The sequence below is a fragment of the Eurosta solidaginis genome, chromosome 1 (genome assembly GCF_040869045.1).
Source record: "Eurosta solidaginis isolate ZX-2024a chromosome 1, ASM4086904v1, whole genome shotgun sequence".
Taxonomy (NCBI): domain Eukaryota; kingdom Metazoa; phylum Arthropoda; class Insecta; order Diptera; family Tephritidae; genus Eurosta; species Eurosta solidaginis.
In genome coordinates this window covers 149,221,152-149,293,240 of record NC_090319.1, presented here as the reverse complement: position 1 = coordinate 149,293,240, position 72,089 = coordinate 149,221,152, and positions in this window count along the sequence as shown.

The window sequence follows — 72,089 nt, the reverse complement described above, 5'->3', positions numbered from 1 at the left end:
ATTGTTATTATTATTATTATAGTATAGATAGATGAAGATAGATTTACTTCGTTTTTCAAAAAAAAATCCTTAAAAGTAGCTTAATTATAGCTTAAACTAATATATATTTTTTGTTTCTCACGCGATTTTAATGAAATAAGTTCTAGATTCCCTTCTGGATTACAGGCTATCCATCTGTGAAAGTCTCATAAAAATCCATTCGTTAGTTTCCGGGATTATCGATATCATACAGACAAACAGAGATTTATTATAGTATAGATATATAGATAGATAGAAGATAGATAGATTGTAGGTAAATTTATAGATTTTGGAGCAAATACATTTTAACCGATAACTCAGTTATCGATTAATTTATCGAAATATCACATAATTCAAATGAAACCTGTGATCTTCCTCTATTGTTTGATGGCCATATTGTACACATATTTAGAGGTTTTAGGTAACCTCATCTTAACCGATTATCGTAATATCCCAAATATGGGAGCGTAAAATAACTTTTTTTGGTACGCTACTGTATTTATTCATGAATTTGATTTTTAATTTATATAAAATTGAAAAAAAAACTTTGTAAAGGCTTCTTTGATATTTGTTTGGAAACTAAGTGCATTTTCCTTCGTTTTTCAAAAAGAAAATCCTTAAAATTAGCTTAATTATAGCTTAAACAACTATATCTTTTTTGTTTCTCACGCGATTTTAATGAAATAAGTTCTAGATTCCCTTCTGGATTACAGGCTATCCATCTGTGAAAGTCTCATAAAAATCCATTCGTTAGTTTCCGGGAGTATCGATATCATACAGGCAAACAGAGATTTCTTATAGTATAGATATATAGATAGATAAAAGATAGATAGATAGATAAAAGATAGATAGATAGATAGATAGATTGTAGGTAAATTTATAGATTTTGGAGCAAATCCATTTTGACCGATAACTCAGTTATCGATTAATTTATCGAAATATCACAAAATTCAAATGAAACCTGTGATCTTCCTCTATTGTTTGATGCCTATATTGTACACATATTTAGAGGTTTTAGGTAACCTCATTTTAACCGATTATCGTAATATGGGAGCGTAAAATAATTTTTTTTGGTACGCCACTGTATTTATTCATGAATTTGATTTTTAATTTATATGAAATTGAAAAAAAAACTTTGCAAAGGCATTCTTTGATATTTGTTTGGAAACTAAGTGCATTTTCCTTCGTTTTTCAAAAAGAAAATCCTTAAAATTAGTTTAATTATAGCTTAAAAAACTATATCTTTTTTGTTTTTCACGCGATTTTAATGAAATAAGTTCTAGATTCCCTTCTGCATTACAGGCTATCCATCTGTGAAAGTCTGATAAAAATCCATTTGTTAGTTTCCGAGATTATCGATATCATACAGACAAACAGACAAACAGACAAACCGACAAACAGACAAACAGAAAAAAGTGGTGCCGATGGATTCTACGACATTCCAAACGTAAAGTACACTCATTTTTTTTAGAAATCTTGGATGTACAGACACGATTTTCTAGAGATTTATTATAGTATAGATTATTATTATTATTATTATTATTATAGTATAGATAGAAGAAGATAGATTTCCATCGTTTTTCAAAAAAAAAAAATCCTTAAAAGTAGCTTAATTATAGCTTAAACAACTATATTTTTTTGTTTCTCACGCGATTTTAATGAAATAAGTTCTAGATTCCCTTCTGGATTACAGGCTATCCATCTGTGGAAGTCTCATAAAAATCCATTCGTTATCTTTTCTGTTTCTCACGCGATTTTAATGAAATAAGTTCTAGATTCCCTTCTGGATTACAGGCTATCCATCTGTGAAATTCTCATAAAAATCCATTCGTTAGTTTCCGAGATTATCGATATCATACAGACAAACAGACAAGCAGAAAAACGTGGTGCCGATGGATTCTACGACATTCCAAACGTCAAGTACACTCATTCTTTTTTAGAAATCTTGGATGTACAGACACGATTTTCTAGAGATTTATTATAGTATAGATAGATAGATAGAAGATAGATAAATAGGTAGATATATTGTAGGTAAATTTATAGATTTTGGAGCAAATACATTTTGACCAATAACTCAGTTATCGATTAATTTATCTAAATATCACAAAATTCAAATGAAACCTGTGATCTTCCTCTATTGTTTGATGCCCATATTGTACGCATATTTAGAGGTTTTAGGTAACCTCATTTTAACCGATTATCGTAATATGGCAGCGTGAAATAATTTTTTTTTGGTACGCCACTGTATCTATTCATGAATTTGATTTTTAATTTATATGAAATTGAAAAAAAAATTGCAAAGGCATTCTTCGATATTTATTTGGAAACTAAGTGCATTTTCCTTCGTTTTTCAAAAAAAAAAAATCCTTAAAAGTAGCTTAATTATAGCTTAAACAACTATATCTTTTTTGTTTCTCACGAGATTTTAATGAAATAAGTTCTAGATTCCCTTCTGGATTACAGGCTATCCATCTGTTAAAGTCTCATAAAAATCCATTCTTTAGTTTCCGAGATTATCGATATCATACAGACAAACAGACAAACCGACAAAACAGAAAAACAGACAAACAGAAAAAAGTGGTGCCGATGGATTCTACGACATTCCAAACGTCAAGTACACTCATTTTTTTTAGAAATCTTGGATGTACAGACACGATTTTCTAGAGATTTATTATAGTATTATTGTTATTATTATTGTTATTATTATTATTATAGTATAGATAGAAGAAGATAGATTTACTTCGTTTTTCAAAAAAAAAAATCCTTAAAAGTAGCTTAATTATAGCTTAAACAAATATATATTTTTTGTTTCTCACGCGATTTTAATGAAATAAGTTCTAGATTCCCTTCTGGATTACAGGCTATCCATCTGTGGAAGTCTCATAAAAATCCATTCGTTATCTTTTTTGTTTCTCACGCGATTTTAATGAAATAAGTTCTAGATTCCCTTCTCGATTACAGGCTATCCATCTGTGGAATTCTCATAAAAATCCATTCGTTATCTTTTTTGTTTCTCACGCGATTTTAATGAAATAAGTTCTAGATTCCCTTCTGGATTACAGGCTATCCATCTGTGAAAGTCTCATAAAAATCCATTCGTTAGTTTCCGGGATTATCGATATCATACAGACAAACAGAGATTTCTTATAGTATAGATATATAGATAGATAGAAGATAGATAGATTGTATGTAAATTTATAGATTTTGGAGCAAATACATTGTGACCGATAACTCAGTTATCGATTAATTTATCGAAATATCATAAAATTCAAATGAAACCTGTGATCTTCCTCTATTGGTTGATGCCCATATTGTACACATATTTAGAGGTTTTAGGTAACCTCATTTTAACCGATTATCGTAATATGGGAGCGTAAAATAATTTTTTTTGGTACCCCACTGTATTTATTCATGAATTTGATTTTTAATTTATATAAAATTGAAAAAAAACTTTGCAAAGGCATTCTTTGATATTTGTTTGGAAACTAAGTGCATTTTCCTTCGTTTTTCAAAAAGAAAATCCTTAAAATTAGCTTAATTATAGCTTAAACAACTATATCTCTTTTGTTTCTCACGCAATTTTAATGAAATAAGTTCTAGATTCCCTTCTGGATTACAGGATATCCATCTGTGAAAGTCTCATAAAAATCCATTCGTTAGTTTCCGAGATTATCGATATCATACAGACAAACAGACAAACAGACAAACAGAAAAAAATGGTGCCGATGGATTCTACGACATTTCAAACGTAAAGTACACTCATTTTTTTTTAGAAATCTTGGATGTACAGACACGATTTTCTAGAGATTTATTATAGTATAGATTATTATTATTATTATTATTATTATATAATAGATAGAAGAAGATAGAGAAGGCCTCATAAAAATCCATTCGTTAGTTCCCGAGATTATCGATATCATACAGACAAACAGACAAGCAGAAAAACGTGGTGCCGATGGATTCTACGACATTCCAAACGTCAAGTAAACTCATTTTTTTTAGAAATCTTGGCTGTACAGACACGATTTTCTAGAGATTTATTATAGTATAGATAGATAGATAGAAGATAGATAGATATGTAGATATATTGTAGGTAAATTTATAGATTTTGGAGCAAATACATTTTGACCAATAACTCAGTTATCGATTAATTTATCTAAATATCACAAAATTCAAATGAAACCTGTGATCTTCCTCTATTGTTTGATGCCCATATTGTACACATATTTAGAGGTTTTAGGTAACCTCATTTTAACCGATTATCGTAATATGGCAGCGTGAAATAATTTTTTTTTGGTACGCCACTGTATCTATTCATGAATTTGATTTTTAATTTATATGAAATTGAAAAAAAAATTTGCAAAGGCATTCTTTGATATTTATTTGGAAACTAAGTGCATTTTCCTTCGTTTTTCAAAAAAAAAAATCCTTAAAAGTAGCTTAATATATCTTAATATCTTTTTATTTTCTCACGCGATTTTATTGAAATAAGTTCTAGATTCCCTTCTGGATTACAGGCTATGCATATGTGGAAGTCTCATATAAATCCATTTGTTAGTTTCCGAGATTATCGATATCATACAGACAAACAGACAAACAGAAAAAAGTGGTGCCGATGGATTCTACGACATTCCAAACGTCAAGTACACTCATGTTTTTTTTAGAAATCTTGGATGTACAGACACGATTTTCTAGAGATTTATTATAGTATAGATAGATAGATAGATAGATTGTAGGTAAATTTATAGATTTTGGAGCAAATACATTTTGACCGATAACTCAGTTATCGATTAATTTATCTAAATATCACAACATTCAAATGAAACCTGTGATCCTCCTCGATTGTTTGATGCCCATATTGTACGCATATTTAGAGGTTTTAGGTAACCTCATTTTAACCGATTATCGTAATATGGCAGCGTGAAATATTTTTTTTTGGTACGCCACTGTATCTATTTATGAATTTAATTTTTAATTTATATGAAATTGAAAAAAAACTTTGCAAAGGCATTCTTTGATATTTGTTTGGAAACTAAGTGCATTTTCCTTCGTTTTTCAAAAAAAAAACATCCTTAAAAGTAGCTTAACTATAGCTTAAACAACTATACCTTTTTTGTTTCTCACGCGATTTTAATGAAATAAGTTCTAGATTCCCTTCTGGATTACGGGCTATCCATCTGTGAAAGTCTCATAAAAACCATTCGTTAGTTTCCGAGATTATCGATATCATACAGACAAACAGGCAAACAGAAAAACTGGTGCCGAAGGATTCTACGACATTCCAAACGTCAAGTACACTAATTTTTTTTAGAAATCTTGGATGTACAGACACGATTTTCTAGAGATTTATTATAGTATAGATAGATAGATAGATAGACAGATAGAAGATAGATAGATAGATAGAAGATAGATAGATATGTAGATTGTAGGTAAATTTATAGATTTTGGAGCAAATACATTTTGAACGATAACTCAGATAAATTTATCGAAATATCACAAAATTCAAACGAAACCTGTGATCTTCCTCTATTGTTTGATGCCCTTATTGTACGCATATTTAGAGGTTTTAGGCAACCTCATTTTAACCGATTATCGTAATATGGGAGCGTAAAATAATTTTTTTTTTGGTACGCCACTGTATCTATTAATGAATTTGATTTTTAATTTATATGAAATTGAAAAAAAAACTTTGCAAAGACATTCTTTGATATTTGTTTGGAAACTAAGTACATTTTCCTTCGTTTTTCAAAAAAAAAAATCCTTAAAAGTAGCTTAATTATAACTTAAGCAACTATATCTTTTTTGTTTCAAACGCGATTTTAATGAAATAAGTTCTAGATTCCTTTCTGGATTACAGCTATCCATCTGTGAAAGTCTCATAAAAATCCATTCGTTAGTTTCCGAGATTATCGATATCATACAGACAAACAGACAAACTGACAAACAGACAAACAGAAAAAAGTGGTGCCGATGGATTCTACGTCATTCCAAACGTCAAGTACACTCATTTTTTTTTTAGAAATCTTGGATGTACAGACACGATTTTCTAGAGATTTATTATAGTGTAGATAGAAGATAGATTTACTTCGTTTTTCAAAAAAAAATCCTTAAAAGTAGCTTAATTATAGCTTAAACAATCATATCTTTTTTGTTTCTCACGCGATTTTAATGAAATAAGTTCTAGATTCCCTTCGTTAGTTTCCGAGATTTTCGATATCATACAGACAAACAGACAAACAGACAAACCGACAAACAGACAAACAGAAAAAGGTGGTGCCGATGGATTCTGCGACATTCGAAGATAGATTTACTTCGTTTTTCAAAAAAAAATCCTTAAAAGTAGCTTAATTATAGCTTAAACAATCATATCTTTTTTGTTTCTCACGCGATTTTAATGAAATAAGTTCTAGATTCCATTCGTTAGTTTCCGAGATTTTCGATATCATACAGACAAACAGACAAACAGACAAACAGACAAACCGACAAACAGACAAACAGAAAAAGGTGGTGCCGATGGATTCTACGACATTCGAAACGTCAAGTACACTCATTTTTTGTTTTTTAGAAATCATGGATGTAAAGACACGACTTTCTGGAGATTTGTTATAGTACAGATAGATAGATAGATAGAAAGTAGATAGATAGATAGAAAATAGATAGATAGATAGATAGATTGTAGGTAAATTTATAGATTTTGGAGCAAATAAATTTTGACCGATAACTCAGTTATCGATTAATTTATCGAAATATCACAAAATTCAAATGAAACCTGTGATCTCCCTCTATTGTTTGATGGCCATATTGTACGCATATTTAGAGGTTTTAGGTAACCTCATGTTAACCGATTATCGTAATATGGGAGCGTAAAATAATTTTTTTTTGGTACGCCACTGTATCTATTAATGAATTTGATTTTTAATTTATATGAAATTGAAAAAAAACTTTGCAAAGACATTTTTTAATATTTTTTTTGGAAACTAAGTGCATTTTCCTTGGTTTTTCAAAAAAAAAAATCCTTAAAAGTAGCTTAATTATAGCTTAAACAACTATATCTTTTTTGTTTCTCACGCGATTTTAACGCGATAGTTTACGAGATTATCGATATCATACAGACAAACAGACATACAGACAAACCGACAAACAGAAAAAAGTGGTGCCGATGGATTCTACGACATTCCAAACGTCAAGTACACTCATTTTTTTTTAGAAATCTTGGATGTACAGACACGATTTTCTGGAGATTTGTTATAGTATAGATAGATAGATAGATAGATAGAAGATAGATAGATAGATAGAAAATAGATAGATAGATAGATTGTAGGTAAATTTATAGATTTTGGAGCAAATACATTTTGACCGATAACTGAGTTATCGATTAATTTATCGAAATATCACAAAGTTCAAATGAAACCTGTGATCTTCCTCTATTGTTTGATGCCCATATTGTACGCATATTTAGAGTTTTAGGTAACCTCATTTTAACCGATTATCGTAATATGGGAGCGTAAAATAATTTTTTTTGGTCGCCACTGTATCTATTCATGAATTTGATTTTTAATTTATATGAAATTGAAAAAAAAATTTTCAAAGGCATTATTTGATATTTGTTTGGAAACTAAGTGCATTTTCCTTCGTTTTTCAAAAAAAAAAATCTTTAAAGTAGCTTAATTATGGCTTAAACAACTATATCTTTTTTGTTTCTCACGCGATTTTAATGAGATAAGTTCTAGATTCGCTTCTGGATTACAGGCTATCCACCTGTGAGTCTCATAAAAATCCATTCGTTAGTTTCCGAGATTATCGATATCATACAGACAAACAGACAAACAGAAAAAAGTGGTGCCGATGGATTCTACGACATTCCAAACGTCAAGTACACTCATTTTTTTTTTTAGAAATCTTGGATGTACAGACACGATTTTCTAGAGATTTATTATAGTATAGATAGATAGATAGATAGATAGAAGATAGATAGAAAGATAGATAGATTGTAGGTAAATTTATAGATTTTGAAGCAAATACATTTTGACCGATAACTCAGTTATCGATTAATTTATCTAAATATCACAACATTCAAGTGAAACCTGTGATCCTCCTCTATTGTCTGATGCCCATATTGTACGCATATTTAGAGGTTTTAGATAACCTCATTTTAACCGATTATCGTAATATGGCAGCGTAAAATATTTTTTTTTGGTACGCCACTGTATCTATTCATGAATTTGATTTTTAATTTATATGAAATTGAAAAAAAACTTTGCAAAGGCATTCTTTGATATTTGTTTGGAAACTAAGTGCATTTCCTTCGTTTTTCAAAAAAAAACATCCTTAAAAGTAGCTTAATTATAGCTTAAACAACTATACCTTTTTTGTTTCTCACGCGATTTTAATGAAATAAGTTCTAGATTCCCTTCTGGATTACAGGCTATCCATCTGTGAAAGTCTCATAAAAATCCATTCGTTAGTTTCCGAGATTATCGATATCATACAGACAAACAGACAAACTGACAAACAGACAAAGCGACAAACAGACAAACAGAAAAATGTGGTGCCGATGGATTCTACGACATTCCAAACGTCAAGTACACTCATTTTTTTTTTAGAAATCTTGGATGTACAGACACGATTTTCTAGAGATTTATTATAGTGTAGATAGAAGATAGATTTCCTTCGTTTTTCAAAAAAAAAAATCCTTAAAAATAGCTTAATTATAGCTTAAACAATTATATCTTTTTTTTTCTCACGCGATTTTAATGAAATAAGTTCTAGATTCCCTTCTGGATTACGGGCTATCCATCTGTGAAAGTCTCATAAAAACCATTCGTTAGTTTCCGAGATTATCGATATCATACAGACAAACAGACAAACAGAAAAATTGATGCCGAAGGATTCTACGACATTCCAAACGTCAAGTACACTAATTTTTTTTAGAAATCTTGGATGTACAGACACGATTTTCTAGAGATTTATTATAGTATAGATAGATAGATAGATAGACAGATAGAAGATAGATAGATAGATAGAAGATAGATAGATATGTAGATTGTAGGTAAATTTATAGATTTTGGAGCAAATACATTTTGAACGATAACTCAGTTATCGATAAATTTATCGAAATATCACAAAATTCAAATGAAACCTGTGAGCTTCCTCTATTGTTTGATGCCCTTATTGTACGCATATTTAGAGGTTTTAGGCAACCTCATTTTAACCGATTATCGTAATATGGGAGCGTAAAATAATTTTTTTTTTGGTACGCCACTGTATCTATTAATGAATTTGATTTTTAATTTATATGAAATTGGAAAAAAAACTTTGCAAAGACATTCTTTGATATTTGTTTGGAAACTAAGTACATTTTCCTTCGTTTTTCAAAAAAAAAAATCCTTAAAAGTAGCTTAATTATAACTTAAACAACTATATCTTTTTTGTTTCAAACGCGATTTTAATGAAATAAGTTCTAGATTCCTTTCTGGATTACAGCTATCCATCTGTGAAAGTCTCATAAAAATCCATTCGTTAGTTTCCGAGATTATCGATATCATACAGACAAACAGACAAACTGACAAACAGACAAACAGAAAAAAGTGGTGCCGATGGATTCTACGTCATTCCAAACGTCAAGTACACTCATTTTTCTTTTAGAAATCTTGGATGTACAGACACGATTTTCTAGAGATTTATTATAGTGTAGATAGAAGATAGATTTACTTCGTTTTTCAAAAAAAAATCCTTAAAAGTAGCTTAATTATAGCTTAAACAATCATATCTTTTTTGTTTCTCACGCGATTTTAATGAAATAAGTTCTAGATTCCCTTCTGGATTACAGGCTATACATCTGTGAAAGTCTCATAAAAATCCATTCGTTAGTTTCCGAGATTTTCGATATCATACAGACAAACAGACAAACAGACAAACCGACAAACAGACAAACAGAAAAAGGTGGTGCCGATGGATTCTACGACATTCGAAACGTCAAGTACACACATTTTTTGTTTTTTAGAAATCATGGATGTAAAGACACGACTTTCTGGAGATTTGTTATAGTACAGATAGATAGATAGATAGATAGAAAGTAGATAGATAGATAGAAAATAGATAGATAGATAGATAGATTGTAGGTAAATTTATAGATTTTGGAGCAAATAAATTTTGACCGATAACTCAGTTATCGATTAATTTATCGAAATATCACAAAATTCAAATGAAACCTGTGATCTTCCTCTATTGTTTGATGGCCATATTGTACGCATATTTAGAGGTTTTAGGTAACCTCATGTTAACCGATTATCGTAATATGGGAGCGTAAAATAATTTTTTTTTGGTACGCCACTGTATCTATTAATGAATTTGATTTTTAATTTATATGAAATTGAAAAAAAACTTTGCAAAGACATTCTTTGATATTTTTTTTGGAAACTAAGTGCATTTTCCTTGGTTTTTCAAAAAAAAAAATCCTTAAAAGTAGCTTAATTATAGCTTAAACAACTATATCTTTTTTGTTTCTCACGCGATTTTAACGCGATAGTTTACGAAATTATCGATATCATACAGACAAACAGACATACAGACAAACCGACAAACAGAAAAAAGTGGTGCCGATGGATTCTACGACATTCCAAACGTCAAGTACACTCATTTTTTTTTAGAAATCTTGGATGTACAGACACGATTTTCTGGAGATTTGTTATAGTATAGATAGATAGATAGATAGATAGAAGATAGATAGATAGATAGAAAATAGATAGATAGATAGATTGTAGGTAAATTTATAGATTTTGGAGCAAATACATTTTGACCGATAACTGAGTTATCGATTAATATATCGAAATATCACAAAGTTCAAATGAAACCTGTGATCTTCCTCTATTGTTTGATGCCCATATTGTACGCATATTTAAAGTTTTAGGTAAGCTCATTTTAACCGATTATCGTAATATGGGACGTAAAATAATTTTTTTTGGTCGCCACTGTATCTATTCATGAATTTGATTTTTAATTTATATGAAATTGAAAAAAAAATTTTCAAAGGCATTATTTGATATTTGTTTGGAAACTAAGTGCATTTTCCTTCGTTTTTCAAAAAAAAAAAATCCTTAAAGTAGCTTAATTATGGCTTAAACAACTATATCTTTTTTGTTTCTCACGCGATTTTAATGAGATAAGTTCTAGATTCGCTTCTGGATTACAGGCTATCCACCTGTGAGTCTCATAAAAATCCATTCGTTAGTTTCCGAGATTATCGATATCATACAGACAAACAGACAAACAGAAAAAAGTGGTGCCGATGGATTCTACGACATTCCAAACGTCAAGTACACTCATTTTTTTTTTTAGAAATCTTGGATGTACAGACACGATTTTCTAGAGATTTATTATAGTATAGATAGATAGATAGATAGATAGAAGATAGATAGAAAGATAGATAGATTGTAGGTAAATTTATAGATTTTGAAGCAAATACATTTTGACCGATAACTCAGTTATCGATTAATTTATCTAAATATCACAACATTCAAATGAAACCTGTGATCCTCCTCTATTGTCTGATGCCCATATTGTACGCATATTTAGAGGTTTTAGATAGCCTCATTTTAACCGATTATCGTAATATGGCAGCGTAAAATATTTTTTTTTGGTACGCCACTGTATCTATTCATGAATTTGATTTTTAATTTATATGAAATTGAAAAAAAACTTTGCAAAGGCATTATTTGATATTTGTTTGGAAACTAAGTGCATTTCCTCCGTTTTTCAAAAAAAAAACATCCTTAAAAGTAGCTTAATTATAGCTTAAACAACTATACCTTTTTTGTTTCTCACGCGATTTTAATGAAATAAGTTCTAGATTCCCTTCTGGATTACAGGCTATCCATCTGTGAAAGTCTCATAAAAATCCATTCGTCAGTTTCCGAGATTATCGATATCATACAGACAAACAGACAAACTGACAAACAGACAAAGCGACAAACAGACAAACAGAAAAATGTGGTGCCGATGGATTCTACGACATTCCAAACGTCAAGTACACTCATTTTTTTTTTAGAAATCTTGGATGTACAGACACGATTTTCTAGAGATTTATTATAGTGTAGATAGAAGATAGATTTCCTTCGTTTTTCAAAAAAAAAAAATCCTTAAAAATAGCTTAATTATAGCTTAAACAATTATATCTTTTTTTTTCTCACGCGATTTTAATGAAATATGTTCTAGATTCCCTTCTGGATTACGGGCTATCCATCTGTGAAAGTCTCATAAAAACCATTCGTTAGTTTCCGAGATTATCGATATCATACAGACAAACAGACAAACAGAAAAATTGGTGCCGAAGGATTCTACGACATTCCAAACGTCAAGTACACTAATTTTTTTTAGAAATCTTGGATGTACAGACACGATTTTCTAGAGATTTATTATAGTATAGATAGATAGATAGATAGACAGATAGAAGATAGATAGATAGATAGAAGATAGATAGATATGTAGATTGTAGGTAAATTTATAGATTTTGGAGCAAATACATTTTGAACGATAACTCAGTTATCGATAAATTTATCGAAATATCACAAAATCCAAATGAAACCTGTGAGCTTCCTCTATTGTTTGATGCCCTTATTGTACGCATATTTAGAGGTTTTAGGCAACCTCATTTTAACCGATTATCGTAATATGGGAGCGTAAAATAATTTTTTTTTTGGTACGCCACTGTATCTATTAATGAATTTGATTTTTAATTTATATGAAATTGAAAAAAAAACTTTGCAAAGACATTCTTTGATATTTGTTTGGAAACTAAGTACATTTTCCTTCGTTTTTCAAAAAAAAAAAATCCTTAAAAGTAGCTTAATTATAACTTAAACAACTATATCTTTTTTGTTTCAAACGCGATTTTAATGAAATAAGTTCTAGATTCCTTTCTGGATTACAGCTATCCATCTGTGAAAGTCTCATAAAAATCCATTCGTTAGTTTCCGAGATTATCGATATCATACAGACAAACAGACAAACTGACAAACAGACAAACAGAAAAAAGTGGTGCCGATGGATTCTACGTCATTCCAAACGTCAAGTACACTCATTTTTTTTTTAGAAATCTTGGATGTACAGACACGATTTTCTAGAGATTTATTATAGTGTAGATAGAAGATAGATTTAATTCGTTTTTCAAAAAAAAATCCTTAAAAGTAGCTTAATTATAGCTTAAACAATCATATCTTTTTTGTTTCTCACGCGATTTTAATGAAATAAGTTCTAGATTCCCTTCTGGATTACAGGCTATACATCTGTGAAAGTCTCATAAAAATCCATTCGTTAGTTTCCGAGATTTTCGATATCATACAGACAAACAGACAAACAGACAAACAGACAAACCGACAAACAGACAAACAGAAAAAGGTGGTGCCGATGGATTCTACGACATTCGAAACGTCAAGTACACTCATTTTTTGTTTTTTAGAAATCATGGATGTAAAGACACGACTTTCTGGAGATTTGTTATAGTACAGATAGATAGATAGATAGATAGAAAGTAGATAGATAGATAGAAAATAGATAGATAGATTGTAGGTAAATTTATAGATTTTGGAGCAAATAAATTTTGACCGATAACTCAGTTATCGATTAATTTATCGAAATATCACAAAATTCAAATGAAACCTGTGATCTTCCTCTATTGTTTGATGGCCATATTGTACGCATATTTAGAGGTTTTAGGTAACCTCATGTTAACCGATTATCGTAATATGGGAGCGTAAAATAATTTTTTTTTGGTACGCCACTGTATCTATTAATGAATTTGATTTTTAATTTATATGAAATTGAAAAAAAACTTTGCAAAGACATTCTTTGATATTTTTTTTGGAAACTAAGTGCATTTTCCTTGGTTTTTCAAAAAAAAAATCCTTAAAAGTAGCTTAATTATAGCTTAAACAACTATATCTTTTTTGTTTCTCACGCGATTTTAACGCGATAGTTTACGAGATTATCGATATCATACAGACAAACAGACATACAGACAAACCGACAAACAGAAAAAAGTGGTGCCGATGGATTCTACGACATTCCAAACGTCAAGTACACTCATTTTTTTTTAGAAATCTTGGATGTACAGACACGATTTTCTGGAGATTTGTTATAGTATAGATAGATAGATAGATAGATAGAAGATAGATAGATAGATAGAAAATAGATAGATAGATAGATTGTAGGTAAATTTATAGATTTTGGAGCAAATACATTTTGACCGATAACTGAGTTATCGATTAATATATCGAAATATCACAAAGTTCAAATGAAACCTGTGATCTTCCTCTATTGTTTGATGCCCATATTGTACGCATATTTAGAGTTTTAGGTAACCTCATTTTAACCGATTATGCATTTTCCTTCGTTTTTCAAAAAAAAAAATCCTTAAAGTAGCTTAATTATGGCTTAAACAACTATATCTTTTTTGTTTCTCACGCGATTTTAATGAGATAAGTTCTAGATTCGCTTCTGGATTACAGGCTATCCACCTGTGAGTCTCATAAAAATCCATTCGTTAGTTTCCGAGATTATCGATATCATACAGACAAACAGACAAACAGAAAAAAGTGGTGCCGATGGATTCTACGACATTCCAAACGTCAAGTACACTCATTTTTTTTTTTAGAAATCTTGGATGTACAGACACGATTTTCTAGAGATTTATTATAGTATAGATAGATAGATAGATAGATAGAAGATAGATAGAAAGATAGATAGATTGTAGGTAAATTTATAGATTTTGAGGCAAATACATTTTGACCGATAACTCAGTTATCGATTAATTTATCTAAATATCACAACATTCAAATGAAACCTGTGATCCTCCTCTATTGTCTGATGCCCATATTGTACGCATATTTAGAGGTTTTAGATAACCTCATTTTAACCGATTATCGTAATATGGCAGCGTAAAATATTTTTTTTTTGTACGCCACTGTATCTATTCATGAATTTGATTTTTAATTTATATGAAATTGAAAAAAAACTTTGCAAAGGCATTCTTTGATATTTGTTTGGAAACTAAGTGCATTTCCTTCGTTTTTCAAAAAAAAACATCCTTAAAAGTAGCTTAATTATAGCTTAAACAACTATACCTTTTTTGTTTCTCACGCGATTTTAATGAAATAAGTTCTAGATTCCCTTCTGGATTACAGGCTATCCATCTGTGAAAGTCTCATAAAAATCCATTCGTTAGTTTCCGAGATTATCGATATCATACAGACAAACAGACAAACTGACAAACAGACAAAGCGACAAACAGACAAACAGAAAAATGTGGTGCCGATGGATTCTACGACATTCCAAACGTCAAGTACACTCATTTTTTTTTTTAGAAATCTTGGATGTACAGACACGATTTTCTAGAGATTTATTATAGTGTAGATAGAAGATAGATTTCCTTCGTTTTTCAAAAAAAAAATCCTTAAAAGTAGCTTAATTATAGCTTAAACAATTATATCTTTTTTTTTCTCACGCGATTTTAATGAAATAAGTTCTAGATTCCCTTCTGGATTACAGGCTATCCATCTGTGAAAGTCTCATAAAAATCCATTTGTTAGTTTCCGAGTTTATCGATATCATACAGACAAATAGACAAACAGAAAAAAGTGGTGCCGATGTATTCTACGACATTCCAAACGACAAGTATACTCAGTTTTTTTTTAGAAATCATGGATGTACAGACACTATTTTCTCGAGATTTGTTATAGTATAGATAGATAGATAGATAGAAGATAGTAGATAGCTCAGGCCAAGGGGGTCACTGCTGGCGGACAGTGAACGGCCTATTAATTAGGTTAGCTGCGAATATCAAATAAGCAGCCCTCGACCAAGAGCGGCTGGTGAGGAGGGTTTGGCTTAAAAGGCCTAAAGCACCCTGAGAACCTCCAGTGGCAGGGCGAGTAGATGCCGCCCTGAATTAAGCATCCACAGCCTAGTACGTGGTTGCTTCGAGGGAATACCTACCCAAGATAGGGAGGCAACTATACGACGTGGGATACACACTCAGGAAGGTAAAGAGGTAAATTATTTGTAAATTTAAGGTGATTGTCACATTAAGACTGAGCCCAGTAAGGTCTTAATTAAGGTATACTGGAATCAACGACTCGGATATGTTTGTTAAGGGCTGGCGAATGTGGCATTCGGAAATCTCAGTACACGGCTTGACACACCGTCGAAATGACTTTCCGGTTAATGTCCCATTCGTTTCCGTCCCGTTAAAACCTTGGCAGGCCTTGGGGTACGTTCAAAGTCCGTCATCATTAAGTTGGTGGTGCAGGTTCGGTTGAGATCCTCCCGATTAATACTGATCTACGACATTCCAAACGTAAAGTACACTCATTTTTTTTAGAAATCTTGGATGTACAGACACGATTTTCTAGAGATTTATTATAGTATAGATTATTATTATTATTATTATTATAGTATAGATAGAAGAAGATAGATTTCCATCGTTTTTCAAAAAAAAAAAAATCCTTAAAAGTAGCTTAATTATAGCTACAACTATATCTTTTTTGTTTCTCACGCGATTTTAATGAAATAAGTTCTAGATTCCCTTCTGAATTACAGGCTATCCATCTGTGGAAGTCTCATAAAAATCCATTCGTTATCTTTTTTGTTTCTCACGCGATTTTAATGAAATAAGTTCTAGATTCCCTTCTGGATTACAGGCTATCCATCTGTGGAATTCTCATAAAATTCCATTCGTTATCTTTTTTGTTTCTCACGCGATTTTAATGAAATAAGTTCTAGATTCCCTTCTGGATTACAGGATATCCATCTGTGAAAGCCTCATAAAAATCCATTCGTTAGTTCCCGAGATTATCGATATCATACAGACAAACAGACAAGCAGAAAAACGTGGTGCCGATGGATTCTACGACATTCCAAACGTCAAGTAAACTCATTTTTTTTTAGAAATCTTGGCTGTACAGACACGATTTTCTAGAGATTTATTATAGTATAGATAGATAGATAGAAGATAGATAGATAGGTAGATATATTGTAGGTAAATTTATAGATTTTGGAGCAAATACATTTTGACCAATAACTCAGTTATCGATTAATTTATCTAAATATCACAAAATTCAAATGAAACCTGTGATCTTCCTCTATTGTTTGATGCCCATATTGTACGCATATTTAGAGGTTTTAGGTAACCTCATTTTAACCGATTATCGTAATATGGCAGCGTGAAATAATTTTTTTTTGGTACGCCACTGTATCTATTCATGAATTTGATTTTTAATTTATATGAAATTGAAAAAAAAATTTGCAAAGGCATTCTTTGATATTTATTTGGAAACTAAGTGCATTTTCCTTCATTTTTCAAAAAAAAAAATCCTTAAAAGTAGCTTAATATATCTTAATATCTTTTTATTTTCTCACGCGATTTTATTGAAATAAGTTCTAGATTCCCTTCTGGATTACAGGCTATGCATATGTGAAAGTCTCATATAAATCCATTTGTTAGTTTCCGAGATTATCGATATCATACAGACAAACAGACAAACAGAAAAAAGTGGTACCGATGGATTCTACGACATTCCAAACGTCAAGTACACTCATTTTTTTTTTAGAAATCTTGGATGTACAGACACGATTTCTAGAGATTTATTATAGTATAGATAGATAGATAGATAGATTGTAGGTAAATTTATAGATTTTGGAGCAAATACATTTTGACCGATAACTCAGTTATCGATTAATTTATCTAAATATCACAACATTCAAATGAAACCTGTGATCCTCCTCTATTGTTTGATGCCCATATTGTACGCATATTTAGAGGTTTTAGGTAACCTCATTTTAACCCGATTATCGTAATATGGCAGCGTGAAATATTTTTTTTTGGTACGCCACTGTATCTATTCATGAATTTAATTTTTAATTTATATGAAATTGAAAAAAAACTTTGCAAAGGCATTCTTTGATATTTGTTTGGAAACAAGTGCATTTTCCTTCGTTTTTCAAAAAAAAACATCCTTAAAAGTAGCTTAACTATAGCTTGAACAACTATATCTTTTTTGTTTCTCACGCGATTTTAATGAAATAAGTTCTAGATTCCCTTCTGGATTACAGGCTATCCATCTGTGGAATTCTCATAAAATTCCATTCGTTATCTTTTTTGTTTCTCACGCGATTTTAATGAAATAAGTTCTAGATTCCCTTCTGGATTACGGGCTATCCATCTGTGAAAGTCTCATAAAAAACATTGGTTAGTTTCCGAGATTATCGATATCATACAGACAAACAGAAAAAAGTGGTGCCGAAGGATTCTACGACATTCCAAACGTCAAGTACACTAATTTTTTTTAGAAATCTTGGATGTACAGACACGATTTTCTAGAGATTATTATAGTATGATAGATAGATAGATAGGCAGATAGAAGATAGATAGATAGATAGAAGATAGATAGATATGTAGATTGTAGGTAAATTTATAGATTTTGGAGCAAATACATTTTGAACGATAACTCAGTTATCGATAAATTTATCGAAATATCACAAAATTCAAATGAAACCTGTGATCTTCCTCTATTGTTTGATGCCCTTATTGTACGCATATTTAGAGGTTTTAGGCAACCTCATTTTAACCGATTATCGTAATATGGAGCGTAAAATAATTTTTTTTTTGGTACGCCACTGTATCTATTAATGAATTTGATTTTTAGTTTATATGAAATTGAAAAAAGAACTTTGCAAAGACATTCTTTGATATTTGTTTGGAAACTAAGTACATTTTCCTTCGTTTTTCAAAAAAAAAATCCTTAAAAGTAGCTTAATTATAACTTAAACAACTATATCTTTTTTGTTTCAAACGCGATGTTAATGAAATAAGTTCTAGATTCCTTTCTGGATTACAGCTATCCATCTGTGAAAGTCTCTTAAAAATCCATTCGTTAGTTTCCGAGATTATCGATATCATACAGACAAACAGACAAACTGACAAACAGACAAACAGAAAAAAGTGGTGCCGATGGATTCTACGTCATTCAAACGTCAAGTACACTCATTTTTTTTTTAGAAATCTTGGATGTACAGACCACGATTTTCTAGAGATTTATTATAGTGTAGATAGAAGATAGATTTACTTCGTTTTTCAAAAAAAAAATCCTTAAAAGTAGCTTAATTATTGCTTAAACAATCATATCTTTTTTGTTTCTCACGCGATTTTAATGAAATAAGTTCTAGATTCCCTTCTGGATTACAGGCTATCCATCTGTGAAAGTCTCATAAAAATCCATTCGTTAGTTTCCGAGATTTTCGATATCATACAGACAAACAGACAAACAGACAAACCGACAAACAGACAAACAGGAAAAGGTGGTGCCGATGGATTCTACGACATTCGAAACGTCAAGTACACTCATTTTTTTTTTTTAGAAATCATGGATGTAAGGACACGATTTTCTGGAGATTTGTTATAGTATAGATAGATAGATAGATAGATAGAAAGTAGATAGATAGATAGAAAATAGATAGATAGATAGATTGTAGGTAAATTTATAGATTTTGGAGCAAATACATTTTGACCGATAACTGAGTTATCGATTAATTTATCGAAATATCACAAAATTCAAATGAAACCTGTGATCTTCCTCTATTGTTTGATGCCCATATTGTACGCATATTTAGAGTTTTAGGTAACCTCATTTTAACCGATTATCGTAATATGGGAGCGTAAAATAATTTTTTTTGGTCGCCACTGTATCTATTCATGAATTTGATTTTTAATTTATATGAAATTGAAAAAAACTTTGCAAATGCATTCTTTGATATTTGTTTGGAAACTAAGTGCATTTTCCTTCGTTTTTCAAAAAAAAAAAAATCCTTAAAATTAGCTTAATTATAGCTTAAACAACTATATCTTTTTTGTTTCTCACGCGATTTTAATGAAGTAAGTTATAGATTCCCTTATGGATTACAGGCTATCCATCTGTGAAAGTCTCATAAAAATCCATTCGTTAGTTTCGAGATTATCGATATCATACAGACAAACAGAAAAAAGTGGTGCCGATGGATTCTACGACATTCCAAACGTCAAGAGATTTATTATAGTATAGATAGATAGATAGATAGATAGATAGATTGTAGGTAAATTTATAGATTTTGGAGGAAATACATTTTGACCGATAACTCAGTTATCGATTAATTTATCTAAATATCACAAAATTCAAATGAAACCTGTGGTCTTCCTCTATTTTTTGATGCCCATATTGTACGCATATTTAGAGGTTTCGGGTAACCTCATTTTAACCGATTATCGTAATATGGCAGCGTGAAAAAATTTTTTTTTTTTTGGTACGCCACTGTATCTATTCATGAATTTGATTTTTAATTTATATGAAATTGAAAAAAACTTTGTAAATGCATTCTTTGATATTTGTTTGGAAACTAAGTGCATTTTCCTTCGTTTTTCAAAAAAAAAAAAATCCTTAAAATTAGCTTAATTATAGCTTAAACAACTATATCTTTTTTGTTTCTCACGCGATTTTAATGAAATAAGTTCTAGATTCCCTTCTGGATTACAGGCTATCCATCTGTCGAAGTCTCATAAAAATCCATTCGTTAGTTTCCGAGATTATCGATATCATACAGACAAACAGAAAAAAGTGGTGCCGATGGATTCTACGACATTCCAAACGTCAAGTACACTAATTTTTTTTAGAAATCTTGGAAGTACAGACACGATTTTCTGGAGATTTATTATAGTACTAGCAGGTTACCCGACGTAGTTCGGGATGCGTATTTATATTAAAGTGGCCCTTACTTTTTTTTTAATTTTATTTAGTGTATGTGTACGACAACCAATCGCACAACTACCAAAGCATTGCAGTACACACGAAAACTTTGTGCCACCTGTCAGCGAATAGATAAACCGAATTGCACCAAAAGGTGTGAGTCCCTGATTAACGCGTGTAAAAGGTTTAAAATCTTAGCTAAAAGTATTTCATATTGTAGTTAAATTTAAAGATTTTGGAGCAAATACATTTTGACCGATAACTCAGTTATCGATTAATTTATCGAAATATCACAAAATTCAAATGAAACCTGTGACCTTTCTCTATTGTTTGATGCCCATACTGTACGCATATTTAGAAGTTTTAGGTAACCTAATTTTAACCGATTATCGTAATATTTCAGCGTGAAATAATTTTTTTTGGTACGCCACTGTATTTATTCATGAATTTGAATTTTAATTTATATGAAGCTGAAAAAAACTTTGCAAAGGCATTCTTTGATATTTGTTTGGAAACTAAGTGTATTTTCCTTCGTTTTTGAAAAAAAAAATCCTTAAAAGTAGCTTAATTATAGCTTAAACAACTATATCTTTTTTGTTTCTCACGCGATTTTAAAGAAATAAGTTATAGATTCCCTTCTGGATTACAGGCTACCCATCTGTGAAAGTCTCATAAAAATCCATTCGTTAGTTTCCGGGATTATCGATATCAAACAGACAAACAGACAAACCAACAAACAGACAAACAGAAAAAAGTGGTGCCGATAGATTCTACGACATTCCAAACGTCAAGTACACTCATTTTTTTTTAGAAATATTGGATGTACAGACACGATTTTCTAGAGATTTATTATAGTACTATAATTATTATTATTATTGTTATTATTATTATTATGGTATAGATAGAAGAAGATAGATTTACTTCGTTTTTCAAAAAAAATCCTTAAAAGTAGCTTAATTATAGCTTAAACAAATATATATTTTTTGTTTCTGACGCGATTTTAATGAAATAAGTTCTAGATTCCCTTCTGGATTACAGGCTATCCTTCTGTGAAAGTCTCATAAAAATCCATTCGTTAGTTTCCGGGATTATCGATATCATACAGACAAACAGACAAACCGACAAACAGACAAACAGAAAAAAATGGTGCCGATGGATTCTACGATATTCCAAACGTCAAGTACACTCATTTTTTTAGAAATCTTGGATGTACAGACACGATTTTCTAGAGATTTATTATAGTGTAGATAGAAGATAGATTTTCTTCGTTTTTCAAAAAAAATCCTTAAAATAGCTTAACTATAGCTTAAACAACTATATCTTTTTTGTTTCTCACGCGATTTTAATGAAATAAATTCTAGATTCCCTTCTGGATTACAGGCTATCCATTTGTGAAAGTCTCGTAAAAATCCATTAGTTAGTTTCCGAGATTATCGATATCATACAGACAAACAGACAAACCGACAAACAGACAAACAGAAAAAAGTGGTGCCGATGGATTCTACGACATTCCAAGCGTCAAGTACACATATTTTTTTTTTAGAAATCTTGGATGTACAGACGCGATTTTCTAGAGATTTATTATAGTATAGATAGATAGATGGATAGAAGATAGATAGATAGAAGATAGATATATAGATAGATAGATTGTAGGTAAATTTATAGATTTTGGAGCAAATACATTTTGACCGATAACTCAGTTATCGATAAATTTATCGAAATATCACAGAATTCAAATGAAACCTGTGACCTTCCTCTATTGTTTGATGCCAATATTGTAAGCATATTTAGAGGTTTTAGGTAACCTCATTTTAACCGATTATCGTAATATTTCAGCGTGAAATAATTTTTTTTGGTACGCCACTGTATCTATTCATGAATTTGAATTTTAATTTATTTGAAGCTGAAAAAAACTTTGCAAAAGCATTCTTTGATATTTTTTTGGAAACTAAGTGTATTTTCCTTCGTTTTTCAAAAAAAAAAAATCCTTAAAAGTAGCTTAATTATAGCTTAAACAACTATATCTTTTTTCTTTCTCACGCGATTTTAATGAAATAAGTTCTAGATTCCCTTCTGGATTACGTGCTATCCACCTGTGAAAGTCTCATAAAAATCCATTCGTTAGTTTCCGAGATTATCGATATCATACAGTCAAACAGACAAACCGAGAAACAGACAAACAGAAAAAAGTGGTGCCGATGGATTCTACGACATTCCAAACGTCAACTACGCTCATTTTTTTTTAGAAATCTTGGATGTACAGACACGATTTTCAAAAGATTTATTATAGTATAGATAGATAGAAGATATATAGATAGATTGTAGGTAAATTTATAGATTTTGGAGCAAATACATTTTGACCGATAACTCAGTTATCGATTAATTTATCTAAATATCACAAAATCCAAATGAACCCTATGATCTTCCTCTATTGTTTGATGCCCATATTGTACGCAAATTTAGAGGTTTTAGGTAACCTCATTTTAACCGATTATCGTAATATGGGAGCGTGAAATAATTTTTTTTTTGGTACGCCACTGTATCTATTCATGAATTTGATTTTTAATTTATATGAAATTGAAAAAAAACTTTGCAAAGGCATTCTTTGATATTTGTTTGCAAAGTAAGTGCATTTTCTTTCGTTTTTCAAAAAAAACAAATCCTTAAAATTAGCTTAATTATAGCTTAAACAACTATATCTTTTTTGTTTCTCACGCGATTTTAATGAAATAAGTTCTGGATTCCCTTCTGGATTACAGGCTATCCATCTGTGAAAGTCTCATAAAAATTCAGTAGTTAGTTTCCGAGATTATCGATATCATACAGAAAAACAGAAAGAAGTGGTGCCGATGGATTCTACCACATTCCAAACGTCAAGTACACTCATTTTTTTTTAGAAATCTTGGATGTACAGACACGATTTTCTAGAGATTTATTATAGTATAGATTATTATTATTATTATTATTATTATTATTATTATAGTATAGATAGAAGAAGATAAATTTCCTTCGTTTTTCAAAAAAAAAAATCCTTAAAAGTAGCTTAATTATAGCTTAAACAACTATATCTTTTTTGTTTCTCACGCGATTTTAATGAAATAAGTTCTAGATTCCCTTCTGGATTCCAGGCTATCCATCTGTGAAAGTCCCATAAAAATCCATTCTTCAGTTTCCGGGATTATCGATATCATACAAACAAACACTCATTTTTTTTTTTAGATATTTTGGATGTAAACACGATTTTCTAGAGATTTATTATAGAACTAGCAGGGTACCCGACGTTGTTCGGGATGCGTATTTATATTAAAGTGGCCCTTATTTTTTTTTTTTTAATTTTATTTAGTGTATGTGTACGACAACCAATCGCACACCTACCAAAGCATCGCAGTACACACGAAACCTTTGCGCCACCTGTCAGCGAATAAATAAACCGCATTGCACCAAAAGGTTTGACTCCCTGATTAACGCGTGTAAAAGGTTTAAAACCTTAGCTAAAAGTATTTCATATTGTAGGTAAATTTAAAGATTTTGGAGCAAATACATTTTGACCGATAACTCAGTTATCGATAAATTTATCGAAATATCACAAAATTCAAATGAAACCTGTGATCTTCCTCTATTGTTTGATGATCATAATGTACGCATATTTAGAGGTTTTAGGTAACCTCATTTTAACCGATTATCGTAATATGGGAACGTAAAATAATTTTTTTTTGGTACGCCACTGTGTCTATTCATGAATTTGATTTTTAATTTATATGAAATTGAAAAAAAACTTTGCAAAGGCATTCTTTGATATTTGTTTGGAAGCTAAGTGCATTTTCCTTCGTTTTTCAAAAAAAAAAATCCTTAAATTAGCTTAATTATAGCTTAAACAACTATATCTTTTTTGTTTCTCACGCAATATTAATGAAATAAGTTCTAGATTCCCTTCTGGATTACAGGCTATCCATCTGTGAAAGTCTCATAAAAATCCATTCGTTAGTTTCCGAGATTATCGATATCATACAGACAAACAGACAAACAGAAAAAACTGGTGCGGATGGATTCTACGACATTCCAAACGTCAAGTACACTCATTTTTTTATTAGAAACCTTGGATGTACAGACACAATTTTCTAGAGATTAATTATAGTATAGATATATAGATAGATAGAAGATAGATATATAGATAGAAGATAGATAAATAGATAGACAGATTGTAGGTAAATTTATAGATTTTGGAGCAAATTCATTTTGACCGATAACTTAGTTATCGATTAATTTATCTAAATATCACAAAATTCAAATGAAACCTGTGATCTTCCTCTATTGTTTGAAGTCCATATAGTACGCATATTTAGAGATTTTAGGTAACCTCATTTTAACCGATTATCGTAATATGGGAGCGTAAAATAATTTTTTTTTTTGGTACGCCACTGTATCTATTCATGAATTTGATTTTTAATTTATATGAAATTGAAAAAAAACTTTGCAAAGGCATTCTTTGATATTTGTTTGGAAACTAAGTGCATTTTTCTTCGTTTTTCAAAAAAAAATCCTTAAAAGTAGCTTAATTACAGCTTAAACAACTATATCTTTTTTGTTTCTCACGCGATTTTAATGAAATAAGTTCTAGATTCCCTTCTGGATTACAGGCTATCCATCTGTGGAAGTCTCATAAAAATCCATTCGTTATCTTTTTTGTTTCTCAAGCGATTTTAATGAAATAAGTTCTAGATTCCCTTCTGGATTACAGGCTATCCATCTGTGGAAGTCTCATAAAAATCCATTCGTTATCTTTTTTGTTTCTCACGCGATTTTAATGAAATAAATTCTAGATTCCCTTCTGGATTACAGGCTATCCATCTGTGAAAGCCTCATAAAAATCCATTCGTTAGTTTCCGAGATTATCGATATCATACAGACAAACAGAAAAATGTGGTGCCGATGGATTCTACGACATTCCAAACTTCAAGTACACTCATTTTTTTTTAGAAATCTTGGATGTACAGACACGATTTTCTAGAGATTTATTATAGTATAGATAGATAGATAGAAGATAGATAGATAGATAGATGGATAGATTGTAGGTAAAGTTATAGATTTTGGAGCAATCACATTTTGACCAATAGCTCAGTTATCGATTAATTTATCTAAATATCACAAAATTCAAATGAAACCTGTGATCTTCCTCCATTGTTTGATGCCCATATTGTACGCATATTTAGAGGTTTTAGGTAACCTCATTTTAACCGATTATCGTAATATGGCAGCGTGAAATAATTTTTTTTTGGTACGCTACTGTATCTATTCATGAATTTGATTTTTAATTTATATGAAATTTAAAAAAAAATTTGCAAAGGCAATCTTTGATATTTGTTTGGAAACTAAGTGCATTTTCCTTCGTTTTTCAAAAAAAAAATCCTTAGAAGTAGCTTAATTATAGCTTAAACAACTATATCTTTTTTGTTTCTCACGAGATTTTAATGAAATAAGTTCTAGATTCCCTTCTGGATTACAAGCTATCCACCTGTGAAAGTCTCATAAAAATCCATTCGTTAGTTTCCGAGATTATCGATATCATACAGACAAACAGACAAACAGAAAAAAGTGGTGCCGATGGATTCTCATTTTTTTTTTAGAAATCTTGGATGTACAGACACGATTTTCTAGAGATTTATTATAGTATAGATAGATAGATTGTAGGTAAATTTATAGATTTTGGAGTAAATACATTTTGACCGATAACTCAGTTATCGATTAATTTATCGAAATATCACAAAATTCAAATGAAACCTGTGATTTGCCTCTATTGTTTGATGCCCATATTGTACGCATATTTAGAGGTTTTATGTAACCTCATTTTAACCGATTATCGTAATATGGGAGCGTAAAATAATTTTTTTTGGTACTCCACTGTATCTATTCATGAATTTGATTTTTAATTTATATGAAATTGAAAAAAAAAATTTGCAAAGGCATTCTTTGATATTTCTTTGGAAACTAAGTGCATTTTCCTTCGTTTTTCAAAAAAAAAATCCTTAGAAGTAGCTTAATTATAGCTTAAACAACTATATCTTTTTTGTTTCTCACGCGATTTTAATGAAATAAGTTCTAGATTCCCTTCTGGATACAGGCTATCCACCTGTGAAAGTCTGATAAAAATCCATTCGTTAGTTTCCGAGATTATCGATATCATACAGACAAACAGACAAACAGAAAAAAGTGGTGCCGATGGATTCTACGACATTCCAAACTTCAAGTACACTCATTTTTTTTTAGAAATCTTGGATGTACAGACACGATTTTCTAGAGATTTATTATAGTATAGATAGATAGATAGAAGATAGATAGATAGATAGATAGACTGTAGGTAAATTTATAGATTTTGGAGCAAATACATTTTGACCGATAACTCAGTTATCGATTAATTTATCTAAATATCACAAAATTCAAATGAAACCTGTGATCTTCCTCTATTATTTGATGTCCATATTGTACGCATATTTAGAGGTTTTAGGTAACCTCATTTTAACCGATTATCGTAATATGGCAGCGTGAAATAATTTTTTTTTGGTACGCCACTGTATCTATTTATGAATTTGATTTTTAATTTATATGAAATTGAAAAAAAACTTTGCAAAGGCATTCTTTGATATTTTTTGGAAACTAAGTGCATTTTCCTTCGTTTTTCAAAAAAAAATCCTTAAAAGTAGCTTAATTATAGCTTAAACAACTATATCTTTTTTGTTTCTCACGCGATTTTAATGAAGTAAGCTCTAAATTCCCTTATGGATTACATGCTATCCATCTGTAAAAGTCTCATAAGAATCTATTCGTTAGTTTCCGAGATTATCGATATCATACAGACAAACCGACAAACAGAAAAAAGTGGTGCCGAGGGATTCTACGACATTCTAAACGTCAAGTACACTCATTTTTTTTTTTTAGAAATCTTGGATATACAGACACGATTTTCTAGAGATTTATTATAGTATAGATAGATAGATAGATAGAAGATAGATAGATAGATAGATTGTAGGTAAATTTATAGATTTTGGAGCAAATACATTTTGACCGATAACTCAGTTATCGATTAATTTATCGAAATATCACAAAATTCAAATGAAACCTGTGATCTTCCTCTATTGTTTGATGCCCATATTGTACGCATATTTTTAGGTAACCCCATTTTAATCGATTATCGTAATATGGGAGCGTAAAATAATTTTTTTTTGGTACGCCACTGTATCTATTCATGAATTTGATTTTTAGTTTATAAGAAATTGAAAAAAACTTTGCAAAGGCATTCTTTGATATTTGTTTGGAAACTAAGTACATTTTCCTTCGTTTTTCAAAAAAAAATCCTTAAAAGTAGCTTAATTATAGCTTAAACAACTATATCTTTTTTGTTTCTCACGCGATTTTAACGAAATAAGTTCTAGATTCCTTTCTGGATTACAGGCTATTCATCCGTGAAAGTCATATAAAAATCCATTTCTTAGTTTCCGAGATTATCGATATCATACAGACAAACAGACAAAAAAAAAAAAGTGGTGCCGATGGATTCTACGACATTCCAAAGGTCAAGTACACTCATTTTTTTTTTTAGAAATCTTGGAAGTACAGACTCGATTTTCTAGAGATTTATTATAGTACTAGCAGGGTACCCGACGTTGTTCGGGATGCGTATTTAAATTAAAGTGGCCCTTATTTTTTTTTTAAATTTTATTTAGTGTATGTGTACGACAACCAATCGCACAACTACCAAAGCATCGCAGTACACACGAAAACTTTGCGCCACCTGTCAGCGAATAGATAAACCGAATTGCACCAAAAGGTTTCAGTCCCTGATTAACGCGTGTAAAATGTTTAAAATCTTAGCTAAAAGTATTTCATATTGTAGGTAAATTTAAAGATTTTGGAGCAAATACATTTTCAGCGATAACTTAGTTATCGATTAATTTATCGAAATATGAAAAAATTCATATGAAACATGTGACCTTCCTCTATTGTTTGATGGCCATATTGTATGCATATTTAGAGGTTTTAGGTAACCTCATTTTAACCGAATATCGTAATATGGCAGCGCGAAATAATTTTTTTTGGTACGCCACTGTATCTATTCATGAATTTGAATTTTAATTTATATGAAGCTGAAAAAAACTTTGCAAAGTCATTCTTTGATATTTGTTTGGAAACTAAGTGTATTTTCCTTCGTTTTTCAAAAAAAAAAAAATTCTTAAAAGTAGCTTAATTATAGCTTAAACACCTATATCTTTTTTGTTTCTCACGCGATTTTAATGAAATAAGTTCTAGATTCCCTTCTAGATTACAGGCTATCCATCTGTGAAAGTCTCATAAAAATCCATTTGTTAGTTTCCGAGATTATCGATATCATACAGACAAACAGAAAAAAGTGGTGCCGATGGAGTCAACGACATTCCAAACGTCAAGTACACTCATTTTTTTTTTAGAAATCTTGGATGTACAGACACGATTTTCTAAAGATTTATTATAGTATAGATAGATAGATAGATTGTAGGAAAATTTATAAATTTTGGAGCAAACACATTTTGACCGATAACTCAGTTATCGATTAATTTATCGAAATATCACAAAATTCAAATGAAACCTGTGATCTTCCTCTATTGTTTGATGCCCATATTGTACACATATTTAGAAGTTTTAGGTTACCTAATTTTAACCGATTATCGTAATATGGGAGCGTAAAATAATTTTTTTTGGTACGCCACTGTATTTATTCATGAATTTAATTTTTAATTTATATGAAAATGAAAAAAAAATTTGCAAAGGCATTCTTTGATATTTGTTTGGAAACTAAGTGCATTTTCCTTCGTTTTTAAAAAAAAAAAATCCTTAAAAGTAGCTTAATTATAGCTTAAACAACTATATCTTTTTTGTTTCTCACGGGATTTTCAGGAAATAAGTTCTAGATTCCCTTCTGGATTACAGGCTATCCATTTGTGAAAGTCTCATAAAAATCCATTCGCTAGTTTCCGAGATTATCGATATCATACAGACAAACAGACAAACCGACAAACAGACAAACAGAAAAAAATGGTGCCGATGGATTCTACGACATTCCAAGCGTCAAGTACACTCATTCTTTTTTTAGAATTCTTGGATGTACAGACACGATTTTCTAGAGATTTATTATAGTATAGATAGATAGATAGATAGAAGATAGATAGATAGATAGAAGATAGATATATAGATAGATAGATTGTAGGTAAATTTATAGATTTTGGATCAAATACATTTTGACCGATAACTCAGTTACCTATTAATTTATCGAAATATCACAGAATTCAAATGAAACCTGTGATCTTCCTCTATTGTTTGATGCCCATATTGTAGGCATATTTAGAGGTTTTAGGTAACCTCATTTTAACCGATTATCGTAATATGGGAGCGTAAAATAATTTTTTTTTTTGGTACGCCACTGTATTTATTCATGAATTTAATTTTTAATTTATATGAAAATGAAAAAAAAATTTGCAAAGGCATTCTTTGATATTTGTTTGGAAACTAAGTGCATTTTCCTTCGTATTTTCAAAAAAAAAAATCCTTAAAAGTAGCTTAATTATAGCTAAAACAACTATATCATTTTTGTTTCTCACGCGATTTTAATGAAATAAGTTCTAGATTCCCTTCTGGATTACAAGGTATCCATCTCTGAAAGTCTCATAAAAATCCATTCGTTAGTTTTCGATATTATCGGTATCATACAGACAAACCGACAAACAGAAAAAAGTGGTGCCGAGGGATTCTACGACATTCCAAACGTCAAGTATACTCATTTTTTTTTTTAAGAAATCTTGGATGTACAGACACGATTTTCTAGAGATTTATTATAGTATAGATAGATAGATAAATAGAAGATAGATAGATAGATAGATTGTAGGTAAATTTATAGATTTCGGAGCAAATACATTTGGACCGATAACTCAGTTATCGATTAATTTATCGAAATATCAGAAAATTCAAATGAAACCTGTGATCTTCCTCTATTGTTTGATGCCCATATTGTACGCATATTTAGAGGTTTTACGTAACCCCATTTTAACCGATTATCGTAATATGGGAGCGTAAAATAATTTTTTTTTGATACGCCACTGTATCTATTCATGAATTTGATTTTTAATTTATATGAATTGAAAAAAAACTTTGCAAAGGCATCCTTTGATATTTGTTTGGAAACTAAGTGTATTTTCCTTCGTTTTTCAAAAAAAAAAATCCTTAAAAGTAGCTTAATTATAGCTTAAACAACTATATCTTTTTTGTTTCTCACGCGATTTTAATGAAATAAGTTCTAGATTCCCTTCTGGATTACAGGCTATCCATCTGTCGAAGTCTCATAAAAATCCATCCGTTAGTTTCCGAGATTATAGATATCATACAGACAAACAGAAAAAAGTGGTGCCGATGGATTCTACGACATTCCAAACGTCAAGTACACTTATTTTTTTTTAGAAATCTTGGATGTACAGACACGATTTTCTAGAGATTTATTATAGTATAGATAGATAGAAGATAGATAGATAGATAAATAGATTGTAGGTAAATTTATAGATTTTGGAGCAAATACATTTTGACCGATAACTCAGTTATCGATTAATTTATCTAAATATCACAAAATTCAAATGAAACCTGTGATCTTCCTCTATTGTTTGATGCCCATATTGTACGCATATTTAGAGGTTTTAGGTAACCTCATTTTAACCGATTATCGTAATATGGCAATGTGAAATAATTTTTTTTTTGGTAGGCCACTGTATCTATTCATGAATTTGATTTTTAATTTATATGAAATTGAAAAAAAACTTTGCAAAGGCATTCTTTGATATTTGTTTGGAAACTAAGTGCATTTTCCTTCGTTTTTCAAAAAAAAAAACCTTAAAAGTAGCTTAATTATAGCTTAAACAACTATATCTTTTTTGTTTCTCACGCGATTTTAATGAAATAAGTTCTAGATTCCCTTCTGGATTACAGGCTATCCATCTGTGAAAGTTTTATAAAAATCCATTCGTTAGTTTGCCAGATTATCGATATCATACAGACAAACCGACAAACAGAAAAAAGTGGTGCCGATGGATTCTACGATATTCCAAACGTCAAGTACACTCATTTTTTTAGAAATCTTGGAAGTACAGACACGATTTTCTAGAGATTTATTGTAGTACTAGCAGGGTACCCGACGTTGTTCGGGATGCGTATTTATATTAAAGTGGCCCTTATTTTTTTTTTTATTTTATTTAGTGTATGTGTACGACAACCAATCGCACAACTACCAAAGCATCGCAGTACACACGAAAACTTTGCGCCACCTGCCAGCGAATAGATAAACCGAATTGCACCAAAAGGTGAGTACCTGATTAACGCGTGTAAAAGGTTTAAAATCTTAGTTAAAAGTATTTCATATTGTAGTTCAATTTAAAGATTTTGGAGCAAATACATTTTGACCGATAACTCAGTTATCGATTAATTTATTGAAATATCACAAAATTAAAATGAAACCTGTGACCTTCCTCTATTGTTTGATGCCCATATTGTAAGCATATTTAGAGGTTTTAGGTAACCTCATTTTAACCGATTATCGTAATATGGGAGCGTAAAATAATTTTTTTTTGGTACGCCACTGTATCTATTCATGAATTTGATTTTTAGTTTATATGAAATTGAAAAAAAACTTTGCAAAGGCATTCTTTGATATTTGTTTGGAAACTAAGTGCATTTTCCTTCGTTTTTCAAAAAAAAAATCCTTAAAAGTAGCTTAATTATAGCTTAAACAACTATATCTTTTTTGTTTCTCACGCGATTTTAATGAAGTAAGTTCTAGATTCCCTTCTGGATTACAGGCTATCCATCTGTGAAAGTCTCATATAAAGCCATTTGTTAGTTTCCGAGATTATCGATATCACACAGACAAACAGACAAACAGAAAAAAGTGGTGCCGATGGATTCTACGATATTCCAAACGTCAAGTACACAAATTTTTTTTTTAGAAATCTTGGATGTACAGACATCATTTTCTAGAGATTTATTATAGTGTAGATAGAAGATAGATTTCCTTCGTTTTTCAAAAAAAAAATCCTTAAAAGTAGCTTAATTATAGCTTAAACAACTATATCTTTTTTGATTCTCAAGCGATTTTAATGAAATAAGTTCTAGATTCCCTTCTGGATTACAGGCTATCCATCTGCGAAAGTCTCATAAAAATCCATTCGTTAGTTTCCGGGATTATCGATATCATACAGACAAACCGACAAACAGACAAACAGAAAAAAGTGGTGCCGATGTATTCTACGATATTCCAAACGTCAAGTACACTCATTTTTTTTTAGAAATCTTGGATGTACAGACACGATTTTCTAGAGATTTATTATAGTATAGATAGATAGAAGATAGATAGAAGATAGATAGATAGATTGTAGGTAAATTTATAGATTTTGGAGCAAATACATTTTGACCGATAACTCAGTTATCGATAAATTTATCGAAATATCACAGAATTCAAATGAAACCTGTGATCTTCCTCTATTGTTTGATGCCCATATTGTACGCATATTTAGAGGTTTTAGGTAACCTCATTTTAACCGATTATCGTAATATGGGAGCGTAAAATAATTTTTTTTGGTACGTCACTGTATCTATTCATGAATTTGATTTTTAATTTATATGAAATTGAAAAAAAACTTTGCAAAGGCGTTATTTGATATTTGTTTGGAAATTAAGTGCATTTTCCTTCGTTTTTCAAAAAAAAATCCTTAAAAGTAGCTTAATTATAGCTTAAACAACTATATCATTTTTGTTTCTCACGCGATTTTAATGAAATAAGTTCTAGATTCCCTTCTGGATTACAGGCTATCCATCTCTGAAAGTCTCATAAAAATCCATTCCATTAGTCTTCGAGATTATCGATATCATACAGACAAACAGACAAACCGACAAACAGACAAACAGAAAAAAGTGGTGCCGATGGATTCTACGACATTCCAAACGTCAAGTACACTCATTTTTTTTTAGAAATCTTGGATGTACAGACACGATTTTCTTGAGATTTATTATAGTATAGATAGACAGATAGAAGATAGATAGATAGATAGATTGTAGGCAAATTTATAGATTTTGGAGCAAATACATTTTGACCGATAACTCAGTTATCGATTAATTTATCGAAATATCACAAAATTCAAATGAAACCTGTGATCTTCCTCTATTGTTTGATGCCCATACTGTACGCATACTTAGAGGTTTTAGGTAACCTCATTTTAACCGATTATCGTAATATGGGAGCGTAAAATAATTTTTTTTTGGTACGCCACTGTATCTATTCATGAATTTGATTTTTAATTTATATGAAATTGAAAAAAAACTTTGCAAAGGCATTCTTTGATATTTGTTTGGAAACTAAGTGCATTTTCCTTCGTTTTTCAAAAAAAAAATCCTTAAAAGTAGCTTAATTATAGCTTAAACAACTATATCTTTTTTGTTTCTGACGCGATTTTACCGAAATAAGTTCTAGACTCCCTTCTGGATTACAGGCTATCCATCTGTGACATTCTCATAAAAATCCATTCGTTAGTTTCCGAGATTATCATACAGACAAACAGAAAAAAGTGGTACCGATGGATTCTACGAAATTCCAGATGTCAAGTACACTCATTTTTTTTTTAGAAATCTTGGAAGTACAGACACGATTTTCTAGAGATTTATTATAGTACTAGCAGGGTACCCGACGTTGTTCGGGATGCGTATTTAAATTAAAGTGGCCCTTATTTTTTTTTAAATTTTAATTAATGTATGTGTACGACAACCAATCGCGCAACTACCAAAGCATCGCAGTACATACGAAAACTTTGTGCCACCTGTCAGCGAATAGATAAACCGAATTGCACCAAAAGGTTTGAGTCCCTGATTAACACGTGTAAAATGTTTAAAATCTTAGCTAAAAGTATATCATATTGTAGGTAAATTTAAAGATTTTGAGCAAATACATTTTGACCGATAACTCAGTTATCGATTAATTTATCGAAATATCACAAAATTCAAATGAAACTTGTGACCTTCCTCTATTGTTTGATGCCCATATTGTATGCATATTTAGAGGTTTTAGGTAACCTCATTTTAACCGATTATCGTAATATGGCAGCGTGAAATAATTTTTTTTGGTATGCCACTGTATCTATTCATGAATTTGAATTTTAATTTATATGAAGCTGAAAAAAACTTTGCAAAGGCATTCTTTGATATTTGTTTGGAAACTAAGTGTATTTTCCTTCGTTTTTCACAAAAAAAAAAATCCTTAAAGGTAGCTTAATTATAACTTAAACAACTATATCTTTTTTGTTTCTCACGCGATTTTAATGAAATAAGTTATAGATTCCATTCTGGATTACAGGATACTCATCTGTGAAAGTCTCATATAAATCCATTTGTTAGTTTCCGAGATTGTCGATATCATACAGACAAACAGACAAACAAACAAACAGAAAAAAGTGGTGCCAATGGATTGATTCTACGACATTCCAAACGTCAAGTACACTCATTTTTTTTTTTTAAATCTTGGATGTACAGACACGATTTTCTAGAGATTTATTATAGTATTATTATTATTATTATTATTATTATTATTATAGTATAGATAAAAGAAGATAGATTTCCTTCGTCTTTCAAAAAAAAAATCCTTAAAAGTAGCTTAATTATAGCTTATATCTTTTTTGTTTCTCACGCGATTTTAATGAAATAAGTTCTAGATTCCCTTCTGGATTACACGCTATCCATCTGTGAAAGTCTCATATAAATCCATTTGTTAGTTTCCGAGATTATCGATAACATACAGACAAACAGACAAAAGGACAAACAGACAAACAGAAAAAAGTGGTGCCGATGGATTCTACGATATTCCAAACGTCAAGTACACTCATTTTTTTTTAGAAATCTTGGATGTACAGACACGATTTTCTAGAGATTTATTATAGTGTAGATAGAAGATAGATTTCCTTCGTTTTTTCAAAAAAAAAATCCTTAAAAATAGTTTAATTATAGCTTAAACAACTATACCTTTTTTGTTTCTCACACGATTTTAATGAAATAAGTTCTAGATTACCTTCGGGATTACAGGCTATCCATCACTGAAAGTCTCATAAACATCCATTCTTTAGTTTCCGAAATTATCGATATCATGCAGACAAACAGACAAACAGACAAACAGAATAAAGTGGTGCCGATGGATTCTACGACATTCCAAACGTCAAGTACACTCATTTTTTTTTTAGAAATCTTGGATGTACAGACACGATTTTCTAGAGATTTATTATAGTATAGATAGATAGATAGAAGATAGATAGATAGATAGATTTTAGGTAAATTTATAGATTTTGGAGCAAATACATTTTGACCGATAACTCAGTTATCGTTTAGTTTATCGAAATATCACAAAATTTAAATGAAACCTGTGATATTCCTCTATTGTTTGATGCCCATACTGTACGCATATTTAGAGGTTTTAGGTAACCTAATTTTAACAGATTATCGTAAAATGGGAGCGTAAAATAATTTTTTTTTGTTACGCCACTGTATCTATTCATGAATTTGATTTTTAATTTATATGAAATTGAAAAAAAAACTTTGCAAAGGCATTCTTTGATATTTGTTTGGAAACAAAGTGCATTTTCCTTCGTTTTTCAAAAAAAAAATCCTTAAAAGTAGCTTAATTATAGCTTAAACAACTATATCTTTTTTGTTTCTCACGCGCTTTTAACGAAATAAGTTCTAGATTCCCTTCTGGATTACAGGCTATCCATCTGTGAAATTCTCATAAAAATCCATTCGTTAGTTTCCGAGATTATCGATATCATACAGACAAACAGAAAAAGTGGTGCCGATGGATTCTACGATACTCCAAACGTCAAGTACACTCATTTTTTTTTTAAAATCTTGGATGTACAGACATCATTTTCTAGAGATTTATTATAGTGTAGATAGAAGATAGATTTCCTTCGTTTTTCTAAAAAAAAATCCTTAAAAGTAGCTTAATTATAGCTTAAACAACTATATCTTTTTTGTTTCTCACGCGATTTTAACGAAATAATTACTAGATTCCCTTCTGGATTACAGGCTATCCATCTGTGAAAGTCTCATATAAAGCCATTTGTTAGTTTCCGAGATTATCGATATCATACAGACAAACAGACAAACAGAAAAAAGTGGTGCCGATGGATTCTACGATATTCCAAACGTCAAGTACACTCATTTTTTTTTTAGAAATCTTGGATGTACAGACATCATTTTCTAGAGATTTATTATAGTGTAGATAGAAGATAGATTTCCTTCGTTTTTCAAAAAAAAAAAAATCCTTAAATGTAGCTTAATTATAGCTTAAACAACTATATCTTTTTTGATTCTCAAGCGATTTTAATGAAATAAGTTCTAGATTCCCTTCTGGATTACAAGCTATCCATCTGCGAAAGTCTCATAAAAATCCATTCGTTAGTTTCCGGGATTATCGATATCATACAGACAAACCGAAAAACAGAAAAAAGTGGTGCCGATGCATTCTACGATATTCCAAACGTCAAGTACACTCATTTTTTTTAGAAATCTTGGATGTACAGACACGATTTTCTAGAGATTTATAATAATGTAGATAGAAGATAGATTTCCTTCGTTTTTCAAAAAAAAAAAAATCCTTAAAAGTAGCTTAATTATAGCTTAAACAACTATGTCTTTTTTGTTTCTCACGCGCTTTTAATGAAATAAGTTCTAGATTCCCTTCTGGATTACAGGCTATCCATTTGTGAAAGTCTCATAAAAATCCATCCGTTAGTTTCCGAGATTATCGATATCATACAGACAAACCGACAAACAGACAAAGAGAAAAAAGTGGTGCCGATGGATTTTACGACATTCCAAGCGTCAAGTACACTCATTTTTTTTTTTAAATATTGGATGTACAGACACGATTTTCTAGAGATTTATTATAGTATAGATAGATAGATAGGTAGAAGATAGATAGATAGATAGATAGATTGTAGGTAAATTTATAGATTTTGGAGCAAATACATTTTGACCGATAACTCAGTTATCGATAAATTTATCGAAATATCACAGAATTCAAATGAAACCTGTGATCTTCCTCTATTGTTTGATGCCCATATTGTACGCATATTTAGAGGTTTTAGGTAACCTCATTTTAACCGATTATCGTAATATGGGAGCGTAAAATAATTTTTTTTTGGTACGTCACTGTATCTATTCATGAATTTGATTTTTAATTTATATGAAATTGAAAAAAAACTTTGCAAAGGCGTTCTTTGATATTTGTTTGGAAATTAAGTGCATTTTCCTTCGTTTTTCAAAAAAAAATTCTTAAAAGTAGCTTAATTATAGCTTAAACAACTATATCTTTTTTGTTTCTCACGCGATTTTAATGAAATAAGTTATAGATTCCATTCTGGATTACAGGATACTCATCTGTGAAAGTCTCATATAAATCCATTTGTTAGTTTCCGAGATTGTCGATATCATACAGACAAACAGACAAACCGACAAACAGACAAACAGAAAAAAGTGGTGCCGATGGATTATACGACATTCCAAACGTCAAGTACACTCATTTTTTTTATAGAACTCTTGGATGTACAGACACGATTTTCTTGAGATTTATTATAGTATAGATAGACAGATAGAAGATAGATAGATAGATAGATTGTAGGTAAATTTATAGATTTTGGAGCAAATACATTTTGACCGATAACTCAGTTTTCGATTAATTTATCGAAATATCACAAAATTCAAATGAAACCTGTGATCTTCCTCTATTGTTTGATGCCCATACTGTACGCATACTTAGAGGTTTTAGGTAACCTCATTTTAACCGATTATCGTAATATGGGAGCGTAAAATAATTTTTTTTTTTGGTACGCCACTGTATCTATTCATGAATATGATTTTTAATTTATATGAAATTGAAAAAAACTTTGCAAAGGCATTCTTTGATCCTTCGTTTTTCAAAAAAAAAATCCTTAAAAGTAGCTTAATTATAGCTTAAACAACTATATCTTTTTTGTTTCTGACGCGATTTTAACGAAATAAGTTCTAGATTCCCTTCTGGATTACAGGCTATCTATCTGTGACATTCTCATAAAAATGCATTCGTTAGTTTCCGAGATTATCGATATCATACACACAAACAGAAAAAAGCGGTACCGATGGATTCTACGACATTCCAGACGTCAAGTACACTCATTTTTTTTTTTAGAAATCTTGGAAGTACAGACGCGATTTTCTAGAGATTTATTATAGTACTAGCAGGGTACCCGACGTTGTTCGGGATGCGTATTTAAATTAAAGTGGCCCTTATTTTTTTTTAATTTTAATTAATGTATGTGTACGACAACCAATCGCGCAACTACCAAAGCATCGCAGTACATACGAAAACTTTGCGCCACCTGTCAGCGAATAGATAAACCGAATTGCACCAAAAGGTTTTAGTCCCTGATTAACACGTGTAAAATGTTTAAAATCTTAGCTAAAAGTATTTCATATTGTAGGTAAATTTAAAGATTTTGAGCAAATACATTTTGACCGATAACTCAGTTATCGATTAATTTATCGAAATATCACAAAATTCAAATGAAACTTGTGACCTTCCTCTATTGTTTGATGCCCATATTGTATGCATATTTAGAGGTTTTAGGTAACCTTATTTTAACCGATTATCGTAATATGGCAGCGTGAAATAATTTTTTTTGGTACGCCACTGTATCTATTCATGAATTTGAATTTTAATTTATATGAAGCTGAAAAAAACTTTGCAAAGGCATTCTTTGATATTTGTTTGGAAACTAAGTGTATTTTCCTTCGTTTTTCACAAAAAAAAAAAAAAAATCCTTAAAAGTAGCTTAATTATAGCTTAAACAACTATATCTTTTTTGTTTCTCACGCGATTTTAATGAAATAAGTTATAGATTCCATTCTGGATTACAGGATACTCATCTGTGAAAGTCTCATATAAATCCATTTGTTAATTTCCGAGATTGTCGATATCATACAGACAAACAAACAAACAGAAAAAAGTGGTGCCAATGGATTGATTCTACGACATTCCAAACGTCAAGTACACTCATTTTTTTTTTTAAATCTTGGATGTACAGACACGATTTTCTAGAGATTTATTATAGTATTATTATTTTTATTATTATTATTATTATTATTATTATTATTATTATTATTATAGTATAGATAGAAGAAGATAGATTTCCTTCGTCTTTCAAAAAAAAAATCCTTAAAAGTAGCTTAATTATAGCTTAAACAACTATATCTTTTTTGTTTCTCACGCGATTTTAATGAAATAAGTTCTAGATTCCCTTCTGGATTATACGCTATCTATCTGTGAAAGTCTCATATAAATCCATTTGTTAGTTTCCGAGATTATCGATAACATACAGACAAACAGACAAACAGACAAAAGGACAAACAGACAAACAGAAAAAAGTGGTGCCGATGGATTCTACGATATTCCAAACGTCAAGTACACTCATTTTTTTTTTTAGAAATCTTGGATGTACAGACACGACTTTCTAGAGATTTATTATAGTGTAGATAGAAGATAGATTTCCTTCGTTTTTTCAAAAAAAAAATCCTTAAAAATAGCTTAATTATAGCTTAAACAACTATATCTTTTTTGTTTCTCACGCGATTTTAATGAAATAAGTTATAGATTCCATTCTGGATTACAGGATACTCATCTGTGAAAGTCTCATATAAATCCATTTGTTAGTTTCCGAGATTGTCGATATCATACAGACAAACAAACAAACAGAAAAAAGTGGTGCCAATGGATTGATTCTACGACATTCCAAACGTCAAGTACACTCATTTTTTTTTTTAAATCTTGGATGTACAGACACGATTTTCTAGAGATTTATTATAGTATTATTATTTTTATTATTATTATTATTATTATTATTATTATTATTATAGTATAGATAGAAGAAGATAGATTTCCTTCGTCTTTCAAAAAAAAAAAATCCTTAAAAGTAGCTTAATTATAGCTTAAACAACTATATCTTTTTTGTTTCTCACGCGATTTTAATGAAATAAGTTCTAGATTCCCTTCTGGATTATACGCTATCTATCTGTGAAAGTCTCATAAACATCCATTCGTTAGTTTCCGAGATTATCGATATCATGCAGACAAACAGACAAACCGACAAACAGACAAACAGAATAAAGTGGTGCCGATGGATTCTACGACATTCCAAACGTCAAGTACACTCATTTTTTTTTTAGAAATCTTGGATGTACAGACACGATTTTCTAGAGATTTATTATAGTATAGATAGATAGATAGAAGATAGATAGATAGATAGATTTTATGTAAATTTATAGATTTTGGAGCAAATACATTTTGACCGATAACTCAGTTATCGATTAATTTATCGAAATATCACAAAATTTAAATGAAACCTGTGATATTCCTCTATTGTTTGATGCCCATATTGTACGCATATTTAGAGGTTTTAGGTAACCTAATTTTAACAGATTATCGTAAAATGGGAGCGTAAAATAATTTTTTTTGTTACGCCTCTGTATCTATCCATGAAATTGATTTTTAATTTATATGAAATTGAAAAAAAACTTTGCAAAGGCATTCTTTGATATTTGTTTGGAAACAAAGTGCATTTTCCTTCGTTTTTCAAAAAAAAAATCCTTAAAAGTAGCTTAATTATAGCTTAAACAACTATATCTTTTTTGTTTCTCACGCGATTTTAACGAAATAAGTTCTAGATTCCCTTCTGGATTACAGGCTATCCATCTGTGAAATTCTCATAAAAATCCATTCGTTAGTTTCCGAGATTATCGATATCATACAGACAAACAGACAAACAGAAAAAGTGGTGCCGATGGATTCTACGACATTCCAAACGTCAAGTACACCCATTTTTTTAGTAATCTTGGATGTACAGACACGATTTTCTAGAGATGTATTATAGTATAGATAGATAGATAGATAGAAGATAGATAGATAGATAGATTGTAGGTAAAGTTATAGATTTTGGAGCAGATACATTTTGCCCTATAACTCAGTTATCGATTAATTTATCGAAATATCACAAAATTCAAATGAAACCTGTGACCTTCCTCTAATGTTTGATGCCCATATTGTAAGCATATTTAGAGGTTTTAGGTAACCTCATTTTAACCGATTATCGTAATATGGGAGCGTAAAATAATTTTTTTTTTGGTACGCCACTGTATCTATTCATGAATTTGATTTTTAGTTTATATGAAATGGAAAAAAAACTTTGCAAAGGCATTCTTTGATATTTATTTGGAAACTAAGTGCATTTTCCTTCTTTTTTCAAAAAAAAAATCCTTAAAAGTAGCTTAATTATAGCTTAAACAACTATATCTTTTTTGTTTCTCATGCGATTTTAATGAAATAAATTCTAGATTCCCTTCTGGATTACGGGCTATTCACCTTTGAAAGTCTCATATGAATCCATTTGTTAGTTTCCGAGATTATCGATATCATACGGACACACAGACAAACAGAAAAAAGTGGTGCCGATGGATTCTACGACATTCCAAACGTCAAGTACACTCATTTTTTTTTAGAAATCTGGGATGTACAGACACGATTTTCTAGAGATTTATTATAGTATAGATAGATAGAAGATAGATAGATAGATAAATAGATTGTAGGTAAATTTATAGATTTTGGAGCAAATACATTTTGACCGATAACTCAGTTATCGATTAATTTATCTAAATATCACAAAATTCAAATGAAACCTGTGATCTTCCTCTATTGTTTGATGCCCATATTGTACGCATACTTAGAGGTTTTAGGTAACCTCATTTTAACCGATTATCGTAATATGGCAATGTGAAATAATTTTTTTTTTTGGTAGGCCACTGTATCTATTCATGAATTTGATTTTTAATTTATATGAAATTGAAAAAAAACTTTGCAAAGGCATTCTTTGATATTTGTTTGGAAACTAAGTGCATTTTCCTTCGTTTTTCAAAAAAAAAATCCTTAAAAGTAGCTTAATTATAGCTTAAACAACTATATCTTTTTTGTTTCTCACGCGATTTTAATGAAATAAGTTCTAGATTCCCTTCTGGATTACAGGCTATCCATCTGTGAAAGTTTTATAAAAATCCATTCGTTAGTTTCCGAGATTATCGATATCATACAGACAAACAGACAAACAGAAAAAGTGGTGCCGATGGATTCTACGACATTCCAAACGTCAAGTACACCCATTTTTTTAGTAATCTTGGATGTACAGACACGATTTTCTAGAGATGTATTATAGTATAGATAGATAGATAGATAGAAGATAGATAGATAGATAGATTGTAGGTAAAGTTATAGATTTTGGAGCAGATACATTTTGCCCTATAACTCAGTTATCGATTAATTTATCGAAATATCACAAAATTCAAATGAAACCTGTGACCTTCCTCTAATGTTTGATGCCCATATTGTAAGCATATTTAGAGGTTTTAGGTAACCTCATTTTAACCGATTATCGTAATATGGGAGCGTAAAATAATTTTTTTTTTGGTACGCCACTGTATCTATTCATGAATTTGATTTTTAGTTTATATGAAATGGAAAAAAAACTTTGCAAAGGCATTCTTTGATATTTATTTGGAAACTAAGTGCATTTTCCTTCTTTTTTCAAAAAAAAAATCCTTAAAAGTAGCTTAATTATAGCTTAAACAACTATATCTTTTTTGTTTCTCATGCGATTTTAATGAAATAAATTCTAGATTCCCTTCTGGATTACGGGCTATTCATCTTTGAAAGTCTCATATGAATCCATTTGTTAGTTTCCGAGATTATCGATATCATACGGACACACAGACAAACAGAAAAAAGTGGTGCCGATGGATTCTACGACATTCCAAACGTCAAGTACACTCATTTTTTTTTAGAAATCTGGGATGTACAGACACGATTTTCTAGAGATTTATTATAGTATAGATAGATAGAAGATAGATAGATAGATAAATAGATTGTAGGTAAATTTATAGATTTTGGAGCAAATACATTTTGACCGATAACTCAGTTATCGATTAATTTATCTAAATATCACAAAATTCAAATGAAACCTGTGATCTTCCTCTATTGTTTGATGCCCATATTGTACGCATACTTAGAGGTTTTAGGTAACCTCATTTTAACCGATTATCGTAATATGGCAATGTGAAATAATTTTTTTTTTTGGTAGGCCACTGTATCTATTCATGAATTTGATTTTTAATTTATATGAAATTGAAAAAAAACTTTGCAAAGGCATTCTTTGATATTTGTTTGGAAACTAAGTGCATTTTCCTTCGTTTTTCAAAAAAAAAATCCTTAAAAGTAGCTTAATTATAGCTTAAACAACTATATCTTTTTTGTTTCTCCCGCGATTTTAATGAAATAAGTTCTAGATTCCCTTCTGGATTACAGGCTATCCATCTGTGAAAGTTTTATAAAAATCCATTCGTTAGTTTGCCAGATTATCGATATCATACAGACAAACCGACAAACAGAAAAAAGTGGTGCCGATGGATTCTACGATATTCCAAACGTCAAGTACACTCATTTTTTAGAAATCTTGGAAGTACAGACACGATTTTCTAGAGATTTATTGTAGTACTAGCAGGGTACCCGACGTTGTTCGGGATGCGTATTTATATTAAAGTGGCCCTTATTTTTTTTTTTAATTTTATTTAGTGTATGTGTACGACAACCAATCGCACAACTACCAAAGCATCGCAGTACACACGAAAACTTTGCGCCACCTGCCAGCGAATAGATAAACCGAATTGCACCAAAAGGTGAGTCCCTGATTAACGCGTGTAAAAGGTTTAAAATCTTAGTTAAAAGTATTTCATATTGTAGTTCAATTTAAAGATTTTGGAGCAAATACATTTTGACCGATAACTCAGTTATCGATTAATTTATTGAAATATCACAAAATTAAAATGAAACCTGTGACCTTCCTCTATTGTTTGATGCCCATATTGTAAGCATATTTAGAGGTTTTAGGTAACCTCATTTTAACCGATTATCGTAATATGGGAGCGTAAAATAATTTTTTTTTGGTACGCCACTGTATCTATTCATGAATTTGATTTTTAGTTTATATGAAATTGAAAAAAAACTTTGCAAAGGCATTCTTTGATATTTGTTTGGAAACTAAGTGCATTTTCCTTCGTTTTTCAAAAAAAAAAAAATCCTTAAAAGTAGCTTAATTATAGCTTAAACAACTATATCTTTTTTGTTTCTCACGCGCTTTTAATGAAATAAGTTCTAGATTCCCTTCTGGATTACAGGCTATCCATCTGTGAAAGTCTCATATAAAGCCATTTGTTAGTTTCCGAGATTATCGATATCACACAGACAAACAGACAAACAGAAAAAAGTGGTGCCGATGGATTCTACGATATTCCAAACGTCAATTCCACAAATTTTTTTTTTAGAAATCTTGGATGTACAGACATCATTTTCTAGAGATTTATTATAGTGTAGATAGAAGATAGATTTCCTTCGTTTTTCAAAAAAAAAATCCTTAAAAGTAGCTTAATTATAGCTTAAACAACTATATCTTTTTTGATTCTCAAGCGATTTTAATGAAATAAGTTCTAGATTCCCTTCTGGATTACAGGCTATCCATCTGCGAAAGTCTCATAAAAATCCATTCGTTAGTTTCCGGGATTATCGATATCATACAGACAAACCGACAAACAGACAAACAGAAAAAAGTGGTGCCGATGGATTCTACGATATTCCAAACGTCAAGTACACTCATTTTTTTTTAGAAATCTTGGATGTACAGACACGATTTTCTAGAGATTTATTATAGTGTAGATAGAAGATAGATTTCCTTCGTTTTTCAAAAAAAAAAAATCCTTAAAAGTAGCTTAATTATAGCTTAAACAACTATATCTTTTTTGTTTCTCACGCGATTTTAATGAAATAAGTTCTAGATTCCCTTCTGGATTACAGGCTATCCATTTGTGAAAGTCTCATAAAAATCCATTCGTTAGTTTCCGAGATTATCGATATCATACAGACAAACCGACAAACAGACAAAGAGAAAAAAGTGGTGCCGATGGATTCTACGACATTCCAAGCGTCAAGTACACTCATTTTTTTTTTAAAAATCTTGGATGTACACACACGATTTTCTAGAGATTTATTATAGTATAGATAGATAGAAGATAGATAGAAGATAGATAGATAGATTGTAGGTAAATTTATAGATTTTGGAGCAAATACATTTTGACCGATAACTCAGTTATCGATAAATTTATCGAAATATCACAGAATTCAAATGAAACCTGTGATCTTCCTCTATTGTTTGATGCCCATATGGTACGCATATTTAGAGGTTTTAGGTAACCTCATTTTAACCGATTATCATAATATGGGAGCGTAAAATAATTTTTTTTGGTACGTCACTGTATCTATTCATGAATTTGATTTTTAATTTATATGAAATTGAAAAAAAACTTTGCAAAGGCGTTCTTTGATATTTGTTTGGAAATTAAGTGCATTTTCCTTCGTTTTTCAAAAAAAAATCCTTAAAAGTAGCTTAATTATAGCTTAAACAACTATATCATTTTTGTTTCTCACGCGATTTTAATGAAATAAGTTCTAGATTCCCTTCTGGATTACAGGCTATCCATCTCTGAAAGTCTCATAAAAATCCATTCCATTAGTCTTCGAGATTATCGATATCATACAGACAAACAGACAAACCGACAAACAGACAAACAGAAAAAAGTGGTGCCGATGGATTCTACGACATTCCAAACGTCAAGTACACTCATTTTTTTTTTAGAAATCTTGGATGTACAGACACGATTTTCTTGAGATTTATTATAGTATAGATAGACAGATAGAAGATAGATAGATAGATAGATTGTAGGCAAATTTATAGATTTTGGAGCAAATACATTTTGACCGATAACTCAGTTATCGATTAATTTATCGAAATATCACAAAATTCAAATGAAACCTGTGATCTTCCTCTATTGTTTGATGCCCATACTGTACGCATACTTAGAGGTTTTAGGTAACCTCATTTTAACCGATTATCGTAATATGGGAGCGTAAAATAATTTTTTTTTGGTACGCCACTGTATCTATTCATGAATTTGATTTTTAATTTATATGAAATTGAAAAAAAACTTTGCAAAGGCATTCTTTGATATTTGTTTGGAAACTAAGTGCATTTTCCTTCGTTTTTCAAAAAAAAAATCCTTAAAAGTAGCTTAATTATAGCTTAAACAACTATATCTTTTTTGTTTCTGACGCGATTTTAACGAAATAAGTTCTAGATTCCCTTCTGGATTACAGGCTATCCATCTGTGACATTCTCATAAAAATCCATTCGTTAGTTTCCGAGATTATCGATATCATACAGACAAACAGAAAAAAGTGGTACCGATGGATTCTACGACATTCCAGATGTCAAGTACACTCATTTTTTTTTTTTAGAAATCTTGGAAGTACAGACACGATTTTCTAGAGATTTATTATAGTACTAGCAGGGTACCCGACGTTGTTCGGGATGCGTATTTAAATTAAAGTGGCCCTTATTTTTTTTTCAATTTTAATTAATGTATGTGTACGACAACCAATCGCGCAACTACCAAAGCATCGCAGTAGATACGAAAACTTTGCGCCACCTGTCAGCGAATAGATAAACCGAATTGCACCAAAAGGTTTGAGTCCCTGATTAACACGTGTAAAATGTTTAAAATCTTAGCTAAAAGTATATCATATTGTAGGTAAATTTAAAGATTTTGAGCAAATATATTTTGACCGATAACTCAGTTATCGATTAATTTATCGAAATATCACAAAATTCAAATGAAACTTGTGACCTTCCTCTATTGTTTGATGCCCATATTGTATGCATATTTAGAGGTTTTAGGTAACCTCATTTTAACCGATTATCGTAATATGGCAGCGTGAAATAATTTTTTTTGGTACGCCACTGTATCTATTCATGAATTTGAATTTTAATTTATATGAAGCTGAAAAAAACTTTGCAAAGGCATTCTTTGATATTTGTTTGGAAACTAAGTGTATTTTCCTTCGTTTTTCACAAAAAAAAAATCCTTAAATGTAGCTTAATTATAACTTAAACAACTATATCTTTTTTGTTTCTCACGCGATTTTAATGAAATAAGTTATAGATTCCATTCTGGATTACAGGATACTCATCTGTGAAAGTCTCATATAAATCCATTTGTTAGTCTCCGAGATTGTCGATATCATACAGACAAACAGACAAACAGACAAACAGACAAACAAACAAACAGAAAAAAGTGGTGCCAATGGATTGATTCTACGACATTCCAAACGTCAAGTACACTCATTTTTTTTTTTTTAAATCTTGGATGTACAGACACGATTTTCTAGAGATTTATTATAGTATTATTATTATTATTATTATTATTATTATTATTATTATAGTATAGATAAAAGAAGGTAGATTTCCTTCGTCTTTCAAAAAAAAAAATCCTTAAAAGTAGCTTAATTATAGCTTATATCTTTTTTGTTTCTCACGCGATTTTAATGAAATAAGTTCTAGATTCCCTTCTGGATTACACGCTATCCATCTGTGAAAGTCTCATATAAATCCATTTGTTAGTTTCCGAGATTATCGATAACATACAGACAAACAGACAAAAGGACAAACAGACAAACAGAAAAAAGTGGTGCCGATGGATTCTACGATATTCCAAACGTCAAGTACACTCATTTTTTTTTTAGAAATCTTGGATGTACAGACACGATTTTCTAGAGATTTATTATAGTGTAGATAGAAGATAGATTTCCTTCGTTTTTTCAAAAAAAAAATCCTTAAAAATAGTTTAATTATAGCTTAAACAACTATATCTTTTTTGTTTCTCACACGATTTTAATGAAATAAGTTCTAGATTCCCTTCGGGATTACAGGCTATCCATCTCTGAAAGTCTCATAAACATCCATTCTTTAGTTTCCGAAATTATCGATATCATGCAGACAAACAGACAAACAGACAAACAGAATAAAGTGGTGCCGATGGATTCTACGACATTCCAAACGTCAAGTACACTCATTTTTTTTTTTAGAAATCTTGGATGTACAGACACGATTTTCTAGAGATTTATTATAGTATAGATAGATAGATAGAAGATAGATAGATAGATAGATTTTAGGTAAATTTATAGATTTTGGAGCAAATACATTTTGACCGATAACTCAGTTATCGATTAATTTATCGAAATATCACAAAATTTAAATGAAACCTGTGATATTCCTCTATTGTTTGATGCCCATACTGTACGCATATTTAGAGGTTTTAGGTAACCTAATTTCAACAGATTATCGTAAAATGGGAGCGTAAAATAATTTTTTTTTGTTACGCCACTGTATCTATTCATGAATTTGATTTTTAATTTAAATGAAATTGAAAAAAAAACTTTGCAAAGGCATTCTTTGATATTTGTTTGGAAACAAAGTGCATTTTCCTTCGTTTTTCAAAAAAAAAATCCTTAAAAGTAGCTTAATTATAGCTTAAACAACTATATCTTTTTTGTTTCTCACGCGATTTTAACGAAATAAGTTCTAGATTCCCTTCTGGATTACAGGCTATCCATCTGTGAAATTCTCATAAAAATCCATTCGTTAGTTTCCGAGATTATCGATATCATACAGACAAACAGAAAAAGTGGTGCCGATGGATTCTACGATATTCCAAACGTCAAGTACACTCATTTTTTTTTTTAAATCTTGGATGTACAGACATCATTTTCTAGAGATTTATTATAGTGTAGATAGAAGATAGATTTCCTTCGTTTTTCAAAAAAAAAAATCCTTAAAAGTAGCTTAATTATAGCTTAAACAACTATATCTTTTTTGTTTCTCACGCGATTTTAACGAAATAATTTCTAGATTCCCTTCTGGATTACAGGCTATCCATCTGTGAAAGTCTCATATAAAGCCATTTGTTAGTTTCCGAGATTATCGATATCATACAGACAAACAGACAAACAGAAAAAAGTGGTGCCGATGGATTCTACGATATTCCAAACGTCAAGTACACTCATTTTTTTTTTAGAAATCTTGGATGTACAGACATCATTTTCTAGAGATTTATTATAGTGTAGATAGAAGATAGATTTCCTTCGTTTTTCAAAAAAAAAAAAATCCTTAAATGTAGCTTAATTATAGCTTAAACAACTATATCTTTTTTGATTCTCAAGCGATTTTAATGAAATAAGTTCTAGATTCCCTTCTGGATTACAAGCTATCCATCTGCGAAAGTCTCATAAAAATCCATTCGTTAGTTTCCGGGATTATCGATATCATACAGACAAACCGAAAAACAGAAAAAAGTGGTGCCGATGGATTCTACGATATTCCAAACGTCAAGAACACTCGTTTTTTTTAGAAATCTTGGATGTACAGACACGATTTTCTAGAGATTTATTATAATGTAGATAGAAGATAGATTTCCTTCGTTTTTCAAAAAAAAAAAAATCCTTAAAAGTAGCTTAATTATAGCTTAAACAACTATATCTTTTTTGTTTCTCACGCGCTTTTAATGAAATAAGTTCTAGATTCCCTATTGGATTACAGGCTATCCATTTGTGAAAATCTCATAAAAATCCATCCGTTAGTTTCCGAGATTATCGATATCATACAGACAAACCGACAAACAGACAAAGAGAAAAAAGTGGTGCCGATGGATTTTACGACATTCCAAGCGTCAAGTACACTCATTTTTTTTTTTTTTAAATATTGGATGTACAGACACGATTTTCTAGAGATTTATTATAGTATAGATAGATAGATAGGTAGAAGACAGATAGATAGATAGATAGATTGTAGGTAAATTTATAGATTTTGGAGCAAATACATTTTGACCGATAACTCAGTTATCGATAAATTTATCGAAATATCACAGAATTCAAATGAAACCTGTGATCTTCCTCTATTGTTTGATGCCCATATTGTACGCATATTTAGAGGTTTTAGGTAACCTCATTTTAACCGATTATCGTAATATGGGAGCGTAAAATAATTTTTTTTTGGTACGTCACTGTATCTATTCATGAATTTGAATTTTAATTTATATGAAGCTGAAAAAAACTTTGCAAAGGCATTCTTTGATATTTGTTTGGAAACTAAGTGTATTTTCCTTCGTTTTTCACAAAAAAAAAAAAAAAATCCTTAAAAGTAGCTTAATTATAGCTTAAACAACTATATCTTTTTTGTTTCTCACGCGATTTTAATGAAATAAGTTTTAGATTCAATTCTGGATTACAGGATACTCATCTGTGAAAGTCTCATATAAATCCATTTGTTAGTTTCCGAGATTGTCGATATCATACAGACAAACAAACAAACAGAAAAAAGTGGTGCCAATGGATTCTACGATATTCCAAACGTCAAGTACACTCATTTTTTTTTTAGAAATCTTGGATGTACAGACATCATTTTCTAGAGATTTATTATAGTGTAGATAGAAGATAGATTTCCTTCGTTTTTCAAAAAAAAAAAATCCTTAAATGTAGCTTAATTATAGCTTAAACAACTATATATTTTTTGATTCTCAAGCGATTTTAATGAAATAAGTTCTAGATTCCCTTCTGGATTACAAGCTATCCATCTGCGAAAGTCTCATAAAAATCCATTCGTTAGTTTCCGGGATTATCGATATCATACAGACAAACCGAAAAACAGAAAAAAGTGGTGCCGATGGATTCTACGATATTCCAAACGTCAAGAACACTCATTTTTTTTAGAAATCTTGGATGTACAGACACGATTTTCTAGAAATTTATTATAATGTAGATAGAAGATAGATTTCCTTCGTTTTTCAAAAAAAAAAAATCCTTAAAAGTAGCTTAATTATAGCTTAAACAACTATATCTTTTTTGTTTCTCACGCGCTTTTAATGAAATAAGTTCTAGATTCCCTTTTGGATTACAGGCTATCCATTTGTGAAAGTCTCATAAAAATCCATCCGTTAGTTTCCGAGATTATCGATATCATACAGACAAACCGACAAACAGACAAACAGAAAAAAGCCGTACCGATGGATTCTACGACATTCCAGACGTCAAGTACACTCATTTTTTTTTTTAGAAATCTTGGAAGTACAGACACGATTTTCTAGAGATTTATTATAGTACTAGCAGGGTACCCGACGTTGTTCGGGATGCGTATTTAAATTAAAGTGGCCCTTATTTTTTTTTAATTTTAATTAATGTATGTGTACGACAACCAATCGCGCAACTACCAAAGCATCGCAGTACATACGAAAACTTTGCGCCACCTGTCAGCGAATAGATAAACCGAATTGCACCAAAAGGTTTGAGTCCCTGATTAACACGTGTAAAATGTTTAAAATCTTAGCTAAAAGTATTTCATATTGTAGGTAAATTTAAAGATTTTGAGCAAATACATTTTGACCGATAACTCAGTTATCGATAAATTTATCGAAATATCACAGAATTCAAATGAAACCTGTGATCTTCCTCTATTGTTTGATGCCCATATTGTAAGCATATTTAGAGGTTTTAGGTAACCTCATTTTAACCGATTATCGCAATATGGGAGCGTAAAATAATTTTTTTTTGGTACGCCACTGTATCTATTCATGAATTTGATTTTTAGTTTATATGAAATTGAAAAAAAACTTTGCAAAGGCATTCTTTGAGATTTGTTTGGAAACTAAGTGCATTTTCCTTCGTTTTTCAAAAAAAAAAATCCTTAAAAGTAGCTTAATTATAGCTTAAACAACTATATCTTTTTTGATTCTCAAGCGATTTTAATGAAATAAGTTTTAGATTCCCTTCTGGATTACAGGCTATCCATCTGCGAAAGTCTCATAAAAATCCATTCGTTAGTTTCCGGGATTATCGATATCATACAGACAAACCGACAAACAGACAAAGAGAAAAAAGTGGTGCCGATGGATTCTACGACATTCCAAGCGTCACGTACACTCATTTTTTTTTAAAAAATCTTGGATGTACACACACGATTTTCTAGAGATTTATTATAGTATAGATAGATAGAAGATAGATAGAAGATAGATAGATAGATTGTAGGTAAATTTATAGATTTTGGAGCAAATACATTTTGACCGATAACTCAGTTATCGATAAATTTATCGAAATATCACAGAATTCAAATTAAACCTGTGATCTTCCTCTATTGTTTGATGCCCATATTGTACGCATACTTAGAGGTTTTAGGTAACCTCATTTTAACCGATTATCGTAATATGGGAGCGTAAAATAATTTTTTTTTGGTACGCCACTGTATCTATTCATGAATTTGATTTTTAATTTATATGAAATTGAAAAAAAACTTTGCAAAGGCATTCTTTGATATTTGTTTGGAAACTAAGTGCATTTTCCTTCGTTTTTCAAAAAAAAATCCTTAAAAGTAGCTTAATTATAGCTTAAACAACTATATCTTTTTTGTTTCTCACGCGATTTTAATGAAATAACTTCTAGATTCCCTTCTGGATTACAGGCTATCCATCTGTGAAAGTCTCATAAAAATGCATCCGTTAGTTTCCGAGATTATCGATATCATACAGACAAACAGACAAACCGACAAACAGACAAACAGAAAAAAGTGGTGCCGATGGATTCTACGACATTCCAAACGTCAAGTACACTCATTTTTTTTTTTAGAAATCTTGGATGTACAGACACGATTTTCTTGAGATTTATTATAGTATAGATAGACAGATAGAAGATAGATAGATAGATAGATTGTAGGCAAATTTATAGATTTTGGAGCAAATACATTTTGACCGATAACTCAGTTATCGATTAATTTATCGAAATATCACAAAATTCAAATGAAACCTGTGATCTTCCTCTATTGTTTGATGCCCATACTGTACGCATACTTAGAGGTTTTAGGTAACCTCATTTTAACCGATTATCGTAATATGGGAGCGTAAAATAATTTTTTTTTGGTACGCCACTGTATCTATTCATGAATTTGATTTTTAATTTATATGAAATTGAAAAAAAACTTTGCAAAGGCATTCTTTGATATTTGTTTGGAAACTAAGTGCATTTTCCTTCGTTTTTCAAAAAAAAAATCCTTAAAAGTAGCTTAATTATAGCTTAAACAACTATATCTTTTTTGTTTCTGACGCGATTTTAACGAAATAAGTTCTAGATTCCCTTCTGGATTACAGGCTATCCATCTGTGACATTCTCATAAAAATCCATTCGTTAGTTTCCGAGATTATCGATATCATACAGACAAACAGAAAAAAGTGGTACCGATGGATTCTACGACATTCCAGATGTCAAGTACACTCATTTTTTTTTTTTAGAAATCTTGGAAGTACAGACACGATTTTCTAGAGATTTATTATAGTACTAGCAGGGTACCCGACGTTGTTCGGGATGCGTATTTAAATTAAAGTGGCCCTTATTTTTTTTTTTAATTTTAATTAATGTATGTGTACGACAACCAATCGCGCAACTACCAAAGCATCGCAGTACATACGAAAACTTTGCGCCACCTGTCAGCGAATAGATAAACCGAATTGCACCAAAAGGTTTGAGTCCCTAATTAACACGTGTAAAATGTTTAAAATCTTAGCTAAAAGTATATCATATTGTAGGTAAATTTAAAGATTTTGAGCAAATACATTTTGACCGATAACTCAGTTATCGATTAATTTATCGAAATATCACAAAATTCAAATGAAACTTGTGACCTTCCTCTATTGTTTGATGCCCATATTGTATGCATATTTAGAGGTTTTAGGTAACCTCATTTTAACCGATTATCGTAATATGGCAGCGTGAAATAATTTTTTTTGGTACGCCACTGTATCTATTCATGAATTTGAATTTTAATTTATATGACGCTGAAAAAAACTTTGCAAAGGCATTCTTTGATATTTGTTTGGAAACTAAGTGTATTTTCCTTCGTTTTTCACAAAAAAAAAATCCTTAAAAGTAGCTTAATTATAACTTAAACAACTATATCTTTTTTGTTTCTCACGCGATTTTAATGAAATAAGTTATAGATTCCATTCTGGATTACAGGATACTCATCTGTGAAAGTCTCATATAAATCCATTTGTTAGTCTCCGAGATTGTCGATATCATACAGACAAACAGACAAACAGACAAACAGACAAACAGACAAACAAACAAACAGAAAAAAGTGGTGCCAATGGATTGATTCTACGACATTCCAAACGTCAAGTACACTCATTTTTTTTTTTTAAATCTTGGATGTACAGACACGATTTTCTAGAGATTTATTATAGTATTATTATTATTATTATTATTATTATTATTATTATTATAGTATAGATAAAAGAAGGTAGATTTCCTTCGTCTTTCAAAAAAAAAAATCCTTAAAAGTAGCTTAATTATAGCTTATATCTTTTTTCTTTCTCACGCGATTTTAATGAAATAAGTTCTAGATTCCCTTCTGGATTACACGCTATCCATCTGTGAAAGTCTCATATAAATCCATTTGTTAGTTTCCGAGATTATCGATAACATACAGACAAACAGACAAAAGGACAAACAGACAAACAGAAAAAAGTGGTGCCGATGGATTCTACGATATTCCAAACGTCAAGTACACTCATTTTTTTTTTAGAAATCTTGGATGTACGGACACGATTTTCTAGAGATTTATTATAGTGTAGATAGAAGATAGATTTCCTTCGTTTTTTCAAAAAAAAAATCCTTAAAAATAGTTTAATTATAGCTTAAACAACTATATCTTTTTTGTTTCTCACACGATTTTAATGAAATAAGTTCTAGATTCCCTTCGGGATTACAGGCTATCCATCTCTGAAAGTCTCATAAACATCCATTCTTTAGTTTCCGAAATTATCGATATCATGCAGACAAACAGACAAACAGACAAACAGAATAAAGTGGTGCCGATGGATTCTACGACATTCCAAACGTCAAGTACACTCATTTTTTTTTTTAGAAATCTTGGATGTACAGACACGATTTTCTAGAGATTTATTATAGTATAGATAGATAGATAGAAGATAGATAGATAGATAGATTTTAGGTAAATTTATAGATTTTGGAGCAAATACATTTTGACCGATAACTCAGTTATCGATTAATTTATCGAAATATCACAAAATTTAAATGAAACCTGTGATATTCCTCTATTGTTTGATGCCCATACTGTACGCATATTTAGAGGTTTTAGGTAACCTAATTTTAACAGATTATCGTAAAATGGGAGCGTAAAATAATTTTTTTTTTGTTACGCCACTGTATCTATTCATGAATTTGATTTTTAATTTATATGAAATTGAAAAAAAAACTTTGCAAAGGCATTCTTTGATATTTGTTTGGAAACAAAGTGCATTTTCCTTCGTTTTTCAAAAAAAAAATCCTTAAAAGTAGCTTAATTATAGCTTAAACAACTATATCTTTTTTGTTTCTCACGCGATTTTAATGAAATAAGTTCTAGATTCCCTTCTGGATTACAGGCTATCCATCTGTGAAAGTCTCATAAAAATCCATTCGTTAGTTTCCGAGATTATCGATATCATACAGACAAACAGAAAAAGTGGTGCCGATGGATTCTACGATATTCCAAACGTCAAGTACACTCATTTTTTTTTTTAAATCTTGGATGTACAGACATCATTTTCTAGAGATTTATTATAGTGTAGATAGAAGATAGATTTCCTTCGTTTTTCAAAAAAAAAAATCCTTAAAAGTAGCTTAATTATAGCTTAAACAACTATATCTTTTTTGTTTCTCACGCGATTTTAACGAAATAATTTCTAGATTCCCTTCTGGATTACAGGCTATCCATCTGTGAAAGTCTCATATAAAGCCATTTGTTAGTTTCCGAGATTATCGATATCATACAGACAAACAGACAAACAGAAAAAAGTGGTGCCGATGGATTCTACGATATTCCAAACGTCAAGTACACTCATTTTTTTTTTAGAAATCTTGGATGTACAGACATCATTTTCTAGAGATTTATTATAGTGTAGATAGAAGATAGATTTCCTTCGTTTTTCAAAAAAAAAAAATCCTTAAATGTAGCTTAATTATAGCTTAAACAACTATATCTTTTTTGATTCTCAAGCGATTTTAATGAAATAAGTTCTAGATTCCCTTCTGGATTACAAGCTATCCATCTGCGAAAGTCTCATAAAAATCCATTCGTTAGTTTCCGGGATTATCGATATCATACAGACAAACCGAAAAACAGAAAAAAGTGGTGCCGATGGATTCTACGATATTCCAAACGTCAAGAACACTCATTTTTTTTAGAAATCTTGGATGTACAGACACGATTTTCTAGAGATTTATTATAATGTAGATAGAAGATAGATTTCCTTCGTTTTTCAAAAAAAACAAATTCTTAAAAGTAGCTTAATTATAGCTTAAACAACTATATCTTTTTTGTTTCTCACGCGCTTTTAATGAAATAAGTTCTAGATTCCCTTTTGGATTACAGGCTATCCATTTGTGAAAGTCTCATAAAAATCCATCCGTTAGTTTCCGAGATTATCGATATCATACAGACAAACCGACAAACAGACAAAGAGAAAAAAGTGGTGCCGATGGATTTTACGACATTCCAAGCGTCAAGTACACTCATTTTTTTTTTTTAAATATTGGATGTACAGACACGATTTTCTAGAGATTTATTATAGTATAGATAGATAGATAGGTAGAAGATAGATAGATAGATAGATAGATTGTAGGTAAATTTATAGATTTTGGAGCAAATACATTTTGACCGATAACTCAGTTATCGATAAATTTATCGAAATATCACAGAATTCAAATGAAACCTGTGATCTTCCTCTATTGTTTGATGCCCATATTTTACGCATATTTAGAGGTTTTAGGTAACCTCATTTTAACCGATTATCGTAATATGGGAGCGTAAAATAATTTTTTTTTGGTACGTCACTGTATCTATTCATGAATTTGATTTTTAATTTATATGAAATTGAAAAAAAACTTTGCAAAGGCGTTCTTTGATATTTGTTTGGAAATTAAGTGCATTTTCCTTCGTTTTTCAAAAAAAAATCCTTAAAAGTAGCTTAATTATAGCTTAAACAACTATATCTTTTTTGTTTCTCACGCGATTTTAATGAAATAAGTTATAGATTCCATTCTGGATTACAGGATACTCATCTGTGAAAGTCTCATATAAATCCATTTGTTAGTTTCCGAGATTGTCGATATCATACAGACAAACAGACAAACCGACAAACAGACAAACAGAAAAAAGTGGTGCCGATGGATTCTACGACATTCCAAACGTCAAGTACACTCATTTTTTTTATAGAAATCTTGGATGTACAGACACGATTTTCTTGAGATTTATTATAGTATAGATAGACAGATAGAAGATAGATAGATAGATAGATTGTAGGTAAATTTATAGATTTTGGAGCAAATACATTTTGACCGATAACTCAGTTATCGATTAATTTATCGAAATATCACAAAATTCAAATGAAACCTGTGATCTTCCTCTATTGTTTGATGCCCATACTGTACGCATACTTAGAGGTTTTAGGTAACCTCATTTTAACCGATTATCGTAATATGGGAGCGTAAAATAATTTTTTTTTTTGGTACGCCACTGTATCTATTCATGAATATGATTTTTAATTTATATGAAATTGAAAAAAACTTTGCAAAGGCATTCTTTGATATTTGTTTGGAAACTAAGTGCATTTTCCTTCGTTTTTCAAAAAAAAAAATCCTTAAAAGTAGCTTAATTATAGCTTAAACAACTATATCTTTTTTGTTTCTGACGCGATTTTAACGAAATAAGTTCTAGATTCCCTTCTGGATTACAGGCTATCTATCTGTGACATTCTCATAAAAATGCATTCGTTAGTTTCCGAGATTATCGATATCATACACACAAACAGAAAAAAGCGGTACCGATGGATTCTACGACATTCCAGACGTCAAGTACACTCATTTTTTTTTTTAGAAATCTTGGAAGTACAGACACGATTTTCTAGAGATTTATTATAGTACTAGCAGGGTACCCGACGTTGTTCGGGATGCGTATTTAAATTAAAGTGGCCCTTATTTTTTTTTAATTTTAATTAATGTATGTGTACGACAACCAATCGCGCAACTACCAAAGCATCGCAGTACATACGAAAACTTTGCGCCACCTGTCAGCGAATAGATAAACCGAATTGCACCAAAAGGTTTGAGTCCCTGATTAACACGTGTAAAATGTTTAAAATCTTAGCTAAAAGTATTTCATATTGTAGGTAAATTTAAAGATTTTGAGCAAATACATTTTGACCGATAACTCAGTTATCGATTAATTTATCGAAATATCACAAAATTCAAATGAAACTTGTGACCTTCCTCTATTGTTTGATGCCCATATTGTATGCATATTTAGAGGTTTTAGGTAACCTTATTTTAACCGATTATCGTAATATGGCAGCGTGAAATAATTTTTTTTGGTACGCCACTGTATCTATTCATGAATTTGAATTTTAATTTATATGAAGCTGAAAAAAACTTTGCAAAGGCATTCTTTGATATTTGTTTGGAAACTAAGTGTATTTTCCTTCGTTTTTCACAAAAAAAAAAAAAAAATCCTTAAAAGTAGCTTAATTATAGCTTAAACAACTATATCTTTTTTGTTTCTCACGCGATTTTAATGAAATAAGTTTTAGATTCAATTCTGGATTACAGGATACTCATCTGTGAAAGTCTCATATAAATCCATTTGTTAGTTTCCGAGATTGTCGATATCATACAGACAAACAAACAAACAGAAAAAAGTGGTGCCAATGGATTGATTCTACGACATTCCAAACGTCAAGTACACTCATTTTTTTTTTTAAATCTTGGATGTACAGACACGATTTTCTAGAGATTTATTATAGTATTATTATTTTTATTATTATTATTATTATTATTATTATTATTATTATAGTATAGATAGAAGAAGATAGATTTCATTCGTCTTTCAAAAAAAAAAAATCCTTAAAAGTAGCTTAATTATAGCTTAAACAACTATATCTTTTTTGTTTCTCACGCGATTTTAATGAAATAAGTTCTAGATTCCCTTCTGGATCATACGCTATCTATCTGTGAAAGTCTCATATAAATCCATTTGTTAGTTTCCGAGATTATCGATAACATACAGACAAACAGACAAACAGACAAAAGGACAAACAGAAAAACAGAAAAAAGTGGTGCCGATGGATTCTACGATATTCCAAACGTCAAGTTCAATTCTGGATTACAGGATACTCATCTGTGAAAGTCTCATATAAATCCATTTGTTAGTTTCCGAGATTGTCGATATCATACAGACAAACAAACAAACAGAAAAAAGTGGTGCCAATGGATTGATTCTACGACATTCCAAACGTCAAGTACACTCATTTTTTTTTTAGAAATCTTGGATGTACAGACACGACTTTCTAGAGATTTATTATAGTGTAGATAGAAGATAGATTTCCTTCGTTTTTTCAAAAAAAAATCCTTAAAAATAGCTTAATTATAGCTTAAACAACTATATCTTTTTTGTTTCTCACGCGATTTTAATGAAATAAGTTCTAGATTCCCTTCGGGATTACAGGCTATCCATCTCTGAAAGTCTCATAAACATCCATTCGTTAGTTTCCGAGATTATCGATATCATGCAGACAAACAGACAAACCGACAAACAGACAAACAGAATAAAGTGGTGCCGATGGATTCTACGACATTCCAAACGTCAAGTACACTCATTTTTTTTTTTAGAAATCTTGGATGTACAGACACGATTTTCTAGAGATTTATTATAGTATAGATAGATAGATAGAAGATAGATAGATAGATAGATTTTAGGTAAATTTATAGATTTTGGATCAAATACATTTTGACCGATAACTCAGTTATCGATTAATTTATCGAAATATCACAAAATTTAAATGAAACCTGTGATATTCCTCTATTGTTTGATGCCCATATTGTACGCATATTTAGAGGTTTTAGGTAACCTAATTTTAACAGATTATCGTCAAATGGGAGCGTAAAATAATTTTTTTTTGTTACGCCACTGTATCTATCCATGAATTTGATTTTTAATTTATATGAAATTGAAAAAAAAACTTTGCAAAGGCATTCTTTGATATTTGTTTGGAAACAAAGTGCATTTTCCTTCGTTTTTCAAAAAAAAAATCCTTAAAATTAGCTTAATTATAGCTTAAACAACTACATCTTTTTTGTTTCTCACGCGATTTTAACGAAATAAGTTCTAGATTCCCTTCTGGATTACAGGCTATCCATCTGTGAAATTCTCATAAAAATCCATTCGTTAGTTTCCGAGATTATCGATATCATACAGACAAACAGACAAACAGAAAAAGTGGTGCCGATGGATTCTACGACATTCCAAACGTCAAGTACACCCATTTTTTTAGAAATCTTGGATGTACAGACACGATTTTCTAGAGATTTATTATAGTATAGATAGATAGATAGATAGAAGATAGATAGATAGATAGATTGTAGGTAAAGTTATAGATTTTAGAGCAGATACATTTTGCCCTATAACTCAGTTATCGATTAATTTATCGAAATATCACAAAATTCAAATGAAACCTGTGACCTTCCTCTAATGTTTGATGCCCATATTGTAAGCATATTTAGAGGTTTTAGGTAACCTCATTTTAACCGATTATCGTAATATGGGAGCGTAAAATAATTTTTTTTTTGGTACGCCACTGTATCTATTCATGAATTTGATTTTTAGTTTATATGAAATAGAAAAAAAACTTTGCAAAGGCATTCTTTGATATTTATTTGGAAACTAAGTGCATTTTCCTTCTTTTTTCAAAAAAAAAATCCTTAAAAGTAGCTTAATTATAGCTTAAACAATTATATCTTTTTTGTTTCTCATGCGATTTTAATGAAATAAGTTCTAGGTTCCCTTCTGGATTACGGGCTATCCATCTTTGAAAGTCTCATATGAATCCATTTGTTAGTTTCCGAGATTATCGATATCATACGGACACACAGACAAACAGAAAAAAGTGGTGCCGATGGATTCTACGACATTCCAAACGTCAAGTACACTCATTTTTTTTTAGAAATCTGGGATGTACAGACACGATTTTCTAGAGATTTATTATAGTATTATTATTATTATTATTATTATTATTATTATTATTATTATAGTATAGATAGAAGAAGATATATTTCCTTCGTTTTTCAAAAAAAAAAATCCTTAAAAGTAGCTTAATTATAGCTTAAACAACTATATTTTTTTGTTTCCCACGCGATTTTAATGAAATAAGTTCTAGATACCCTTCTGGATTACAGGCTATCCATCTGTGAAAGTCTCATAAAAATCCATTCTTTAGTTTCCGGGATTATCGATATCATACAGACAAACAGACCAACCGACAAACAGAAAAAAGTGGTGCTGATGGATTCTACGATATTCCAAACGTCAAGTACACTCATTTTTTTTTTAGAAATCTTGGATGTACAGACACGATTTTCTAGAGATTTATTCTATTTATCTACACTATAAAAGATAGATTTCCTTCGTTTTTCAAAAAAAAATCCTTAAAAGTAGCTTAATTATAGCTTAAACAACTATATATTTTTTGTTTCTCACGCGATTTTAATGAAATAAGTTGTAGATTCTCTTCTGGATTACAGGCTATCCATCTGTTTTTCAAAAAAAAAAAATCCTTGAAAGTAGCTTAATTATAGCTTAAACAACTATATCTTTTTTGTTTCTCACGCGATTTTAATGAAATAAGTTGTAGATTCACTTCTGGATTACAGGCTATCCATCTCTGAAAGTCTCATAAAAATCCATACGTTAGTTTCCGAGATTATCGATATCATACAGACAAACAGACAAACTAGAGATTTATTATAGTATAGATTATTATTATTATTATTATTATTATAGTATAGATAGAAAAAGATAGATTTCCTTCGTTTTTCAAAAAAAAATCCTTAAAAGTAGCTTAATTATAGCTTAAACAACTATATATTTTTTGTTTCTCACGCGATTTTAATGAAATATGTTGTAGATTCACTTCTGGATTACAGGCTATCCATCTCTGAAAGTCTCATAAAAATCCATACGTTAGTTTCCGAGATTATCGATATCATACAGACAAACAGACAAACTAGAGATTTATTATAGTATAGATTATTATTATTATTATTATAGTATAGATAGAAAAAGATAGATTTCCTTCGTTTTTCAAAAAAAAAAAAACTCCTTAAAAGTAGCTTAATTATAGCTTAAACAACTATATTTTTTTATTTCTCACGCGATTTTAATGAAATAAGTTCTAGATTCCCTTCTGGGTTACAGGCTATCCACTTGTGAAAGTCTCATAAAAATCCATACGTTAGTTTCCGAGATTATCGATATCATACAGACAAACAGACAAACAGAAAAAAGTGGTGCCGATGGATTCTATGACATTCCAAACGTCAAGTACACTCAGTTTTTTTTTAGAAATCTTGGATGTACAGACACGATTTTCTAGAGATTTATTATAGTATAGATAGATAGATAGATAGATAGATAGATAGATTGTAGGTAAATTTATAGATTTTGGAGCAAATACATTTTGACCGATAACTCAGTTATCGATTAATTTATCGAAATATCACTAAATTCAAATGAGACCTGTGATCTTCCTCTATTGTTTGATGCCCATATTGGACGCATATTTAGAGGTTTTAGGTAACCTCATTTTAACCGATTATCGTAATACGGGAGCGTAAAATAAATTTTTTTTTTGGTACGCCACTGTATCTATTCAGGAGTTTGATTTTTAATTTATATGAAATTGAAAAAAAAACTTTGCAAAGGCATTCTTTGATATTTGTTTGGAAACTAAGGGCATTTTCCTTCGTTTTTCAAAAAAAAATCCTTAAAAGTAGCTTAATTATAGCTTAAACAACTATATCTTTTTTGTTTCTCACGCGATTTTAATGAAATAACTTCTAGATTCCCTTCTGGATTACAGGCTATCCATCTGTGAAAGTCTCATAAAAATGCATCCGTTAGTTTCCGAGGTTATCGATATCATACAGACAAACCGACAAACAGACAAACAGAAAAACAGAAAAAAGTGGTGCCGATGGATTCTACGACATTCCAAACGTCAAGTACACTCATTTTTTTTTAGAAATCTTGGATGTACAGACACGATTTTCGAGAGATTTATTATAGTATAGATTATTATTATAGTATAGATAGAAGAAGATAGATTTCCTTCGTTTTTCAAAAAAAAAAAATCCTTAAAAGTAGCTTAATTATAGCTTAAACAACTATATCTTTTTTGTTTCTCACGCGATTTTAATGAAATAAGTTATAGATTCCCTTCTGGGTTACAGGCTTATCCACTTGTGAAAGTCTCGTAAAAATCCATACGTTAGTTTCCGAGATTATCGATATCATACAGACAAACAGACAAACCGACAAACAGACAAACAGACAAACAGAAAAAAGGGGTGCCGATGGATTCTACGACATTCCAAACGTCAAGTACGCTCATTTTTTTTTTTAGAAATCTTGGATGTACAGACACGATTTTCTAGAGATTTATTATAGTATAGATAGATAGATAGATAGAAGATAGATAGATAGATAGATAGATTGTAGTTAAATTTATAGATTTTGGATCAAATACATTTTGACCGATAACTCAGTTATCGATTAATTTATCGAAATATCACAAAATTCAAATGAAACCTGTGATCTTCCTCTATTGTTTGATGCCCATATTGTACGCATATTTAGAAGTTTTAGGTAACCTCATTTTAACCGGTTATCGTAATATGGGAGCGTAAAATAATTTTTTTTTGGTACGCCACTGTATCTATTCATGAATTTGATTTTTAATTTATATGAAATTGAAAAAAAACTTTGCAAAAGCATTCTTTGATATTTGTTTGGAAACTAGGTGCATTTTCCTTCGTTTTTCAAAAAAAAAAAAATCCTTAAAAGTAGCTTAATTATAGCTTAAGCAACTATATCTTTTTTGTTTCTCACGCGATTTTAATGAAGTAAGTTCTAGATTCCCTTATAGATTACAGGCTATCCATCTGTGAAAGTCTCGTAAAAATCCATTCGTTAGTTTCCGAGATTATCGACATCATACAGACAAACAGAAAAAAGTGGTGGCGATGGATTCTACGACATTCCAAACGTCAAGTACACTCATTTTTTTTTTAGAAATCTTGGATGTACAGACACGATTTTCTAGAGATTTATTATAGTATAGATAGATAGATAGATTGTAGGTAAATTTATAGATTTTGGAGGAAATACATTTTGAGCGATAACTCAGTTATCGATTAATTTATCTAAATATCACAAAATTCAAATGAAACCTGTGATCTTCCTCTATTGTTTGATGCCCGTACTGTACGCATACTTAGAGGTTTTAGGTAACCTCATTTTAACCGATTATCGTAATATGGCAGCGTGAAATAATTTTTTTTTTTGGTACGCCACTGTATCTATTCATGAATTTTATTTTTAATTTATATGAAATTGAAAAAAACTTTGTAAATGCATTCTTTGATATTTGTTTGGAAACTAAGTGCATTTTCCTTCGTTTTTCAAAAAAAAAAAATCCTTAAAAGTAGCTTAATTATAGCTTAAACAACTATATCTTTTTTGTTTCTCACGCGATTTTAATGAAGTAAGTTCTAGATTCCCTTCTGAATTACAGGCTATCCATTTGTGAAAGTCTCATAAAAATCCATTCGTTAGTTTCCGAGATTATCGATATCATACAGACAAACCGACAAACAGACAAAGAGAAAAAAGTGGTGCCGATGGATTCTACGACATTCCAAACGTCAAGTACACTCATTTTTTTTTAGAAATCTTGGATGTACAGACACGATTTTCTAGAGATTTATTATAGTATAGATAGATAGATAGAAGATAGATAGATTTTAGATAAATTTATAGATTTTGGAGCAAATACATTTTGACCGATAACTCAGTTATCGATTAATTTATCGAAATATCACAAAATTTAAATGAAACCTGTGATATTCCTCTATTGTTTGATGCCCATATTGTGCGCATATTTAGAGGTTTTAGGTAACCTAATTTTAACAGATTATCGTAAAATGGGAGCGTAAAATAATTTTTTTTTGTTACGCCACTGTATCTATTCATGAATTTGATTTTTAATTTATATGAAATTGAAAAAAAAACTTTGCAAAGGCATTCTTTGATATTTGTTTGGAAACAAAGTGCATTTTGCTTCGTTTTTCAAAAAAAAAATCCTTAAAATTAGCTTAATTATAGCTTAAACAACTATATCTTTTTTGTTTCTCACGCGATTTTAATGAAGTAAGTTCTAGATTCCCTTATGGATTACAGGCTATCCATCTGTGACACTCTCATAAAAATCCATTCGTTAGTTTCCGAGATTATCGATATCATACAGACAAACAGAAAAAAGTGGTACCGATGGATTCTACGACATTGCAGACGTCAAGTACACTCATTTTTTTTTTAGAAATCTTGGAAGTACAGAAGATTTTCTAGAGATTTATTATAGTACTAGCAGGGTACCCGACGTTGTTCGGGATTCGTATTTAAATTAAAGTGGCCCTTATTTTTTTTTAATTTTAATTAATGTATGTGTACGACAACCAATCGCGCAACTACCAAAGCATCGCAGTACATACGAAAACTTTGCGCCACCTGTCAGCGAATAGATAAACCGAATTGCACCAAAAGGTTTGAGTCCCTGATTAACACGTGTAAAATGTTTAAAATCTTAGCTAAAAGTATTTCATATTGTAGGTAAATTTAAAGATTTTGAGCAAATACATTTTGACCGATAACTCAGTTATCGATTAATTTATCGAAATATCACAAAATTCAAATGAAACTTGTGACCTTCCTCTATTGTTTGATGCCCATATTGTATGCATATTTAGAGGTTTTAGGTAACCTCATTTTAACCGATTATCGTAATATGGCAGCGTGAAATAATTTTTTTTGGTACGCCACTGTATCTATTCATGAATTTGAATTTTAATTTATATGAAGCTGAAAAAAACTTTGCAAAGGCATTCTTTGATATTTGTTTGGAAACTAAGTGTATTTTCCTTCGTTTATCAAAAAAAAAAAAATCCTTAAAAGTAGCTTAATTATAGCTTAAACAACTATATCTTTTTTGTTTCTCACGCGATTTTAATGAAATAAGTTATAGATTCCATTCTGGATTACAGGATACTCATCTGTGAAAGTCTCATATAAATCCATTTGTTAGTTTCCGAGATTGTCGATATCATACAGACAAACAGACAAACAAACAAACAGAAAAAAGTGGTGCCAATGGATTGATTCTACGACATTCCAAACGTCAAGTACACTCATTTTGTTTTTTTAAATCTTGGAAACAGACAAAAGGACAAACAGACAAACAGAAAAAAGTGGTGCCGATGGATTCTACGATATTCCAAACGTCAAGTACACTCATTTTTTTTTAGAAATCTTCGATGTACAGACACGATTTTCTAGAGATTTATTATAGTGTAGATAGAAGATAGATTTCCTTCGTTTTTTCAAAAAAAAATCCTTAAAAATAGCTTAATTATAGCTTAAACAACTATATCTTTTTTGTTTCTCACGCGATTTTAATGAAATAAGTTCTAGATTCCCTTCGGGATTACAGGCTATCCATCTCTGAAAGTCTCATAAACATCCATTCGTTAGTTTCCGAGATTATCGATATCATGCAGGCAAACAGACAAACCGACAAACAGACAAACAGAATAAAGTGGTGCCGATGGATTCTACGACATTTCAAACGTCAAGTACACTCATTTTTTTTTTTAGAAATCTTGGATGTACACACATGATTTTCTAGAGATTTATTATAGTATAGATAGATAGATAGAAGATAGATAGATTTTAGGTAAATTTATAGATTTTGGAGCAAATACATTTTGACCGATAACTCAGTTATCGATTAATTTATCGAAATACAACCAAATTTAAATGAAACCTGTGATATTCCTCTATTGTTTGATGCCCATATTGTACGCATATTTAGAGGTTTTAGGTAACCTAATTTTAACAGATTATCGTAAAATGGGAGCGTAAAATAATTTTTTTTTGTTACGCCACTGTATCTATTCATGAATTTGATTTTTAATTTATATGAAATGGAAAAAGCTTTGCAAAGGCATTCTTTGATATTTGTTTGGAAACAAAGTGCATTTTCCTTCGTTTTTCAAAAAAAAATCCTTAAAAGTAGCTTAATTATAGCTTAAACAACTATATCTTTTTTGTTTCTCACGCGATTTTAATGAAATAACTTCTAGATTCCCTTCTGGATTACAGGCTATCCATCTGTGAAAGTCTCATAAAAATGCATCCGTTAGTTTCCGAGGTTATCGATATCATACAGACAAACCGACAAACAGACAAACAGAAAAACAGAAAAAAGTGGTGCCGATGGATTCTACGACATTCCAAACGTCAAGTACACTCATTTTTTTTTAGAAATCTGGGATGTACAGACACGATTTTCTAGAGATTTATTATAGTATTATTATTATTATTATTATTATTATTATTATTATTATTATAGTATAGATAGAAGAAGATATATTTCCTTCGTTTTTCAAAAAAAAAAATCCTTAAAAGTAGCTTAATTATAGCTTAAACAACTATATTTTTTTGTTTCCCACGCGATTTTAATGAAATAAGTTCTAGATACCCTTCTGGATTACAGGCTATCCATCTGTGAAAGTCTCATAAAAATCCATTCTTTAGTTTCCGGGATTATCGATATCATACAGACAAACAGACCAACCGACAAACAGAAAAAAGTGGTGCTGATGGATTCTACGATATTCCAAACGTCAAGTACACTCATTTTTTTTTTAGAAATCTTGGATGTACAGACACGATTTTCTAGAGATTTATTCTATTTATCTACACTATAAAAGATAGATTTCCTTCGTTTTTCAAAAAAAAATCCTTAAAAGTAGCTTAATTATAGCTTAAACAACTATATATTTTTTGTTTCTCACGCGATTTTAATGAAATAAGTTGTAGATTCTCTTCTGGATTACAGGCTATCCATCTGTTTTTCAAAAAAAAAAAATCCTTGAAAGTAGCTTAATTATAGCTTAAACAACTATATCTTTTTTGTTTCTCACGCGATTTTAATGAAATAAGTTGTAGATTCACTTCTGGATTACAGGCTATCCATCTCTGAAAGTCTCATAAAAATCCATACGTTAGTTTCCGAGATTATCGATATCATACAGACAAACAGACAAACTAGAGATTTATTATAGTATAGATTATTATTATTATTATTATAGTATAGATAGAAAAAGATAGATTTCCTTCGTTTTTCAAAAAAAAATCCTTAAAAGTAGCTTAATTATAGCTTAAACAACTATATATTTTTTGTTTCTCACGCGATTTTAATGAAATAAGTTGTAGATTCACTTCTGGATTACAGGCTATCCATCTCTGAAAGTCTCATAAAAATCCATACGTTAGTTTCCGAGATTATCGATATCATACAGACAAACAGACAAACTAGAGATTTATTATAGTATAGATTATTATTATTATTATTATAGTATAGATAGAAAAAGATAGATTTCCTTCGTTTTTCAAAAAAAAAAAAACTCCTTAAAAGTAGCTTAATTATAGCTTAAACAACTATATTTTTTTATTTCTCACGCGATTTTAATGAAATAAGTTCTAGATTCCCTTCTGGGTTACAGGCTATCCACTTGTGAAAGTCTCATAAAAATCCATACGTTAGTTTCCGAGATTATCGATATCATACAGACAAACAGACAAACAGAAAAAAGTGGTGCCGATGGATTCTATGACATTCCAAACGTCAAGTACACTCAGTTTTTTTTTAGAAATCTTGGATGTACAGACACGATTTTCTAGAGATTTATTATAGTATAGATAGATAGATAGATAGATAGATAGATAGATTGTAGGTAAATTTATAGATTTTGGAGCAAATACATTTTGACCGATAACTCAGTTATCGATTAATTTATCGAAATATCACTAAATTCAAATGAGACCTGTGATCTTCCTCTATTGTTTGATGCCCATATTGGACGCATATTTAGAGGTTTTAGGTAACCTCATTTTAACCGATTATCGTAATACGGGAGCGTAAAATAAATTTTTTTTTTGGTACGCCACTGTATCTATTCAGGAGTTTGATTTTTAATTTATATGAAATTGAAAAAAAAACTTTGCAAAGGCATTCTTTGATATTTGTTTGGAAACTAAGGGCATTTTCCTTCGTTTTTCAAAAAAAAATCCTTAAAAGTAGCTTAATTATAGCTTAAACAACTATATCTTTTTTGTTTCTCACGCGATTTTAATGAAATAACTTCTAGATTCCCTTCTGGATTACAGGCTATCCATCTGTGAAAGTCTCATAAAAATGCATCCGTTAGTTTCCGAGGTTATCGATATCATACAGACAAACCGACAAACAGACAAACAGAAAAACAGAAAAAAGTGGTGCCGATGGATTCTACGACATTCCAAACGTCAAGTACACTCATTTTTTTTTAGAAATCTTGGATGTACAGACACGATTTTCGAGAGATTTATTATAGTATAGATTATTATTATAGTATAGATAGAAGAAGATAGATTTCCTTCGTTTTTCAAAAAAAAAAAATCCTTAAAAGTAGCTTAATTATAGCTTAAACAACTATATCTTTTTTGTTTCTCACGCGATTTTAATGAAATAAGTTATAGATTCCCTTCTGGGTTACAGGCTTATCCACTTGTGAAAGTCTCGTAAAAATCCATACGTTAGTTTCCGAGATTATCGATATCATACAGACAAACAGACAAACCGACAAACAGACAAACAGAAAAAAGGGGTGCCGATGGATTCTACGACATTCCAAACGTCAAGTACGCTCATTTTTTTTTTTAGAAATCTTGGATGTACAGACACGATTTTCTAGAGATTTATTATAGTATAGATAGATAGATAGATAGAAGATAGATAGATAGATAGATAGATTGTAGTTAAATTTATAGATTTTGGATCAAATACATTTTGACCGATAACTCAGTTATCGATTAATTTATCGAAATATCACAAAATTCAAATGAAACCTGTGATCTTCCTCTATTGTTTGATGCCCATATTGTACGCATATTTAGAAGTTTTAGGTAACCTCATTTTAACCGGTTATCGTAATATGGGAGCGTAAAATAATTTTTTTTTGGTACGCCACTGTATCTATTCATGAATTTGATTTTTAATTTATATGAAATTGAAAAAAAACTTTGCAAAAGCATTCTTTGATATTTGTTTGGAAACTAGGTGCATTTTCCTTCGTTTTTCAAAAAAAAAAATCCTTAAAAGTAGCTTAATTATAGCTTAAGCAACTATATCTTTTTTGTTTCTCACGCGATTTTAATGAAGTAAGTTCTAGATTCCCTTATAGATTACAGGCTATCCATCTGTGAAAGTCTCGTAAAAATCCATTCGTTAGTTTCCGAGATTATCGACATCATACAGACAAACAGAAAAAAGTGGTGGCGATGGATTCTACGACATTCCAAACGTCAAGTACACTCATTTTTTTTTTAGAAATCTTGGATGTACAGACACGATTTTCTAGAGATTTATTATAGTATAGATAGATAGATAGATTGTAGGTAAATTTATAGATTTTGGAGGAAATACATTTTGAGCGATAACTCAGTTATCGATTAATTTATCTAAATATCACAAAATTCAAATGAAACCTGTGATCTTCCTCTATTGTTTGATGCCCGTACTGTACGCATACTTAGAGGTTTTAGGTAACCTCATTTTAACCGATTATCGTAATATGGCAGCGTGAAATAATTTTTTTTTTTGGTACGCCACTGTATCTATTCATGAATTTTATTTTTAATTTATATGAAATTGAAAAAAACTTTGTAAATGCATTCTTTGATATTTGTTTGGAAACTAAGTGCATTTTCCTTCGTTTTTCAAAAAAAAAAAATCCTTAAAAGTAGCTTAATTATAGCTTAAACAACTATATCTTTTTTGTTTCTCACGCGATTTTAATGAAGTAAGTTCTAGATTCCCTTCTGAATTACAGGCTATCCATTTGTGAAAGTCTCATAAAAATCCATTCGTTAGTTTCCGAGATTATCGATATCATACAGACAAACCGACAAACAGACAAAGAGAAAAAAGTGGTGCCGA